General features: G+C 40.3%; 3 protein-coding genes across 4 annotated transcripts; 2 read left to right on the top strand and 1 right to left on the bottom strand.

The window, feature by feature from the left end:
- Window positions 1-38,183: 38,183 nt before the first annotated feature.
- On the top strand, window positions 38,184-43,428 carry CUNH2orf69 (chromosome unknown C2orf69 homolog). Its single transcript, XM_014052443.2, has 2 exons — window positions 38,184-38,560; window positions 41,668-43,428. The coding sequence occupies exons 1-2, from the start codon at window positions 38,222-38,224 to the stop codon at window positions 42,490-42,492; spliced, it is 1,164 nt and encodes a 387-aa protein (XP_013907918.2). The 5' UTR covers window positions 38,184-38,221; the 3' UTR covers window positions 42,493-43,428.
- Window positions 43,429-45,577: 2,149 nt separating this feature from the next.
- On the bottom strand, window positions 45,578-58,849 carry TYW5 (tRNA-yW synthesizing protein 5). Of its 2 annotated transcripts, XM_087707377.1 has the most exons (8): window positions 58,648-58,838; window positions 55,836-55,990; window positions 53,803-53,872; window positions 53,605-53,649; window positions 52,618-52,755; window positions 49,307-49,394; window positions 47,349-47,465; window positions 45,578-45,893 (listed from the first exon to the last, which is right to left on the bottom strand). In XM_087707377.1, the coding sequence occupies exons 1-8, from the start codon at window positions 58,717-58,719 to the stop codon at window positions 45,637-45,639; spliced, it is 942 nt and encodes a 313-aa protein (XP_087563503.1). In that variant the 5' UTR covers window positions 58,720-58,838; the 3' UTR covers window positions 45,578-45,636. The 2 variants fall into 2 exon arrangements, with proteins under 2 accessions (XP_087563503.1, XP_087563512.1); XM_087707386.1 differs by lacking the exon at window positions 52,618-52,755 and having other exon boundaries at window positions 58,648-58,849.
- An 85-nt stretch (window positions 58,850-58,934) lies between these two features.
- On the top strand, window positions 58,935-67,390 carry MAIP1 (matrix AAA peptidase interacting protein 1). Its single transcript, XM_087707395.1, has 5 exons — window positions 58,935-59,349; window positions 61,848-61,919; window positions 62,548-62,674; window positions 64,753-64,903; window positions 66,800-67,390. Exons 1-5 carry the CDS (start codon window positions 59,029-59,031, stop codon window positions 66,876-66,878), a joined length of 750 nt encoding a protein of 249 aa, XP_087563521.1. The 5' UTR covers window positions 58,935-59,028; the 3' UTR covers window positions 66,879-67,390.
- The last annotated feature ends 4,699 nt before the right edge of the window (window positions 67,391-72,089 follow it).

The raw sequence follows: 72,089 nt of genomic DNA, 5'->3' as shown, positions 1-72,089 counted from the left end.
CCTTTTGTCGGTGAACCGAATATTTCAACCCTTTTGACCTCCAGCCCCCTGGTTTTCAATCATGTATCCCATTGTCTTCCCTGTAATAGCCTCTGCTGAAGAACCCAACAGCAGTCATATCGTTGATATTCGTTTATCTGATCCATCTGCACTTTTAAGCACAGTAGCTCTATATGCAGAACATTCTGTGTATGCATCTACCTTGGCAAATACTAATTGAAAAAGATAAAGCTTCGTTTGGATAATCAACCAACAGGAACAGTAAAAGTCATAGACTAATCAGATTTACTAACCAGTGCAAGGTATATTTCCATTGCACAGTTCTGATACTGACAATGTGTCATTATTCGATGCAAATAGCCAGGTATATTTTCTGTTGACCTACGAATTTAACTTTGTACATTAAATTTGCTACAAATGCTACGAATCACCAATAATATCTTCCGTTGACTTCCATGCTTCATTTTATTTTAATTCTAAGAACTGAGAAGTATACTCAGTACTTCACACTCTCTTAACAACATAAATATATTTGACGACATAGGGCTTCATTCAGCATTCCAGCCTAAGGGTACATCTAACTTGCCTTGCCACTGATTTCAATTATACCCTCACACACTGTTTTATCAAGTGTGAGGGCAGTGGTTAGGTGCCCAGACAATTGGTTCTTTTGGATCCAGAGACAGTAAACACTTCAGCAAATGAAGAGATTTTAAGCTTTATTATTAAAGCAAGTAGACACCTAAAAGCATAGCATGAAAACATATATAGCAAGCCAGACAATACCCAAATCACTTACAGGCTGTCAGGAACTCCTTAATAACAATAGTATATGCCAAGGGCGGCCAGTTTCTACAGTACCCATAAGAACTGAAAGAGATTTTCACAGATTTGCAGCTATGTGAAGATTCTCTCCCCTTTTCTTGAGAGTCTAATCTCTTGGGAAACAAGAGCAGGAGATTAGACTGTTGATACCAATGAAGAATCATTGTTCCAGGCTGCCTCTTAAATCAGGCTTTCATCAAGAATTTACTCTCTCCCTTGGCATGGCAAGAAGCCTCATAGAATATCTTTGCTCTGCTTTCTGCTCTAATCGCTGGGTGCAGGAGCTTGAAGGCCTTACATCAGAGGTGGGTTCCTACCAGTTCGCACCTATTCGGTAGAACCGGTTCGTCAAATCTACCAAACCGGTTAGAAGAGGTTCCACCAGTGGACCCGGAAAGCAGGCCACACCTACAGAAGAGGTTCCAAAACTTTTTGAAACCCACCACTGGTCCTTGGATATGATTATTCTACACTATCATGCTCATATTTATAAACCTCAGTGCCTCTGGGAAAGGTAAGGATGACTACTGCGTTTGTGGTGCAATTAGAACATTGCGTGTGTTAAAGTTGTTTTAACGCAAACCAAAGATGCCTTTTAAAAAACAAGTTGACATCATATTCTTATCCATGCCAGTGCTGTGTGTGAGGTAATTTAAGGTGGTTCTGACAAGTGTCGTCAGCATCTTAGCAATAGCAATAGCAATAGAAATAGCAGTTAGACTTATATACCGCTTCATAGGGCTTTCAGCCCTCTCTAAGCGGTTTACAGAGTCAGCATATCGTCCCCACAGTCTGGGTCCTCATTTCACCCACCTCGGAAGGATGGAAGGCTGAGTCAACCTTGAGCCGGTGAGATTAGAGCCGCTGAACTGCAGATAACAGTCAGCTGAAGTGGCCTGCAGTACTGCACCCTAACCACTGAGCCACCTCGGCTCTTCATATCCATTCACATGGGCGGCAAGCCACTCCCATACGGTCACATGGTCAGCAAGCCACTTCCACAAAGGAGGCCACACCCACAGAGTAGGTTCGAACAATTTTTGAAACCCACCACTGCCTTACATCATCATGTGCAGAGTATATGTGTAGGGTCCATCAAGAGTGATAGAGGTGGTCACATGATCACCTTCATGCTGTCATCAACTTCATACTGTCATTGATGGCAGCCATCTTACGTGCTTTATACCAAGATGAACCTTGATTAACTCCTTCCCCTCCTCTCCAATACATACTGTTGATTTCTATTCTATTTCCAGCATGACTTGGAAAGGTACCTAGAGTTTGGCTATTGGAAAGATCATAATTCTGTGCATGAAACATCTTTGGCAGGAGCATCTCATGACCATGATTTTGAACACAATACTGCATAATTAATATTGCGTTGTTTTGAACCAAAGATTCTGGTGAATTAGTCTATGTTATATTGCTTTCTCATTAGATAGATAATTGGTGCCAGATTTCTAGATCAGCATGTACAACTGAGTATATTTTAAGCAGCATTAATCACTAATCTCTTTGCACATGTTTCACATTTTGTGAAAAGATCAAACGAAAACATTTACAACTGATTCTCTTCCAGAAAAAAAGATTCTTCTATGCTATCAGCTCCAGAATCCCATCCTGGCTAATCCGCTCCCAGAAAAAGCCTGGGAAAACATGTTGGACCTACCAAGACACATGTTACAGATAAGTTTGTTCATAACGTAAGCCCTTGAAATGGCTTGAAAAGCTAGTTTCAAGTTCTTTGCAAAAGCATTGCTATGGTATTCCTAGTTGCTTCTCAGATCAGATACCAGACACGCTTACATCATTAGGCATTGCAAATCTTTGCTTGTATTTATTATTATCAACGTATAAAGTATACTAGTTTGTGGATTAAGGTCACTTCCACTTCAGATGAAAGGCACAAATAGATATTTTCACATCAAGCTGAAGTGGAAGTAAATTTCGCACTGGTTTTGAAGTACATCTGTTACTCTATACTAGGGGATTGTTGATTATTATTATATACTTTATTCATTAAACATGAAACTCAGCCAACCGAACATTCAAAAATGCATTACAAATACTAATGACTGGTGCTAATGGCTTGCTGCCAGCGTCCTAGGTATCAACCAAGTACCTTCTTAAAATATAAGATGTTCCGAATAGTGCAGTTTTTTGCAGTTCCACTGGTATTACTACTACTACTACTACTACTACTACTACTACTACTACTACTACTACTACTACTACTATTATTATTATTATACAATTGTATCACAGTGGCCAGTTGTTTCACCGGATTTGGCATTGGTTACTAGTCGGGCCCCACCCAGGGGCCTAGGATGTCGTAACGTATTTTCGTAATATGCGTGCAGATCCAAGCAGTGCGGCTTTTTGCATTTGACTGATGGTGATTTTGTCAATTTTTAACTGTTTTAAATGTAATTCCAGTGCTTTTGGAATAGCACCCAGTGTGCCAATTACCACTGGAACTACCACTGCTGGTTTGTGCCATAGTCGTTGAATTTCGATTTTTAAGTCCTGGTATTTTGTGATTTTTTCATGTTCCTTCTCGGCGACCCTGCTATCAGCTGGTATTGCGATGTCTATGATTGTGACCTTATTTTTCTCAACCAGTGTGATGTCTGGTGTATTATGCGCCAGTATTTTGTCCGTTTGTATACGGAAATCCTACAAGATCTTGACCATCTGATTTTCGGTGACTTTTTCAGGCTGATGTTCCCACCAGTTTGTTGCTGTTTTAATATTATAATTTTTGCACAAATTCCAATGGATCATTTCTGCTACTGAATTGTGCCGCAATTTATAATCAGTCTGCGTGATTTTTTTACAGCAGCTGATTATTTATTATTACAGCAGCTGATTATACAATTGTATCACAGCGGCCAGTTGTTTCGCCGGATTTGGCATTGGTTACTAGTCGGGCCCCACCCAGGGGCCTAGGACGTTGTAACGTATTTTCATAATATACGTGCAGATCCAAGCAGTGCGGCTTTTTGCATTTGACTGATGGTGATTTTGTCAATTTTTAACTGTTTTAAATGTAATTCCAGTGCTTTTGGAATAGCACCCAGTGTGCCAATTTCCACTGGAATTACCACTGCTGGTTTGTGCCATAGTCGTTGAATTTCGATTTTTTAAGTCCTGGTATCTTGCGATTTTTTCATGTTCCTTCTCAGCGACCCTGCTATCACCTGGTATTGCGATGTCTATGATTGTGACCTTATTTTTCTCAACCAGTGTGATGTCTGGTGTATTATGTGCCAGTATTTTGTCGGTTTGTATACGGAAATCCCACAAGATCTTGACCATCTGATTTTCGGTGACTTTTTCAGGCTGATGTTCCCACCAGTTTTTTGCTGTTTTGATATTATAATTTTTGCACAAATTCCAATGGATCATTTGTACTACTGAATTGTGCCGCAATTTATAATCAGTCTGCGCGATTTTTTTACAGCAGCTGAGTATGTGATCAACAGTTTCATCAGCTTCTTTGCAAAGTCTGCATTTGGCATCATCAGAGGATTTTTCTATTTTGGCCTTAATGGCATTTGTGCGGATAGCTTGTTCTTGCGCAGCCAGGATTAGTGACTCTGTTTCTTTCTTTAATGTACCTGTTGTTAACCATAACCAAGTTTGTTCACTGTCCACTTTATCTTTTATTTTTTCCAGAAATTGGCCATGCAGTGCTTTGTTCTGCCAACTCTCCATTCTTGATTTTATCACATCTTTTCTGTATTCTTGTTTCGTCTGTTGGGCCTTCAGTAGATTTTTGTTCTTTACTTCGATTAATAGATGTTCTTGATTTTCTTTTAAATAATCAGCCAGTCCATGTTTTTCTTCTTCAACTGTTTGCTTCACTTGTAATAATCCTCTGCCACCTGATTTTCGGGGCAGGTACAGTCTATCAGTATCACCACGTGGATGTAAACTGTAGTGCATTGTCATTAGTTTCCTGGTTTTTCGGTCCAAAAGGTCCAAATCAGCTTGTGTCCAGTTAACTATACCAGCTGTGTATCTTATAACTGGTATTGCCCAGGTATTTATGGCCTTGATTGTATTTCCACCATTCAATTTAGATTTTAAAATTTTCCTAACTCTGTTGGTGTACTCTCGCCTGACAATAGTTTTTACTTCTCCATGCTTGATGTTATCCAACTGCAGAATGCCTAAGTATTTGTAGGCTTCATTTTCTTTGCATTTAATTAATTAGCCATTGGGCATTTCAATTCCCTCACATGCAGTGATTTTGCCCCTTTTTATTATTTTTTATTTAGCTTATTATTATTATTATTATTATTATTATTATTATTATTATTATTATTATTATTATTATTATTATTACACAATTGTATCACAGCGGCCAGTTGTTTCGCCGGATTTGGCATTGGTTACTAGTCGGGCCCCACCCAGGGGCCTAGGACGTCATAACGTATTTTCGTAATATCCGTGCAGATCCAAGTAGTGCGGCTTTTTGCATTTGACTGATGGTAATTTTGTCAATTTTTAACTGTTTTAAATATAATTCCAGTGCTTTTGGAATAGCACCCAGTGTGCCGATTACCACTGGAATCACCACTGCTGGTGCCATAATCTTTTCTAATCTTTTTTATAACTTTCTAATCTTTTTAAAAATTTGGCTAAATAATTCAAGAAATCCTGATATCTAAGAGAAGGAAAACCACTCCTGTTGATAGGACAACCCAATCATAAAGTCTGAGGAAACAGAAGAAAATGAGGGCTGTGTATACTTGCCAAATGATTTGGAGTAAGTGCTTCAAACCAGTCTGGAGAAAAGAAAATTAAGGAAAGACATGACAAGCACATTCAAGTATTTTAAAGAAAAGGTAGTTAAAACCCTTTTTCATGGCCACAGAAACAAGGAGTTGGAAATAAGGAGCATAAACTGCAACAACACTAGATATTGATTAAGGGGAAAAAATCCTCATGGTAATCTAAAGAGGGTTTTCTACTTCTGGAGTATTTTAAGAAGAGTTTGGGCTGCCATCTGTCCTGGACCTAACTGGTTTCCTTGCACTTTGCAGAGTTGCAGGTTATTATTGTTGTTATCAAGTTTATTTGCCACCTATCTCACTAATAGGTTCCACCACAAAACCGTGGTAGACTAAAGCGCGCTCGACGAAAGCGCGTACCTGACGTCATCACAGCGCGACGAAAACATCACACTGTGAGCGGTAAAGTTAAAATTAACGCGAAAACCTTACCCTAACCCCCCAAACCTAACCCTAAACCTAACCCTTAACCTAACCCTAAACCTAACCCTAAACCTAACCCTTAACCTAACGCTAAACCTAACGCTAACCCTTAACCTAACCCTAAACCTAACCCTAACACTTAACGTAACCCTAAACCTAACCCTAACCCTTAACCTAACCCTAACCCTAACCCTAAACCTAACCCTTACCTTTACGTGAATCGGCTTGCTTTAAAAGCACTTTTTAAAGCGCCCTTTTTTCTCCGCGGTCGTATTTGTCACGCTGCTGATGACGTCAGGTACGCACTTTAATCGGGCGCGCTTTAGTGGACCGCGGTTTTGTCGTGCCACGCACAATTCAAAGCCACTCTAGATGTTCCCTTGGTTCCTTCCAGAGCCACAATTCTGTAATTCTAACTTGCACAAACACGGAATCTCTCTGCTCTTCATTAAAGCAGCCCTACCATTTTTCTGGACTCAGGAAGAGATTCAGAGAGAGAGAGAGAGAGAGAGAGAGAGAGAGAGAGAGAGAGAGAGAGAGAAAGGGAGGGAGGGAGGGAGAGGGAGAGGGAGAGGGAGAGGGAGAGAGAGAGAGAGAAAGGGAGGGAGGGAGAGGGAGAGGGAGAGGGAGAGGGAGAGGGAGAGGGAGAGGGAGAGGGAGAGGGAGAGGGAGAGGGAGAGAGAGAGAGAGAGAGAGAGAGAGAGAGAGAGAGAGAGAGAGAGAGAGAAGAGAGCTGCTTCATGACCAAAACTACAAATGCAAGGGCCTTTTACTGAACTATTCTGAAAGCAGGTACAGAAGAGGAGTGCAAGATGCAGGTCCAAAGTGACAAACGTGCATTGGATTCAAATCTTGTACACTCTAGTATACAGTTCAATTGGAAATCTTTTCAGTGATAAAAAGCATCAAAGCAAATCTCACTGCCTACCTAACTTTCTTCCACTCACATGGTGAGAAGAATGATAGGAAATGGTAGAAAATTATACTCAAGGCATTGAGAGAGCTTGTAGCTGATACGTTAATGTTGTGGCCCAGCATTAGCCGTTGGAGCTGCCACCAGACAGCGAGGGGCCCTATGACTCGGCTCTGGAGGATGTGGAGGACAGGGTTCCGACTCCAAGCAGGGCTCAGAGAGGCTGGTTGGCCACCAGGAGGTGCCTGAGCCTTGGGCCAATGGGGAGGAGACAAGGGAGTGTGATCCTGACGTCATGCATTAGAGCAGTGGGGAGGAGACAAGGGAGTTGGTCCTGGATGCCCGGCAATGGAGGGCTAATAGGCGTAAAGAACAGTTACGCATTTACAGGAGATAAGTGAACTCAGCTGGTGGTAATTAGGCTCCTCTCAAGACTATAAAACGAATGGCTTTTCACAAGCTCGTCGCAGGAGTCAACGTATTTACTAGAGCTGGAGAAGCTTTCGTAGCTATCTTGGCAGGCTGGATTGCTACCAAGGTTAGTCTGTGCTGGATTGCTGCCAAGGGCTAGTCTGTATGTTAATAAATCCTTAAAGTATCTTTGTCTCGGCGTGCTTTGGTGTGTGAAGAAGGGGGATCAGAACACGTTAATATCAACGAATTGTTTCCTGTTATTAGAAAGAAATGTTACTCTCAAAAAAAATCTGGTTTTTTCCAGGTATTCTATTTCATGAATGTCTTCTCTTAAAATGATTTTTATTCCCCTAAAATGGGCCTCTGAGTCCGTTTGTTCCTGACTTTAGCAGTGGAAACCTTGTTGTGGTTCTGTTGAAGTCAAGCAGATTACCACCAAGGCCAAGATTGTGGGTTTTTCTTCCTAGGAAGACACATCTTTAATTCCACTCCTTTTAAACAAGTAGGCAATCATTCTACGCACCCTCACGTTCAACTTAGTACATGCTGATATCTGAGTAGACCAATATGCAATTATGCTGATACAGTCAAAAGCATTCTGCTATTATATAATTTATTAATGACTGATTGATTGTGTGCCATTAAGTCACGGTTGACTCTTAGCGACCACATTGATAAATTTTCCCCATCTAATCAAATTTAGAGGCCACCAGACTTCAGATGGCTCTGAGGAGCTTATGCTTCAAAAAGCAAAGAGCAATGAAGGGAAAGGTTCAAGAGCTTGGACTCTGAAAGTTGTTTTAGTAAGTAAATAGGGCCCCTCCCCTTCCTCTGTATAAGTCTAAGTGCTATTGCTCTTGCTCTAAGCAAGGAATTGTTATGATCCTCAGCACCTACAAAAAGTGCTCTCATCTTGAAATATTTCAGAGTGCAAGTAACCATAGCTTTTCACATGTGAGCTTCCTGGCTGTTTATTTGTTGATTAAATTTGTATCCTGCCCCTGGGGTGGGGGGGGGGAGATCAAGAAGACATACATAAGGCTCCCTGCTGTTTCCCCCCATAAAAGCAGCCCTTGCATTAGGTTAGGGAGAGAGAGAATCCAAAGACACACACACACACACACACACACACACACACACACACAAACGCCTCCATGGCTGAGGATAGACTATAACTGGGTCAGAGGTGGGTTCCTACCAGTTCGCACCAGTTTGGTAGAACTGGTTCGTCAAATCTACCAAACCGGTTAGAAGAGGTTCCACCAGTGGACCCGGAAAGCAGGCCACACCTACAGAAGAGGTTCCAAAAAATTTTGAAACCCACCACTGACAGACACACACACACACACACACACACACACACACAGATTCACACAGAGAAAGAGAAAGAAAGGAAGAAAGAAAAAAAGAAAAAAAGAAAAAAAGAAAAAAAGAAAGAAAAAGTGAGAGTGAGATGAAAGAAAAAAAGGAAAAAGGGACAGAGAGACAAAATGAAGGAAAGAGAGAGAGAGAGAGAGAGAGAGAGAGAGAGAGAGAGAGAGAGAGAGAGAGAGAGAGAGAAAGAAAGAAAGAAAGAAAGAAAGAAAGAAAGAAAGAAAGAAAGAAAGAAAGAAAGAAAGAAAGAAAGAAAACACATGGCCGGCAAGCCACTCCCACCAGATCACATGGCCGGCAAGCCACTCCCACAAAGGAGGCCACACCCACAGAGTAGGTTCGAAAATTTTTTGAAACCCACCACTGAACTGGCTTCTCCCCACTCCTACACCTTAACCAGTACTCTACACGGGCTCTACAAACTAAGCTCTCCAAGCTGTCGACAATGTGCAAGTGTATTGTCTAAGTGTATATTGTTGTAGAATGAAAAGTATTGTGACTAGCCTGTTTCCTTTGTGCTACTGTAAGCAAATCTTATCTCCTGTATAAGAATTTATACTAAAAATGTCCTAGGGCACAGCCCTATTCTCTTACTCTCATAAAATGCTCTATGTACTGATAAAATAATAGTAATAACAATAAAATAATATTGCCTATGAGTTGATAGCTCTGGTTGTATTTCTACCATTTGGCTTATAACTCAGAATACTACAAATGATTAAGGAATATGATAAAATGCAGCCTACAGTCATAACCATCAATTCATAGGCAATAGTAATAATTTGGTGTACTGCAAGAATAACATCTGGAGTTAGATATACTTTGATAACTTTGACCAGCAAACCAGAAAACTGGTGACTATGAAGAACATCATATAACCTCCTAGTGTTGTTAATAAATCATATCTTCCAAGAAAAACTGTTGGAAGAGGACTTTTAAAGTTAAAATAAGATGTAGAGGAAAAATTGTTTACAATAAGACAAATAAAGACTTTTTATTGAAAGTAATTTCAGAAAGAAGAGCCATTTGCAAAAATGGAATCTAAAACATGACTATAAAAAGTATCCGGTTGAAAGAAAATTGGAAAATTGGAAAATTAAAGCACTCCATGGGCATTTTTGAAAGACACTGAAAGGGGATGAAACAACTTCACAATTGTTCTGTCAGTGGCTTAAGAAGGATACATTAAAAATATAAAGATAGGATGGAGATCACCTAAATGTGTTCTGGACAGCTACTCCTCATGAGGAGATTGAAGAACAACAATTTTTCACAAGTCTGAAAGCCAGGAAGATGACAAGATTAGCTGTCTTGTTCACAACCATGGCAGAGACTTTTAAAGGACCCTTAAGTTACAAACCTCACTTTTTAATCAGTTTTGGAAATTGCCTATTAACTATCTTAAAGCTGTTAGAGCAGTGTTTCTCAACCTTGGCGACTTTAAGTCCTGTGGACTTCAACTCCCAGAATTCCCCAGCCAGCGAGCTGGCTGGGGGATTCTGGGAGTTGAAGTCCACAGGACTTAAAGTCGCCAAGGTTGAGAAACACTGTGTTAGAGGCCTTTGGAATAGCAAGTTTGAAAAGCCCTCATCGGGTGAATTTATCTGCAACTCTGAACAAAAAAAAATATTTGAAGTTTAAGAACTTAAAGGTTTAGGTTTAGGTTTATTAGATTTATATGCCGCCCTTTTCCCAAGGACTCAGGGCGGCGTACAACATTAAAAGAAACACATAATATAAAAGTTTTTTAAAAATTAAATAGAATATCCCAAACCCAATTAAAATTGACAATGACACTTTTTAAAAAAATTAGAATTAAAATTAGCAGTGATCAATAATTTATTTTGTTTTGTTCAGGCCAGGCCGGCTTCCTGGAAAAGCCAACTTTTTAGGGCACGTCGGAAGGACCGGAGGTCGGGGATTATGCAAAGCTCCGGGGGCAGCTCATTCCAGAGAGAAGGCGCTCCCATAGAGAAGACTCTCCCCCCGGGGGTCGCTAGCCGACACTGTCTGGCCGATGGCACCCTGAGGAGGCCAACTCTGTGGGATCGCACTGGACGATGGGAGGCCACCGGTGGCAGTAGGTGGTCTCGCAGGTACCCTGGGCCTAAGCCATGGAGCGCTTTAAAGGTCATAATTAGTACCTTGAATCACACCTGGAAGACAACCGGCAACCAGTGCAGGCCGCCTAAAAGGGGTGTAACATGGGAGCACCTAGGTGCCCCCATGATAACCCGTGCAGCCGCATTCTGGACCAGTTGAAGCCTCCAGGTGCTCTTCAAGGGCAGCCCCATGTAGAGAGCGTTACAGTAGTCCAGGCGAGAAAGGACGAGGGCATTGAGTGACTGTGCACAGAACATCCCAATCCAGGAAGGGGCGCAACTGACGTACCAGGCGAACCTGGTAAAAGGCCCCCCTGGTCAAGAATTTTAAATAAACAACAAAAGGCTACAAAATGACACAAAACGTTACGACACTGGAAATATCAAAGACGATTTCTGAAGAATGGAGACATAAATAATACCTAGAGTGTCAACACAGTCAGTAATGATGTGTGCTTCCATGCATTGTTGTTGTTAGTTGAGAAGTCGTGTCTGACTTACCGTGACCCCATGGACAACATTCCTCCAGGCTTTCCGGTCCTCTACCATCCCACGGAGTCCATTTAAACTCACGCCAACGGCTTCGGTGGCTCCATCCAACTACCTCATTCTCTGTCGTCTCCTTCTTTCACCCTCAATCTTTCCCAGCATTAGGCTCTTCTCTAGTGAGTCCTACCTTAGCAATAGCAATAGCAATAGCAGTTAGACTTATATACCGCTTCATAGGGCTTTCAGCCCTCTCTAAGCGGTTTACAGAGTCAGCGTATCGCCCCCACAATCTGGGTCCTCATTTTACCCGCCTCGGAAAGATGGAAGGCTGAGTCAACCCTGAGCCGGTGAGATTTGAACCGCTGAACTGCTGAACTAGCAGTCAGCTGAAGTGGTCTGCAGTACTGCACTCTATCCACTGCGCCACCTCTGCGCTTATGACTCTTAAGTCATAAAGACCTTCTCCTTAGGTGGCCAAAAATATTTGAGTTTCATCTTCAGGACTTGGCTTCTATGCATCAACTGTGTCTAAAATTCAATGAGGTAATAACAAAAGTGGAGCAAATTTTGTTAGACAAGATAGATAAACTACTGAAAGTAGAATTACAAGTGACAAGCCAAGAAAACTACTTGGAAACTGATTTTGTGTTTGTTGGTTAGTTTGTTTACATTTCTGTACTACCCACCTTCCTCAAAGCTTTACTGGATATATGAAAGAAATTGGCTGAATTTTAAAAATTAAAAGGGGAATACAAATGATAAACCAAGAGAATGACCTGGAAAATACTTTATTATTGGGTCTACAAAAGAGACTTCTTAAAGAAATCTGTGCGATGGGATAAAGGTGAATTGAAGAAATGTTTCATTGGTCAAGCTTAAAATAAGATTTTCTTTTTCAATTTTCTGCAATCTTTATGGACTTTTTGTTGACGCCAAGATTTCAACATTCATATTTTATGGATTTGCTTCCAGATAAAGGGTGGGATATGGATGAAGAGTTATCTGTTTAAACCTATAGAGAGTGAAGAATTATTATACTTCTGATGAAGGTTGGAAGTCACTATAAATATTTCTTTTATTTTTCTGTATATTCTTTCTTTTTCTTTTTCCTGCATTTGTTATTCTTTCTTTCTAGTCTATTGTCTTTTATACATTTAGATATTTTTAGATTTTAGTAATGTAATTAAAATTCTTAATTAAAAATGTTAATACAGAAAGATTTTCAAAATACTGAGATTTTCAAATACAGATTACAGACATTTGTAAGAAATCAGGAGCTATGGGAACAATTGCCAATAGGATATATCTGCAATTGTATCAGGGCTTAAAAATATTTTAGATTTTGCCTAAAATTGGAACAACTTATAATAGCTCAACTACAAACAACAGTGCTATTGAGTATCTCATACGTAACAAGAGCTTCATGATTCCCAAACTCTTGAGCAGGGCTTAAGTCATCAAGACAAAAATGACCTCGCATCAGCTGTGACATACAATTAGTGGAATTAAAATACAACAGTGTGGCCGCACTAATCTTAGATATCAAAAATGGTTTCCTTTCATTTATACACATACTGACCTTATCTCTGACTTTCCTCATTTATACAGTGGATGACTTACAGCACAAGTCTTTGACAAAAAAAATAAAAATGACCTCCAGTTCTGGCTTTCAACTAACATACTAACACACACATCATTTTCAGCCAATGACCCAGTCAATCAATTGATAATTTTCAGTCACACTCTTAACGTAATTAATTGGCACACGTCCCACATATCCCAGTGCCAAAACCCGATCAATTGGGAATCCATCAGCCATAAGAGTTCAAACATATTTGTATTCCTTATTTATGTACCCCCTTGCTTTGTTTGTTCTACTGATACAAATATATTTCCATAAGAATGATTCAAAAGGTTACAGTACCTCACAACTGAAAAATACGTCACAAATGCAGCAGCCAGAGAATATTTCATTTCATTCATTCATTTTCATTTTATTATATTTATATGCTGCCTTTTTCCCCTGAAGGGGACTCAGGGCAGCTCACAATTCAAATCAGGGAAGGGGGGGTACAGACAAAAAATAAAAAACGAAACACAACAATACACAATTTAAAAGCACACAACAGCCATACCATTTGAGAAGGGGGGCAAAAGCTCTTTAGCCCCAGGCCTGTCGGAACAGCCAGGTTTTAACGGCTTTGCAGAAGGCCTGGAGGGTGGTGAGGGTTCGAATCTCCACGGGGAGTTTGTTCCAAAGGGTCGGAGCAGCCACAAAGAAGGCTCTCCTCCGGGTAGTCGCCAGTCGACACTGGCCGGTGGATGGAATTCGGAGGAGGCCTAATCTGTGGGATCTAATCGGTCTTGTGGAGGTGATTGGCAGCAGGCGGTCTCTCAAGTACCCAGGTCCAATACCATGAAGGGCTTTATAAGTGATATTAATTAAGTAATATTAGCTGTAACTGCCTAAACCAGGGGTAGTCAACCTTTTTATACCTACCGCCCACTTTTGTATCTCTGTTAGTAGTAAAATTTTCTAACCGCCCACCAGTTCAACAGTAATAGTGATTTATAAAGTAGGGAAGTAACTTTACTTTATAAAATTTATAAAGCAGCGTTACAGCAAACCCCTACCGCCCACCATGAAAGCTGGAACGCCCACTAGTAGGCGGTAGGGACCAGGTTGACTACCACTGGCCTAAACTGTGAGATGCAACAGTAGATATTTAATATCTAAAGGAAAGTATCTCGCCGATATTTATAAAAATGCTTTTCTAAATTGGATGCGAAATGTTTAATTTAATGCATCAAAAGCTCCATTTGGTTTTGCAGTTAAGCTAGGATTACCACGTGGCAAGCTATTCCTCGACAGAATCTGTTTGCATCATAGTGACTTTCAATCAGGATTTGGGGAACAGCCATAATGGTATGGTATACAATGTTGTTGCAAGGAAGAGAACAGTGATCCCCCGTTGTAGTATCTGGAAAAGGTACCCCTCTGATGCTTTTTTGAAGAAGAAGTCTATGGTCTGGATGGATCTAGGTGGTTTTATGCTATAGAAATAGATGTGTGTTTGATGTCATAGCAACATTTTAAAGTGGCAGATGCTTGTTATTTCAAAACAAAACACTGGTTTAAATGGCAGAGAATTTTGATTTTGAAATACTGCTGCATATCTAGTTAACATATTAATTGGATGGGGTTTTTTGGGGGGGATTAGGCTTAGATTATTCCTACACTGGTAAATATTGTTTTGGGGGCCTTTTCATTTTGGTTTGGTTTGGTTTGGTTTGGCTTATTGGATTTATATGCCGCCAGAGGTGGGTTTCTACCAGTTCGCACCTATTCGGTAGAACCGGTTCATCAAATTTACCGAACCGGTTAGAAGAGGTTCCACCAGTGGACCCGGAAAGCAGGCCACACCTACAGAAGAGGTTCCAAAAGTTTTTGAAACCCACCACTGGTCCTTGGATAGGATTATTCTACACTATCATGCTTATATTTATAAAACTCAGTGCCTCTGTGGAAGGTAAGGATGACTCCTGCATTTGTGGTGCAATCAGAACATTGCGTGTGTTGAAGTTGTTTTAATGCAAACCAAAGATGCCTTTTAAAAAACAAGTTTACATCATATTCTTATGCATGTCAGTGCTGGGTGTGAGGTAATTTAAGGGGGTTCTGACAAGTGTCGTCGGCATCTTCATATCCGGTCACATGGGTGGCAAGCCACTCCCATCCGGTCACATGGGTGGCAAGCCACTCCCATCCGGTCACATGGGCAGCAAGCCACTCCCACAAAGGAGGCCACACCCACAGAGTAGGTTCGAACAATTTTTGAAACCCACCACTGTATGCCGCCCTTCTCCCAAGGACTCAGGGCGGCGTACAACATTAAAAAAAACACATATTACAAAAGTTAAAAAAAAATTAGATAGAGTATCCAAAAAACAAACCCAATTAAGATTAACAATAACATTTTTTAAAAATCGATTAAAATTAACAATAATCAATCATTTATTTTATTCTGTTCAGGCCAGGATGGCTTGCTGGAAAAGCCAACTTTTTAGGGCGCGTCGGAAGGACCGGAGGTCGGGGATTATACGAAGCTCCGGGGGCAGCTCATTCCAGAGGGAAGGCGTTCTCACAGAGAAGGCTCTCCCCCTGGGGGGGTCACCAGCCGACACTGTCTGGCCGACGGCACCCTGAGGAGGCCAACTCTGTGAGATCGCACTGGGCGGTGGGAGGCTACCGGTGGCAGTAGGTGGTCTCGCAGGTACCCTGGGCCTAAGCCATGGAGCGCTTTAAAGATCATAATTAGTACCTTGAATCGCACCTGGAAGACAAGATGGGTACAGCCATGATTTTTTCCAAAAGGCAACTGGACTTTGTTTTTTCCATGAAAACATTTCACTTTTCATCCAAGAAACTTCTTCAGTTCTTAAGTGGTACAGCTTTGCTGGCTGAGGAACTCTGGGAGTTGAAGTCCACAAGTCTTAAAGTGGCCAAGGTTGGAGACCACCGGTTTAGCAAACTCAGGTAATTTGGTTCATTTATGGTTCCATTTGCTCTGTAAATCCAGAAATTAGAGGTGGATGAACAAATAATCAATGAATGAAGGGCACTATGTGATTTTAGTCAATGGCACATGTAATTCATGGTTAGTTCTTTCCCTCACCCCCTTGTCTGATTTACTCTTTCATTCCTTCCTAAACTGGAAGGAGGAAATGAAGCAAAGGTCTACTCAGCAGTAGGGACCACATTCAAAGACATTGCATGCGATTTCTCCGCGGGTCGCCCATGAGGCCAATGATGAAGGAAGACATGGACATGAGTCTTCTCTCGGGATGAGACGACCCAGAGCATAGTCTGGATGACTCTTTTATTGAGCATACACAAAGGAAGGGTGGAGTCACATGGTCTATGTGGACCAATCATGATTGTACAAGTCTATGGTATATGGTAACTCATTTACTTCCATGTAGACCTCTGAACCGAGAGAATGCCCATAGTCAGCAAATAAATCCTTTACTAGCATGCAAACTTCTGAGAGTTAACCAGTTGTGACCTCTGACCTACTTAGTGCTGAGAGTTAACAGGTTGTGACCTCTGGTGTTATGGTAAATGATTACTGCTGTTGTATACATGTTCCAGCATAGCTATGCATGCCTACACTTATGCTACAACAATTACAAGGAAAACATTACTTAGAGCAGGGGTATCAAACTCATGTCGTCACAGCAGCATCATGTGACATATCGGGACTTTGCCCCCTTTACTAAACCGGTGTGGGCATGGCCAGCATGTGACACATCCGGCCCACGGGCCAGGAGTTTAACAGCCCTGGCTTAGGGGGCTAATAATAGAATGCTTCTCATGTTGTCCTAAAGAATTGCAAGATTCTTTTCCTAGAATCAAGAAAAGGAAAGACACTGCCTCTTCTATGCTCAGCAGCACATTACTAGTTGCAATCAATCAACCGACTTCTCTGGAACATTTAATTTGCAGCTGGATACAGTACATGGTGGCTCAGTGGTTAAGATGCTGAGCTTGTCAATCAGAATGGTCGGTGGTTCGAATCCCTAGTGGCGCATAACGGAGTGAGGCCCCATTACTTGTCCCAGCTTCTGCCAATCTAGCAGCTTGGAAGCATGTAAAAATGCAAGTAGAAAAATAGGGACTACCTTTGGTGGGAAGGTAACAGCGTTCCGTGCACCTTCGGCGTTTATTCATGCCAGCCACATGACCACAGAGACGTCTTCGGACAGCGCTGGTTGTTGTAGTTGTTGTAGTTGTAGTAGTTTATTTATATGCCGCCCTTTTCCCTGGGGGGACTCAGGGCGGCTTACAGCTCGAAAGGGGAGGGGGGAAACAAACATTTAACACATAAGACAGTACATCATTAAAAGCACAACATTCATACTATTCGGGTGGGTTACAGTCTTTAGCCCCAGGCCTGACGGGATAGCCAGATTTTAAGGGCTGTGCGGAAGGTCTGGAGGGTGGTGAGGGTACGAATCTCCACGGGGAGATCGTTCCATAGGGTCGGAGCTGCCACCGAGAAGGCTCTCCTCCGCGTGGTTGCCAGTCGACATTGACCGGCAGATGGGACTCGGAGGAGGCCTAATCTATGGGATCTAATTGGTCGAGTGGAGGTGATTGGCAGTAGGCGGTCTCTCAAGTGGTTCTTTGGCTTTGAAACAGAGATCAGCACTACCTCCTAGAGTTGGGAATGACCAACACATGTGTGCGAGGGGAACCTTTACCTTTACCTTAGAGTACACAGCTGCTAAATATGCACCAATTTAAACAGGGGATCTTAAACAGAGTGAGGAGGTGGTCTGCATTTGGCACATCAGCTGTCCATTTGTTCTGTTAGATACAACTCTTGATTTTTTTCCCCCTTTCTTTCATGGGGGTGTTTTTAAACCATGAAAGTGTTCTAAAACAACCTTGAAGATCCTAAAAACTCAAATCCGTTTCCAGAGGTGGGGAGCTGTTTGGAAGCTACTTCAATTAATATTAGTTGCAAAATTATCAATCACAATTACTGCAGCCCTCAGTTATAGCAGAAAGTATACAGGTCCCTCCAGGATGCCAAAGATTACAAACTCCACATTAAGAAACCTTTTACCTATATTCTGCTATGCACCTTTAATTTTGATGTATCTCCAGCAAACAGTATCATAATGTGCACATGATACCAAGCCTTTTACATATGTGTTCTATAAAAGTCATGTTTAGAAGAAGCAAACTCCTTGCTCTGTAGTCCTATGACTAGGCAGAAAATTATGACATGCCAGATGGATATACACATGGATGGACATAAATCAGTGTCATTTGTTTGTCACATAAAAGCATGTCGTATTAAAGATGCAAAATTCACAGTGGTCTTCAGTAAAATTTCCAATCAGGTTAGCACTATGTGTGTTTGTATCTATATATGTAAATGTATAAACAAAGAAATATTATGTACAACCAATCAGTGAGATCTCTCCAAAGCCAAAAAAAAAGGTTTGCTTAGATGATCAATGGCGTCCTATGAATTATTTAATCTCCTGATTCAGATCCTTTTGTTTTTTTCTGCCATTATCTTTCAACCACTCATCGAGGAATAACTGGGCAAGAGAACCTTCATAATTCTTAAAGCTACTACCGCATAAATAGTAATTTAAAATACAAAGGTGAAGGAGTTCAATTCTCAGTAGAGGGCTTGAACCACAAAGAACAGCATTTGGTTACCCACATCTGAGGAATCCCAAAGAGGACAAAACTGGTTATGTTGTACCTCCAGTGGTCCGTGTATCAGAGATTAGAGGAATGACGTTCAGCACATGTAGAAAATATCAGGAAAACTGTGTTGCATGGTGGGAGATTCTTGAGTGATCAACTCTTTCAACTTGTTTACACATGACTTCACTTCTTCATGGCAAGTACTAGAATATGCCCTTTAGGTGTAAAGGGGATGACAGTGAGGCAAGAAGAAACTCAACTGTCAGGTGACTGGGTGAGCCAAACTATTAAAGAGGAAAGTTCCTGTCAGGGCTGCTTCACTTAATAACCAAGAAAGAAACCACTCAACTCCATTTTGCAGAATTAAGAGTACTTTTACTGGTTATAAATAAATAGAAGCTAAGCAAAGCTGGATCTGAGCAAAAGCGCGCGAAGCATTTGATATCAATACATGACCCATTCCCCTCCCCTTGGTAACCCCAGTCCATAGTCCAATCCAATATCTCCACAGCTGTCAGGTGGGAGACATCTTCAAAAATCATCATCAGGTTGGTATGCCGGACAGTTGGCCTTGGCGGGAAACTCCCCTCCTTTCCACATGCGCAATAGATGGTGAGAACAACTCCCAATTAACAGTCCTCCTGTACAGATTATTTCCTACTCCCAAATACCATGCCCTCCCTCCCCATTTCAATGGCAGCCGAAAAGCAAGCAGCAAAACAGAAGCTGACAGTTCCCTTCTGTTCTTTATCATTCACATTATTGTTCCAATATTATCTGATGGCTTATAATAATGCTGCTGTTTTGATAAGTTAGTTTAAATTGCAGTCCTGATACTTGATGATGAGAAATCACAGGAAATCCAAGGCTATATAGAGAAATTAAAAACTATCTTACAAGGCAAGTGGCATACATCTGCAGAAATAATACAGATGTGTCTATGGGTTCAATACGACTTGAACTCATCTTCCAGACAACTTTATGTTCATATTTATTTTGTAATTTCCAAAGTCATGGAGGTAAGTTGGGTTACCTCCAGCTGGGTTCCTATTAATGTAGAAAACTGAATACAGCCAGCCTCACTCAAAGTTAAGTCGAAAACATTTAATACTATTCTATGGCTACAAGGTTTTATTCCCTCATCCTTGAAATTCTGACTCATTATCTTTATAGTTTATGACCCAGACCTTGGAGAGAAACAAAGAGAGTGAAGAGAAAATAATTGGAGCTCTTAAGGCCAGGTTACTAAGGTAGAAGCAAAGTAAAACAAATGTATTAATTAACATCTGGCATTTATTCCCTTTTTTGCAAATGCAAATGCAGAATGTGTGTGACATTGTTTCGATAAATTACTATGAACTGTATTGTTCAGCTGCGGTTAAAGGATTTTTGTGGCAGGTTTGTGTCTAAAGCAAGAGGAATTTAGAAATGAATTTAAACAAGTATTTTTATTAAACAGAAATATGCAGACAGTTTTGTTCTATGCAGAATGCTTCCAATTTTGAAAAACTGTTTTCAGCAAAGGACAAAGGATCAGACCTGCTGCAGTTTTTACACACACACACACACACACACAGAGAGAGAGAGAGAGAGAGAGGGAGGGAGGGAGGGAGGGAGGGAGGGAGAGATCAACCCACTAAACAATTTACAAATTAAGCCAAACAGAAAGACTATAATCCATAGATAATTAAATACAATTTCAGTGCAGAGAATTAAAAATCATATGTAGAACAGCAACAATCCAATAAGTATGATCAATGGCTGCATTTCATTGCTAAGTCATACCTGAAGATTCTGCCAATCCCAAGTCAGATACAGTACAATATTTGCTGCTTTGAAAACTGTATAGGTTAAACATTCCAGTTCTGTTGCTTCTTTGAACAAGACTTTTCTTCCCTGGTAGGTCAGCTTGACCTCAAAGAAATTGTCTAAATCCAGAGGCAGAAAGAAACAAGCTCTCTGCTGTAACTGAAGGAAGAATCATAGCATATTACAGTTGGAAGGAACCTTAGAGATCACCAAATGCAATCCCTTGTCCAGAGCTGGATTCCACTCCTACACTCCTGACACATGGCCTAAAATTTAAACACCTACAGAAAAGGAGAGTCTACCATCTCCCAAGGGTGTCTGGTCTATTGTCGATTAATAATTCCTGTTTTTAAAAATGTTTTTTCTCTGCAATGCAAGCTAAACCTGCTTCTTTTAATTTAAACCAATTTCTTTCTCTTTTTTCCAAAACATGTCCTGAATAATTTTGCCCCACTTTCTATAGACCAGAATTCAAAGTCCTTAAAGATAGTTATTGTACCACACTGGTCTGTTTGTCATCGGGTTAAAGATACCCAATCATTCTTCAAAGGCTTTTTCTTCCAAAACTCTTTTATCATATCGATTGCTCTCTGCTGCACATGTTCATATTAATCTATCTTCTTTCTATAGGCAGTGCTAAGACCTGAAGACAATATTCTAGTATAGTTTCAGCAATGCAGATTGGAACACAATTACTACTCCAGACTATTACTCTATCGTTATTCTGTTAATGCAACTGGCATTTGTTTTTATTATTAGATTATTTTGTAGTTGCACATTATAATAATATGCCTGAAAGATTTTCAGAACATGCACTACCGAAATCGCACTAACATAGAAAATAAGTAATACAATTGGATGAAATGCAAGACAGACATACGTGTTGTACATGATGAAAGGGCATTGGGCAAAGCATTGACACTTAGGATGGAAACTGAATTGCCATTAGCAGTTTATGTAGATAGATGTTGCATTAACATCTAAGTAGGTCTATAAAATTAATTAAAGTTTGAATCAGAAATCTTTAAATAAAAACTCTGGTAAGTACCCTGGATTTTTTTTTGTAGGGCAAAACAGGGTAGAGGATAATTCCTGAATTTGACACCCAACTAGTCAGAGACCTATTTTCCTGGAATTTGGCTTCAGCCGGTTGGCTCTCATCCAGACTATCAGCTCAGATCCAGCATTTCAGCTGTGACCAGGGGGGCATTTGCCCAGGTTCGCCTGGTGCACCAGTTGCGTCCCTACCTGGACCGGGAGGCACTCGCAACAGTCACTCACACCCTCGTGACCTCAAGACTGGACTACTGCAATGCACTCTACATGGGGCAGCCCTTGAAGCGTATTTGGAGACTTCAACTCGTCCAGAACGCAGCCGCGCGAGCGATTGTGGGTGCACCTCAGTACACCCACGTTACACCTATCCTCCGCGAGCTGCACTGGTTACCGATCAGTCTCCGGATACGCTTCAAGGTGCTAGTCGTAACTTATAAAGCCCTTCATGGTATTGGATCTGGGTACTTGAGAGACCGCCTGCTGCCAATTACCTCCCACAGACCCATTAGATCTCACAGGGTTGGCTTCCTCCGGGTGCCATCTACCAGCCAATGCCACCTGGCTATTACCCGGGGGAGGGCCTTCTCTGTGGCAGCTCCGGCCCTCTGGAATGAACTCCCTGCAGGGATTCGGACCCTCACCTCTCTCCAGGCCTTCTGAAAAGCCGTCAAAACCTGGCTTTGCCAGCAGGCCTGGGGATGATGAGTTCCCTCCCCTCTCGACATGTATGGTTGTGCGACTGTTGTCTACTTTTATTATTTGTATTTTGTCTTTTATGTTCCCCCTTTTTTTCCCCTTGAATTGTTCGCCACCCTGAGTCCTCCCGGAGAAGGGCGGCATACAAATAATAAAATACAAATACAAATTTCCACTGTCTATCTCTCATAGAGGCGAGTGACATCTGCATATAGGTGCCATTCACCGCAGCTTCATACTTTATATTAAACAGCACACGAAGGCATTGAATCCCATGGTAAACAAGGAAGCTTCTGTGCCAAAACTCAAAACCAGATTGGGACTAATACTCAAAACTAGGTAAATCCAGAAATTCAACAGCTACCATAGTTACCCAGTCCCCACCCACTCAAAACCTTTTGTCTCTAAAGGATGTGAAGGTGTCAGAGCAGCTGTTTAATAGTGTCTCTGGTGCAGAGAGGTCTTCTTTAAGAAGGGTTGAGTCACTGACAGTTTCACACCTGTCAACTTTATGCCCCCTCCCTTAATGGATTCTTTCAACTCTTTTCAACTCATCCCAACATCATTGACTACGACCTGTTTTTTTAGAGCAAAGAAAGACGATGAATAAGAACATTCATCTCTTGACTTCAGTAGTTGATATTGATCCTACTGTGCTCAAAAACATTACCCAATTTATTTCAGTTTTGACATCCATATCATTTGGCCCATGAAATGCAGAACAATCTCAGTGCCTTGCTTCTCTGACCAGGGACCCAACCAACTGAAGGAATAACATCAGCCAGATCTTTCCAACAAAGCTCTCCTCGGTAATTCACTGGGTATAGTACAGGAGACAAAAGAATATACGTTTTGCTTCCTTTCTTGCACATGGTAGGCCTATATTGTGTTTTTACCTATGCTCAAATGTCCACATCATCTCTATCATCTGTTTCATTGTTCTATGCTCATCAGAAAACCAAAGAATCCTCTCAGCTTTGTATAAGTAGAACAGATTCTCTGATGTTATCAAGGCAACTGTCCTGGCAATAAATATTTCATTTTGGCTTCATTTTGTTATTATTCTCTCATTCAAAAATTATACAGGGATTGTCTTCAGTTTGTTACCCTTCCACAATTAAGAGGGAAATCTGAAGTAGCTGCATAGGATCTAAGAGACATCTGTGAAAATGTCCAGAAATCTACTGAATTGGAAAGTCTACATTTGTTGCTGTAGATAGATATATGCTGAGAAAGGTGGAAGGAAGGAGAAAAAGAGAATGACAGCAGTATAGTGGATGGATTCAATTACAATAGTAATGGTTGCTCTTGTCAGAAGATCTGAAAGACCAGATTGGAGACTATTATCTTGGAGATAATCTATCTATATGATCACTAAGAATAAACATCAGCTTGATGACACCTACTCATGATCAGAGCAAGTATAGTAGCAGTTGGAAGATTGTAACTGGTAAGTGGCAGATAGGCAACTGGTTACCAAGGATAGGATGCAAATCCATCACATAACGAATAATGATTAAAACCTGCATTATATTATTGAAAAGAAAGATCAATAATCTTATCAGATTCAATCTTGATCTAGAGTGACAATGCAAAATCTGCATACTCAGCTTTGTGACAAATAGTAGAGGTCTATCCATTAGAGCCGAGGTGGCGCAGTGGTTAGAGTGCAGTACTGCAGGCTACTTCAGCTGACTGCTAGTTTGGAAGTTCGGCTGTTCAAATCTCACCGGTTCAGGGTTGACTCAGCCTTCCATCCTTCCGAGGTGGGTGAAATGAGGACCCAGACTATGGGGCAATATGCTGACTCTGTAAACCGCTTAGAGAGGGCTGAAAGCCCTATGAAGCGGTATATAAGTCTAACTGCTGTTGCTATTGCTACTATTTAGAAACAAGTTCCATCAAATGTAACAGGATTTACCCTTGTTGTGTTTTTTAAGAATAATGCTGTGTTTTGTCAAAAAATATATATATTCAGGAGTTTAAGGCTCTATAATTCAGCTTGTGTTAATTGTGTTTATGCTACTTTTATATAGATAAATAATTTCCTTTGTTAAACCTTTGCTTTGTGATGGTCTGCTGACTATCAATCAGGATTGTATTCACAAATAAAAAAATCTGGTAACACAGGTATATATATATAAAAAAAGTATATCAGCTGGTTACAACATGTTTTGATGCATCTCTTCCATTAATTCATATTATAATTAATTCATATCATAATTCATATTAATTCAAATATCTTAACTCATATGTTTACCATATTGACATCATTATACCTCCACTTTTAGTTGACTACAGTTATTTATACTTTTTTTTTTATATATACCTGTGTTACCTCTTTTTTTTCCCCTTTTGTTTTTTGTTTTGTTCTTTTTGTCTTTTTTGTTTTTTGGTTCAATACATGCCACTGGTGTGGGCATGTATTGTTTAAGAAACAAAAATTATTATTGCCATTATCTTTTTTCTTTTTTTAAAAAAAATAATAATTATAGTCAAATGAAAATGGATATATGATGATGGTGACATGTATGAATATTTGAGTTAAAATGCTCGAGCTAACATGAACTATGTTTCTTGACTGTGGAAGAGATGCGCAAAAGTCTATTTGTAACCAACTGATACACTTTCTATAGCATGTAAAGAAGGATGTTGTTTTTGTTTTAAATTAAAAATTAAAAAACTTTTTTTAAAAAAAACCTGAGTCTACTCTCAAGTAAATAGGTATTGCAACCCAAGAGTCCTGAACATGTGATGCCAGCATGCAGTGAAATGAAAATAACATAAAAGCTAAAAAGGTCAGGATTCACACATCCCTAGAGCGGCTTTTACAGCATGGGATAGGCAAATCCGGATTAAGCAAAAGAAAAAAAAGGGGGGAGGGAGAGTGAACACAGAGTCTTCGTTGACCCCTCTTGATATCTTATGCTTTGGGGTGAAAAGATACTGCTGCCTCCACTCCTTGGTCCCCCAACCCCTGCCATCTTCCCCTCATCAGGCACATCACAGTAGGAACTACAGGGCGGGGCATAACCTTTTCCTAGGGGGTCACAGCAAGATCGACAGCAGTTTACAACTTCCGCGACACCTCATTTTAAAGCCCATAAAAAACTGAATTGAATGAGCTATTAAATGTTAAATTTGCTTTAAGAATGGCTGGAAAATTCGATTCGGAAGAACAAAGGATCATTGACAGAATAAAATGCATTGCCTTTCGAGAGGCTCGCGATGCTGGGGCAATGACGTCTGGCCGGGAAATTCGCCAGATCTCAATCCGGCAGAGAACATTGGGGCCATAATTAAGGATGAAGTGGAAGCTCTGATGATTCAGGAGCAAGGTCAAAATCGATATTCGGTTGAAACTTTGAGAATGAATTTGGAAACTGTGTTGAAAAATCTGGAAAATCGAACGGAACTGTTTGAAGATTTGTTGTGTTCTTATCCACCTCGTTTGAATGCTGTTCGAAGGGCTAATGGTGGTCATACTGACTATTAAATCGTGTCAATAAACTCAGTTTTTGATGGGCTTTCGAATGGTGTATGAATTATTTGTGTTGTTATTACAAGTGTTGCTGTGACCCCCTAGGAAAAGGTTATGCCCCGCCCTGTACATTAATAGTTTATTTTATGGTTAATAATACTCTACAACAGTGGTCCCCAACCTTGGCAACTTTAAGACTTGTGGACTTCAACTCCCAGAGTTCCTCAGCCAGCTTTGCTGGCTGAGGAACTCTGGGAGTTGAAGTCCACAGGTCTTAAAGTTGCCAAGGTTGGGGACCACTGCTCTACAAGAGTAGAGAATGTTCTCTTCTCCACAGGCCACGTTTCCTGGAGCTGCCGCAAGCTGCAAATCAGCAAGCATGAAAGAGGGCTGGCTGACTTTGGGCCAGTAGGTTTGAGGTTTATTCGATTTATATGCCGCCCTTCTCCCAAGGGCTCAAAGCGGCGTACAACATTGAAAGAAACACATACTACAAAAGTTAAAAAGAAGTTAAATAGGATATCCCCAAACCCAATTAAAATTAACAATGACACGTTTTTTTAAAAAGAATTCAAATTAAAATTAACAATAATCCATACTTTGATTTGTTTTGTTCAGGCCAGGCTGGCTTGCTGGAAAAGCCAACTTTTTAGGGCGCGTCGGAAGGACCAACGGTCGGGGATTATCTTTCCAAGCAGCCTCCACGTCTCCAGTGTCTTTTTCCCCACTTGGAGCTGAGCCCAGAAGGACATTTCTTTCAACAACATGATAGAAGCAGTTGCAGGGACTTTGAGGGAGAGGGACCATGCCATATTGAAATTCAACGTAAGGCAGACATAAGCAATAGAACAAAATCAAACTAGTGTCTTAGACTTTAAGAGAGCTGACTTCAATAAACCTAGAGAGAGGTTGGGGAGTATTTTATGGGTGAAAATCTTAAATGGGAAAACAACTCAAGAAGTTTGGGAGACTCTGAAAAATGAGATTATAAAAGCCCAATCCAGCACAGTATCACTGAAAAGGCAAAATAAGAGAGCCAAGAAATCAGCATGGTTGTATAAAGGACTGCCTAAAATTAAAAACCAAAAAGGACATGTATAAAAAAAATGGAAAGAGGGACACATAGCTAAGGCAGAATACCAGCATATAGCCCGAATCTGCAAAGATGAAGTCAGGAAAGCTAAGGCTCATAATGAAATAAGACCGGCAACAAATGTCAAAAATAATTTTAAAATGTGTTTTTCAACATGTAAAAAACAAGGAAAGAGTCAAGGAAATGATTGATCCACTAATGAGAGAGGATAGCAAGGAAGTGATGGGCAGCAGGGAGAAAGTGGAATTGCTGGATTCATTCTTTGCATCTGTCTTCACATAAAAGGAAAAAATAGCCCAATCTACCAAAAGCAGTAAAACACAGACTAGGAATACAATTCCAAATAGTCAAGAACCCAAACCAGGGATCCCAAGGAGGCATTCTACAGGCCCCATCGGCCAGGGTATCCTGGCAGGTGGGGTCCAGAAAAAGAGCCCTCTCTGCTGTTGTGTCTGCCCTTGGGAACATCTTACATACCCCCCCCCCCCCGTGAGATTGGCTCTATTCCACCTAACCTTCCATAAGAGCTTAAAGACCTGGTTCTGCAGAGGGCTCCAAGAGAGGATTTTCACATTGGGATTGGTTAATAGATTAATAATGGATCCCACCTCTCTCCTTCTCATCATACTGCCTAACTCTCCGTCATTTTTAGTTAGGTTGATTTTTATAGTATTGTATTTATACAGGGCGGGGCATAACCTTTTCCTAGGGGGTCACAGCAAGATCGACAGCAGTTTACAACTTCCGCGACACCTCATTTTAAAGCCCATAAAAAACTGAATTGAATGAGCTATTAAATGTTAAATTTGCTTTAAGAATGGCTGGAAAATTCGATTCGGAAATGCAAATGCGACTCAGCAATTGTTAAAGGAAAACAATGTCGAATTTTGGGGCAATGACGTCTGGCCGGGAAATTCGCCAGATCTCAATCCGGCAGAGAACATTGGGGCCATAATTAAGGATTAAGGATGAAGTGGAAGCTCTGATGATTCAGGAGCAAGGTCAAAATCGATATTCGGTTGAAACTTTGAGAATGAATTTGGAAACTGTGTTGAAAAATCTGGAAAATCGAACGGAACTGTTTGAAGATTTGTTGTGTTCTTATCCACCTCGTTTGAATGCTGTTCGAAGGGCTAATGGTGGTCATACTGACTATTAAATCGTGTCAATAAACTCAGTTTTTGATGGGCTTTCGAATGGTGTATGAATTATTTGTGTTGTTATTACAAGTGTTGCTGTGACCCCCTAGGAAAAGGTTATGCCCCGCCCTGTATCATTAGATTTGATACAGTTTTATCTTTTAATATTGTGTTACTGTGCGGTAAGATGGGAGGCTAATAAATTTTACAAAAAAACAAGCAAATAAATAAATAAAATAAAATAATACCTGTCTACCCAAATTGAGTTCGAATCACCCTAACCAGATGGATTACATCCAGGAATTCTGAAGGAGCTAGCAGATGTGATCTCAGAACCACCGAACAATATCTTTTAAAGATCTTGGAGCATAGGGAAACCACCAGAGGACTGGAAAACAGCTGACATGGTTCCCATCTTCAAAAAAGGGGCAAAAATGGATCCAGGAAATTACAGACCAATTAGCCGGACATCAATATCTGGGGCGATCCTGAAAGAGATAATCAAGCAACAAATTTGTAAACACCTAGAAGCAAGTAAATCTATTACTAGAAGCCAACTTGGTTTTGTCTGACTAAATTAGCTGACTAGTGAAATGCTGTGGACATAGTATACTACTTGGACTTCAGTAAGGCATTTAACAAAGTAGACTACAATCTACTTCTTGGCAAGATAGAAAGTTGTGGGATAGACAGCACCACCACCAGATGGATTTGTAACTGGCTGACAAACCATACTCAACAAGTAGTACTTAATGGTACTCCATCTACATGGAGGGAAGTAAGCAGTGGGGTACCCTAAGATTCTGCCTTAGTCCCAGTATCCTTCAAACATCTTCATAAACGATTTAGATGAGGGAACAGGAGGAGAACACATTAAAATTGCAAACCACACAAAGATAGGGAGAATAGGCAACACTTTAGAAAGATTTTGAGAGATTTGAACACTGGCCTCTATCCACAAAAATGCAACTGAGTGGCAAGAAAAATAAGGTTTTACACTTAGACAAGAAAAACTAAATGCACAAATAAAGAATTGGGGGTGCCTGTCTCAACAGCAGTAATTGTGAAAGGGATCTTGGTGTCCTAGCGCAGTGGTCTCCAACCTTGGCAACTTTAAGACCTGTGGACTTCAACTTCCAGAGTTCCTCAGCTAGCTGAGGAACTCTGGGAGTTGAAGTCCACAAGTCTTAAAGTTGCCAAGGTTGGAGACCACTGTCCTAGTGAATAACCACTTTAGCATGAGTCAGCAGTACGCTACAGCTGCCAAAAAATGCAGAAATATACTGTTTCCCCGAAAAGAAGAACACTCTGGATAATAAGCCCAATTGGGCTTTTGAACGCATGTGCTAAAAAAAGTCCTCCCCCAAAAATAAGCCCTCCCTGAAAATATTGCAACACAGCATCAGCCATGAGGTGACCACACTTGCTTCCTCCTGCACCTCAAAAATAATAAGACTTCCCCAAAAATAAGGCACTTATTTCAGGGGTCAAAAGAAAATAAGACCCTGTCTTATTTTCAGGTAAACACAGTAGTTCACAAAGAAAGATGTTAGGCAAATCTCTTGGTGAGTTTTCTACAACTTTGGAAAATATAATTTTCACAATTCATTATAGAAAACCAAAAGGATAAGTTGAACAACATAAAGCAAGTATATTTTAGGATATATAGTTAAAGGTTTTGTAAATATCTTTCTGCTTGAGCAGGGAGTTGGATTAGAAGACCTCCAAGGTCCCATCCAAATCGGTTACTTTGTTATTTCTGTTAAATATATGAAATAAACTTTACAGGAGTGCAGATGGTCCTGAGATTTTCTAGCTAATTCAGGTTTCTGCGCTACTTGAGTTCGAATAAATTCTTTGTTTGTGGATGTTACACATTTGTGGATGAGCTTTGACAAGCCTTTGATTAGATGTTTGAAGGGCATGATCTGAGGCCATCTGGTTGAAAGTTAGCAGGTTTGAATCTAATCAGGAATAGAAACTGAGTGAGAAACCCCACATGTATACCACCGTGAGCTCCATGGTGGAAGGATAGCCAGATATAAATGCACTCAATAAAATAATTAATATAATACATAACTTAAAACAAAAGCTATTGTCAAGTTTTACAAAAAAGGATTTTTAATGCAGCTAATTCTAATAAAAACCACAAAATAAAGTCACTTGGTTTTGAGGCATAGCTATATACTGTATATAAACACATTTATGGCTCAACCAAGAGGACCTTTGTCACGGTAGTCTTTTAAAAGATATTTTCTTAAATAAAAGATGGTCAGAAATTCAGTATTGGGGTGGAGAATCATGGAGATGGAAATGTTTTACGTACTCTCCTTCTTTTAAGAAGTCATGTAATGGAGGACTTTCAAACAGTACATAGCTGTCTTCCCTTACTCAACAGGCATATTGTCCATACATCTTTGTGCAGAGATGGGTTCCTACCAGTTCGCACCTATTCGGTAGAACCGGTTTGTCAAATCTACCGAACCGGTTAGAAGAAGTTCCACCAGTGGACCCGGAAAGCAGGCCACACCTACAGAAGAGGTTCCAAAAAAATTTGAAACCCACCTCTGGTCCTTGGAGATGATTATTCTACACTATCATGCTCCTATTTATAAAACTCAGTGCCTCTGTGAAAGGCAAGGATGACTCCTGCGTTTGTGGTGCAATCAGAACATTGCGTGTGTTGAAGTTGTTTTAACGCAAACCAAAGATGCCTTTCAAAAAACAAGTTTACATCCTATTCTTATGCATGCCAGTGCTGTGTGTGAGGTAATTTAAGGTGGTTCTGACAAGTGTCGTCGGCATCGTCATATCTGGTCACATGGGCGGCAAGCCACTCCCATCCGGTCACATGGGCGGCAAGCCACTCCCACAAAGGAGGCCACACCCACAGAGTAGGTTCGAACAATTTTGGAAACCCACCACTGTCTTTGTGACTCTTAGCCTGGCAGGCAAGATATTGGTGCCCTTCTTATTTGGACATATAGATAGTTCTCCATGAGTACAAGGATAAAATAGGTTTTCTTTATTGAAAATCCAGCAAAAAGAACTATTATACTAAGAACTGGGATTTTTCAGCATCAGCCTTTAAGAGAATGCCATTATTTTATGATGTATGACTTCTATCTAAGAAACTAATAAAAATATTGCTGGTCTTTCATTTAAGTTCACACCAACATAAAGGGGCCCAAAGGGCAACTTGTGAAACTCAAAGGCTTGAGGACTTCCCTTTTACAAAAAAAAAAAAGCCCTCACATTTTCTTATATACTGAACTCCAGATCCAACCTCACAGAAATACTAGAAAAAAATATATAGACACCACCACTGCCTTGAAGTATTAAAACATGCTAGTTAGTGACTCACAGATTAATGGCTTTCACTTGTGTAACAGATCATTCAAACCACATTCCAAAATCCTCCCCAAACTGAAAGGCTGCAATTTGGTGCAACTTCACAAGCACACAGCGCAAAACTGCTGACAAAAATATAGCTAACATAAAATCAGAAAGCTGGATAGGGAAAGCAGGGTATCATTTATCTTAAGGGTGGGGAATCTGAGGCCCTCCAGATGCTGCTGAAATGCAACTCCCAGATACCCTCGCTATTGGTCATGTTAGCTGGAGCTGCCAAGAGTTCTAATTCTGGTAAGCCAGATCCTACACTTCTTATACAGAGAAATCATTCAGTGTACAAGATGTGGGGATTACAATTATTTGGAATAGGTCGCATCAACACTTGTCAACAAAATCATAGCAAAATACAGACAGAAAGGAAGAGAGACTAACTATTGTCCTTCTCATAAGGAAGATGACTCTATGGTGTACAACCTATCTGGAGGTCCTAAGTGATTGCTCTCATCTCTTTATGGTCCTCCTCAGAGATCAAATGCTCGTAATTGGGGATGTACAATGTTTTGGAGGGAAAAGGTGATGAAAGAAATGTCCTTCTGGGTTCGGCTCCAAGTGGGGAAAAAGACACTGGAGACATGGAGGCTGCGTGGAAAGATGGTTTATCGGTGGACAGGGCCACATGGCTTGAGCCCTGAACAGAAAAGGTGATCACATGCTTCAATGTTGGTGGAGAAGAAGAGAAGGGCTGAAGGAGGGGCTTGCTAGGCGTTTTATAATCCGTTTAGTCCCACCTCTCTGTTTCCTGTTCCTGTGAAAGAAATGTATTCTGATTGGTTGTCAGACTCCCATAGGGCCATGCAGGGGCAACTCTCTGGGCTGTGTTTTGAATCCAGGTTTAGTTGAGTTCTCAGATGCCATGTGGTCAGTTGAGTAAAGGGCCAATATTATCATGCCTTTACTCCCATCCCCCCTGGGGCTGCAGTGGAGAAGTCTTTATTATGTAAAAGGGACTAGCTTGGCCTTCTTAATGGCCCATTGACAAAGTGGGGATGGGCAGGAAGCTACAGGCAGCTATTCTGTCTTTTAAAACATGTTTCTTTCTTTTCATATCCAGAGAAATATTCTGCCTTTTCAATATTTCCTAGGATATTTCATTTTTCTGGGAGAGGGCTGGATGATAACTTCCCACAAAGGTACCATGGAAAAGAGCTGTAGTGGCACAGTGGTTAGAATGCAAGTACTGCAAGCTAATTCTGCTGACTGCCAGCAGTTCGATTCTCACCAGCTCAAGGTTGACTCAGCCTTCCATCCTTCCAAGGTCAGTAAAATGAGGACTAAAAACTGTTGGGGTCAATATGCTGACTCATTTAGAGAGGGTTGAAATCGTTTAGAGAGGGCTGAAAAGCACTATGAAGCGATATATAAGTAAGTGCTATTGCTATTTTGAATGTAGCATCTCTCTGCATCTACTTAAAGCATTTCCATCTTTGTCTGGGATCACATGGCTATAACATAAAACATGGAACAAAATGCATTCGGTTTAAGGAATGGCAGATAGCCACAAAAAGTAGAAAACAGTAGAATCTCGGGTCACGAATGCTTCTGATCACGACCAAATAAGGTGCCGACCAAAAATTTTGCAATTTTTTTTTGCATCTGGTCACGAACAAATACTCGGGTGGCGATCAAACACAGCTGTGGCTATTTTCCTTGCTGCGGCTATTTTTTTTGTACACGCATGCGCAGTCAGTCTTGCTTCCAGTCACAACCAAATCGGGTTGCAACCAAACTCCTGGAATGGATTACGGTCGTGACCGGAGGTCCTACTGTACAGGTAAACCTCACGTTATGATAGTAATCAGTAATTTCGTGATGGCTCTCCAGAATTGATTTCCAGCGTGATGGTGGAATACAAATCATACAAATACTACCAAGAATGTTTAGGGTGCAGTTTCTGATCAAATTAACTACAGCCTATACTTGAAAATTTCGTGACCCGAAAAATGCGCGCACGACAAAACCGCGCTGAGAAAACCCCGACGTCAAAATCGCGCCCACAACAGCGCGCCGACAAAACCGCGCCCACAAAAGCGCGATTAGGGTTAAGGTAAGGGTTAGGTTCAGGGTTAGGTTCAGGGTTAGGTTTAGGGTTACGTTTAGGGTTACGTTTCGGGTTAGGTTTCGGGTTAGGTTTAGGGTTAGGTTTAGGGTTACGTTTAGGGTTAGGTTTAGGGTTAGGTTTAGGGTTAGGTTTAGGATTAGGTTTAGGGTAAGGGTTATTACCTTGTTTTCACGTTGTTTGTTGATGGCGCACTTTTGTCGGCACACTGTTGTCAGCGTGCTGTTGTGGGCGCGATTTCGACGTCACGGTTTTCTCGCCGCAGTTTTGTCAGCGCGCTTTTGTCGTGCACGCATTTGTCGGTGAACCGAAAATTTAACTTAATAAAGTTGTGTTTCAAGGGCAAGATGATGATTTTTCACACCGTTTGTAACTTGATAGCGACTCTCAAGGATACAAAAATTACATCCCTTCCTTAACCTCTTAAGACAAAGCTAGCCTTCCATTTTGTCAGTAATATTATCATTGTACATGTGCTATTACTTACCACGATTAAAGCTGCTCATGTTTGCTTTAAGGTAACATGAAGCATAAAGGGATATATAAATTGTACGTCTTTGCTGACTGATCTACAGAAATTCTGACGCATGATCTGATCAATGACAGACATAAATTCATTAAGGTTCCAATTAGTATTTTTTCTAACAGAATATACTCCTTAAAGCATGTGAATAAGAATAAAAAAAATAACAAAGAAGTCTTCAAGAATAGTGAAGGGAATCTGCCTGTCAGCCTCTCTGTGATCCTAGAGGGCCCTCTAGCTTTCAGAGGAATTCTGCAAGATGAAATGACATTCGAAGATGCCCACAGCAGCTCAGGGGGAAGATAAAATGTGATTAAGGAAAGGTAAAAATTTTTATTTTGGCTTGCCATCTGTCAATAAAAATGGCAAAACAGGCTATTTCTTCATTCTTATCATTCTCATAGCTGGCATCCGGCAAGTCTGTTTTTGGCAGCTATGTCTCTTCTTGGTACAGAGCAGAGGTGGGTTCCCACCAGTTCGCACCTATTCAGTAGAACCGGTTCGTCAAATCTACCGAACCGGTTAGAAGAGGTTCCACCAGTGGACCCGGAAAGCAGGCCACACCTACAGAAGAGCTTCCAAAAATTTTTTGAAACCCACCACTGGTCCTTGGATCTGATTATTCTACACTATCATGCTCCTATTTATAAAACTCAGTGCCTCTGTGAAAGGTAAGGATGACTCCTGCGTTTGTGGTGCAATCAGAACATTGCGTGTGTTGAAGTTGTTTTAACGCAAACCAAAGATGCCTTTTAAAAAACAAGTTGACATCATATTCTTATGCATGCCAGTGCTGTGTGTGAGGTAATTTAAGGTGGTTCTCACGTCGGCATCTTCATATCCGGTCACATGGGCGGCAAGCCACTCCCATCTGGTCACATGGGTGGCAAGCCACTCCCATCTGGTCACATGGGTAGCAAGCCACTCCCACAAAGGAGGCCACACCCACAGAGTAGGTTCGAACAATTTTTGAAACCCACCACTGGCACACAGAGAGAGAGAGACTGGAGAAACCCTTGTGGGAACACTTAAGTGGGCTACTGTAAGCATCTATTGATAAAGTTGATCAGATCCAGACTGGCTGATCAGTGAGAATTGGTCTGGCTGTGCGGATCTTAGTAAGGCATGGTTTTGTTCGGTAATTGGCAAGAAGTGGGCAGCATTCTTGGGACTGTGATTTCTGCCACCTGTGCTTTAGATCTCTCCTAGCTGGTGAAGGCCTCTTGGGAAGTGATGCATTCTTGGATACAAGATATAGTAAACTCCTCTTTGCAGGAGAAGATATTTTCATTTAAAGAGCAGGCTGTCTGTTCCCTTCCTAAGAAGTCGTCCTTGAACCCAAGAGTTCAGAATGATTTCTTTCCAATCTTATCCTTCTTTTTTTAGAATGGTTGTTTCCTAACTTCAAATGGCCCTGAAGAAAGCAGATTTTCTGGACTCTTTCTAGTCAAACTTGAGACAGTTCATTCTATGTATTCCAAGACTGATAAAATATAGATATTATAAACACAAACAAAAGCTATTCTTCTTCCTCAGATAAATATGAGCATAGTCTTAAACCTGGAGCTGAAAATGGATTCTGGGGCTATTAGCTTTCTCTTGGATAGATATCTGCAATATGTCTGCATTCCTACATTGGGAAATATATTTGTGCTATTTTATATATTAAACAGATCTCGGTGCATTTTGACCTGGGAGAATCAACTCTCCTTTCCCTCTTCTGCAGCTCATGTGTATATTTATTGTAAAACTTTTTAAAGAAACTAAACTTGAAATCTTAAAACAGAGCCAGGACAGAAATAACTGTTGCCAAAAAAAATATTTAATTTTTTCCAGTTTCATTTTGTAAATCAATCTTATAGTCAGTATCAAAGAAGAGTTTGCTGATTTACACTACCCCTATAATTATGAAGCTTAAATATAAAATAAACAAATGCTAAATAGCAAATTTGTCATCAAACTAGAACTACAGCACCATCTTGTGGTGATCAGTTTATTATAGAATTAGAAATTCCAGTAAAATATACTGTATTACCTTCTCATAATAAGAATTAATACTTTTTGTCAGTTAAGTAAGGATTCTATTTAAGCTTCATTGCACCAGCAAAGGAAATAGCATGCTGATTTCAACAAAACATTGCTATTGTTGTGGGGAAAATAGGAGGAGGAAGGAGTATTAGATGTTCATCTCTTTGAGTTGTTTATAAAAATAATAAAGGCAATGGATGGATGGATGGATGGATGGATGGATGGATGGATGGATGGATGGATGGATGGATGGATGGATGGATGGATGGATGGATGAATGAACAAGTAAATATCACAAAGGGAAAAATGGTGGGATTGAAGTTGTTTTGGAAGAAAAAAATGTTACACTCTATTTTCACATCAGCTAAAGTCCTCCCATTCTGTACAAACAGTCCTCAACTAATGACCATTCAAGTGACTATTGGAAGTTACAGCAACAATGAAAAGAACAAGGACTTACAGCTGTTCTTCAAACCTATGACCCCACAGTTACATAATCAAAATCCAGATGCTTGGCAGCTGGCATATATTTATGATGGCTGCCGTGTCCCAAGGTCATGTGATTTAGGACCTCCACAGCTAGCTTTCAACAAGCAAAGCCAATGGGGAAAGCCGGATTTACTTAATGACCACTTAACGACTGCAGTGATTCTGTTAACAACTGCGGCAAAAAGGTCATACAATTGTATACAACTCGATCAACAGCTGCTTTACAGGCAACAGAAATTCCTGTCACAATTGTGGCCATAAGTAAAGAATTATCTGTATTTCAGATAGCTATTCCCTCTAGAATATATCCTTTCCTTCCATCCCCAATTTATAAAATGAACATTCAACTTTTTGTGGGCCTACTGTTATTTCCCAATGCATTATTTTGATGCAATAGTTTATGCCTTTCATTTTTTTATGATACCTTATGTGCATGGGTTGGAGAAGGCAGCTTTTTCTTTCTCAATACTGTTTTAAGAACTTAACTGTTGACAAGTATCTCTTCTGTTAAATATCAGAGGAAGGAATCTGTTCTTATTAAAGATCATTCTTGCTCAGAAGATAAGTGGGATGGGTTCCATAACGGGAGTTTCGGTTTTACTTTTATCATGAATTGATAAAATGTATAAGCCAGGTTAGCACTTGAAGGATAGTTATAGGTATAGTTTTATTGATTTGTATGCCGCCCACTCCCGAAGGACTCCGGGTGGCTTATAATAAAACAAGGGAGGGGGGAATAATACACAAACAACATTAAAATATACAACAATCACAATCTCCGGGGGGCTGGATATATCGAGAGCCCCCTGGCCTGCTGGAGCAGCCAGAACTTAACAGCTTTGCGGAAGGCCGGGAGGGTAGTAAGGGGCCGGATCTCCACGCGGAGATCGTTCCAGAGGGCTGGAGCTGCAACAGAGAAGGCTCTCCCCCAGGGAGACGCCAGCCGACATTGGCTGGCAGATGGAATCCGGAGGAGACCTAACCTGTGTGATCGAATCGGTCTATGGGAGGTGATCAGCAGGAGGCGGTCTCTCAGGTACCCAGGTCCGATGCCATGAAGGGCTTTATAGGTAACGACCAGCGCCTTGAAGCGGATCCTGAGACTAATGGGTAACCAGTGCAGCTCACGGAGGATAGGTGTAACGTGGGTGTACCTGGGTGCACCCACAATCGCTCGCGCGGCTGCGTTCTGGACCATCTGGAGTCTGAATGGACAAAGTGATCTGAATGGCAAAGTGAAAAATAATCATTTATAAAGCAAGTGACAATTAGAAACTGAGTAACAAATATGGTTCTTACACGTTTATGGTGGGGATTCCTAAACTCTTTAGCTCATAAATTTATTCGTGAAATGTAAGATTCTTACCCAATCCAAAAATATTATATGAAAAAAAAACCCTACTTTAATAGTACTAAAAATGGTGATAACATCCACCTTTGGAGGTTAATGCTGATCATTTTGAAAAACCTTGCTTTTTTTTGTATTTTTTATAAAATACAAATACAATTTTTTTATAAGGAAGGCATTAATCAACCACATTGGAGACTATACAGTTGACCTACTGAAACATTTTTTTTATCCACGCTCTTCTGTGACTAGGACCGGTCCCGCCTCTTCTTTTTCAATTTCCCCGCTCTCCTTTCCGCAACCAACCAGCGGAAGCCAACCGGGGCGACCAATCCAAGGCTCTCCTTCGCCCCCTTCGACAGGGGAACGCGCCTCCCCGCGCCTCCCCAAGGCGCCTGCGCAGTCGCCCCTACGACGCCTCGGAGGTGTGAGCAGGCCCGGCCCGCCGATTGGTTGGCGCGTTTGTTTGGGGAGGCCTGGCCGGTCGCGCGCGCGGGGGGCCGGAACGGTAGAGCCTCCATGAGCAGGTGTTGTCTACCTGTGGCCTCGGTCGTGAGGGGACTCCTCGGCTCCGTTTTTCTCTGCCTGACGCGGACTATGAGCCTCCGTGGGAACCCGGCTGCCTACCTGTCGGGGGCCGCGGGCAGCAGGGCGGGCTCTGACGGAGGCGGCGGCGGAGGGAGCGCCTTCTTTCTGCCCTCGACTTCCTCCTCGCCGCGGCCGAGGCTGCTGCGGTTGCCTGAGGTGCCGGGCGGCGAGCCCTTCAAAGCCAACGACGCGCTGCTGCACTTGCCCCTTCCCGGCCTCGCAGCCGGGCAGGCTCAGCATCACGTCGTCTACTTCCCGGGGGACGTGCAGGTAAGGAAAACGGGGCGCCGGAGACCCGCTGGTTTTCTTCGGAGCCGCGAAGCCCTCGGAGGATGGAGACGGGATCCGCGTCGAGTTGGGGGGGGGGCTGAGGGGGGGGGCGCCGCGTGTTGACCGTTGGGACTCGTTTTGTGGCACGTGCGAACGCCGGCGGGGGGGGGGGGCTCGAGGGACAGCCGGTAGACGCCCCGATAGGCTCGGCCGCGGCGGCTGCCTCTGAGCAACGATGCGGAGGAGGAGGAGGAAGAGTAAGGCAAGCCAAGAAAACGCCCAATGGCCGGGAGCTGCTTTTGGGGGTGCAGGGGGTTTCTCCACCACCAACCCCCAAGGACTTCTATCTAGGGTGACTTCTGCTTTCCTGGCAAAATTCAGGCATAAAAACGGAAAAGGAGGGGAAATTATAGCAATAATAATAACAGTTAGACTTATATACCGCTTCATAGGGCTTTCAGCCCTCTCTAAGCGGTTTACAGAGTCAGCATATCGCCCCCAAACTGCATTGGCTTAATCTCTAGGACTGGGCTTTTCTGGACATGAAAAGTGCATTTCAGAAAATTCCTACCTTCCATGTTTTTCTCAAAACATGTGTATCTTCAGGGGAAAGGCTGTGTTAAGGCCCATTTCATGATCAGGACTAAGGATAGTCCTTCTTGCTCTTGACAACACAACTATAGCACTCTTTCCTTAGGAAAGTGGATTTGATGTTAAATCTCATATAGCAATAGCAATAGCAGTTAGACTTATATACCGCTTCATAGGGCTTTCAGCCCTCTCTAAGCGGTTTACAGAGTCAGCATATTGCCCCCAACAACAATCCGGGTCCTCATTTTACCCGCCTCGGAAGGATGGAAGGCTGAGTCAACCTTTGAGCCGGTGAGATTTGAACCGCCAAACTGCCGAACTAGCAGTCAGCTAAAGTAGCCTGCAGTACTGCACTCTAACCACTGCGCCACCTTGGCTCTAATATATTGGCCGGGGGGGAGGGGGGAGTCGTCATCAAAAGAAACCTCGAGCTCATTTAATAGGCCACGATTGGCTTTGAAAAATCTGCCGTTTCACAGCTGCATTGGGTGTTTCCCCCCATTGGAGAAGCTCCTGAAAGTGAAAATGGAGTCGAAACTCTTTTAAGAAATATTGCTGGATAGATCAGAGGTTTGTTAAGTTTTCTAATGGGAGTTTGTTCTAATGGGTGGGGTTTATACAACCCCAGACAAGACCCCATGGAAATCCTCCTTAGAGCAGTGTTTCTCAACCTTGACAACTTGGAAGTCCTGTGGACTTCAACTCCCATGCTATGCTGGCTGGGGAATTCTGGGAGTTGAAGTCCACAGGACTTCCAACTTGCCAAGGTTGAGAAACACTGTCCTAGAATCCTAGGCTTATGCTGGCTGGGGAATTCTGGGAGTTGAAGTCCACAGGACGTCCAAGTTGTCAAGGTTGAGAAACACTGTCCTAGAATCCTAGGCTTCCGGCTCAAAGGTCTTGCACAAATCTTGACTGACCTTTGAGTTGTTCGAGTTTGTTTGTATCATTTCTCAAACCAAGAAAGGTTTTTTCCTCCCTGGTGGCCATTATTTATTCTTATTTCACAGTAAAAGAAATGAAGCTGTTTTCTCTGGTGGTTGTGGGATTTTTTTCCCCCCTGTGGATAAATTGGTGGCAAGGAGAAAAACCATACAGTTATTATACTTACAGCCCAGGTGAATGAATCAGGTTTAAGCCAACTGAAATTTTAAAAAATATATACAATACCTAATTCAGAAAAGGTTTAAGACATAATGGAAGCTCAAAGGATCTTGATATCTATCACTGTAGAGAAATCAATGAGAGTTTCAGGTTTCTAAGGTGCAAATGGAAATAGAAGACATTTGTCTCCATTTTTGAAGTTGGTGTTGAGACAGGATGCTGCGCATCAACCCAAATTCCAGAGTATTTTGTAACAAATGGAAGTGTTGGAAGATATTGTCATTTTAGCTTTAAAGGGTTTAATGGCATTTAACATCAATGGGCAGTAACTCAATCCCAGCAAGATGAAGTGTATTTCCAGAGATCAAGGCTCTTCCATCTTTAGTTCTGGATGGGGTTACGCAACCCCAGATCGACCCATTGTGCGATCTGGAAACCCTCCTAGAGTCCTAGACTCAAAGAGCAGGTGGCACTCATGGCTAAGAGCCTTTGCACACCTTCAGCTGGTACACCAGGTGCACACATTCTTGGACCAGAAGGCCCTGCTCACAGTAACTCTCACTTCTGTAATCTCTCATTTAGACTAGTGCAACACGCTGTATGTGTGGCTATCGAAACTTCAATTGGTCTAGAATGCGGGCAGCAAATGGCACAAGATATATAGCGTCTATAACCCCACTTTTGTATGAGCTGCAATGATTACCTGTTTGTGTCTGGGGGGCACAAATTCAGAGTCCTGGTTGTAACTTCTAAAGACCTAAATGGCCTGGGACCAGATTACCGGAGGGATCATCTTTTTCCAAGAGTCTCCACCCATCCACTTCAATCTAGCAGAATGGGCATGCTGCAGATCCCATCAGCCAAAGAGTGGTCCGTTGGTGAGGACTAGATGATAGGTTTCTTCTGCAGTTGTCCCTGCTCTGTGGAACTTCCTCCCTTCGGATATTAGACTGACTCCCAACCCTTTTAGCCTTTTGTAAGGCCCTAAAAACCTGTTGCAAATCCTGGGATACATTTTCTGCCTTTACTGATAACACTACACTGGCCAAGTATCTCAGCTGCTATGTATTTTCATTTTGGATTTTATTATTTTTAATCATTTGATTGTTTTAAAATACTTTAGTGTTTTAATTGTGTTTTTTTTACTTGTAAGCCACCCAGAGTCATTGACTGTGATGGGTGACTATAGAAATTAAATGAATACATGCATGCATGCATACATACATATTCAGAAAAACCAGATAAATTACAGTAGGCTGGAATAGCTTAAAAGGGACAGCTGCATTCATTTCAATGCATGCATTCCTCAAATTTTATTAGAGTTAAGTATGTTATTTCTACTCTGCATGTAACCTGAATTTTTTTCCAATAATTTCCTCTAAAATAGTGCCTCTTTATCTATTTCATTTCAGAACTATCATGAAATTATGGCTTGCCATCCAGATAACTTCCAGTGGAAACAATGGTGCTTAGAAAATGTTGCAATTATTCTTGGTCATCGTTTTCCAGGCAGTTACATTTGGATTATAAAATGTTCCCGTATGCATTTGCACAAGTTCAGCTGCTATGATAATTTTGTGGCAAGCAATTTATTTGGAGCACCTGAACACAGTACTGACTTTGGAGCCTTCAGACACCTTCATGCCCTGCTAGTTAACGCATTTAAACTTGCTCAAAATTTTGTGTCTCAGAAAAGCATGTGCGACTTCAGCAACAATACAAAGGCAGTTCCTTGTGAATTGCCTACTTTTGCAACTAGTAATGGTTGCCCAGCAGCGGAGAAACACTGTGAACATGTTAGCAATTCTGCTATGAGCTTTAATGAGCCTTCGGCTATTGGTAGAGCTTCATTCACATTAATAGGATTCAGTAAAGGCTGTGTTGTCTTGAACCAATTACTTCACGAACTGAAAGAAGCAAAAAAGGACAAGGATATAGATGCTTTTATACAAAATATAAAAGCTATGTACTGGTTGGATGGCGGTCATTCTGGAGGAAGTAATACTTGGGTAACATACCCTCACGTGCTGAGAGTCTTTTCACAGACTGGAATCTCGGTTAATGCTCATGTCACACCATATCAGGTATTTGATACAATGAGAACATGGATTGGAAAAGAGCACAAGAGATTTGTACAACTTCTTGAGGAGTTTGGTGCAAATATACATAGCCAACTTCATTTTGCTGATGAAGCACCTTCTTTGGACAATCACTTCAAAGTGCATGAAGTATTTTGATGTGTTAATAACGGCAGTATACTGTATCTGCAAAATAGATCTTAAGCTTCAAGTTTTCTTAACACTTGGAAGAGGAAATGTTGCATATGCTTTCTACTGCTTATAACCGAAGTCACCAGAAAGTTACAGCTTTTGGATCTGAACAAGGCAATAGTATCCATGAGGAAAACCAATTTAAGAGTAAAAAGGAAAAAAAAAACCTTAATTCAGATTAATGTTATTGTCTAGAATTATAATGAGCAAAACTTTCAAGCCTAGGTATAAAAAGATCATCTTCAAATTCTTCTAATTTGATGAAATTGAAGTTTTGTTTTTGAATAAAATCCTGTTATTGATATGGGATAATTATTAGAATATCAAAGCTATTCTAAACATTATTTAGTACTTTAGCACAAGCAATGCAGTGAATTGGTCATTTTGACAGTATTTGTCTTCATTGCAATAAGTATACAATAACCTTGGGAATAAGGTGAATAACTACTGTAGTGTTGTGCCACAGATGCCCTGCAGTTTCTAACCATTGCAAGCATCTGCACATGTATTTTTTTGTTTTCTTTGCAGGGGGCAGGCATTGGAGGAGAATTGAACAACTTTGTGTGTTGTGTGTGTACAAAAAAAACGTACACACATGGTTCAACATTCCATATTAATGGTGAAGCTTAACTAAGGCTCAATACAATTTTGAGCTTTTGTAACTTGAGACTGTTAGAACTTTTATAACAACTGTTATAACAACTTTGCTGAATATAAAGCCATGTAATTATATTAATACTGTACGTTTTTGAAAAATGATAGTAGCATATAATTATTTATAACGCAGGAATACCAAGCAGCATTCTCTATAAAATGGCAACTATGTGAGAGAAGGATTACCACAGTGTAAAACATTTGGATGTTTCTGTTAGTTATAATTAAAGTATTAATCCATCAGTGCAATTGACCGATATTTCTATACATTGTTTGAAAGCTAATTACTAAAAACTGGAACACTATCTGAAAATGGGGAAAATAGAATTCATCTGAATTTTAAAAGATTTGTGACACAGTAGGGACCCTTAAAACAGAATTCCCCAACCTTTCCAGCTTTGCGGCCCTGGGGAGGGAGAGGGGATGGTTCTGCACAGCTGGGGTGCGCACACGTGCATTCGCCATCACTTCCGCCACCCAGTTCCAAACCACTCAAGGTCCAGTAGTGGGCCAGTAGTTTGGGGACCCCTGCCTTAAAACTTTGATGAAAAAAATATTGTTGAAAGGTGATAAAATTATTGCTATAAAAAACTTACGTTAAAAGACAAAAGCTGTATCTAAATTGTTTTTGCTATAACAGAAACTGTTTGATAATCTAATTTTCACAAAATATCCTCCTAATTACATTTCTCCATATGTGTTTTGCAAGAAGGGAACCTTTTAACAGTAACTTTTTAAAATGGGATAGAAAGTTAAGGTAGAGGAATCAATACAAATAGAGATCATTATTTGCAAGAAAACAAGCACTGCCAGCTTACTATTCAGTGTATAAGCCACACAACTTTTGAGCATGAATAAGCTATAAAATTATTGTTTGGTTATAATGGGGCGGGGTTCATGATATGTTCATTCCATGGAAGCCATTTTTCCTACTCTGGTGCCTCTAAACCCTATGCGGCAGATTTGAGTGTCATGCAAGAGCTATGAGAATAAAAAAGTTGTGTTTTGTTAGCCGTAGACTTTTAGCATAGACTCCGATGCCATCTCATACTATGTAAAAATGATGCAGGTTTATCACATCAATATAAATGTGAAATGACTATTTGTCCTGATCCAATAATTCACTGTAGGCACTTGAGATATTGTACACTTCCCCTCCCCTTTTATTTATTCCCCCCACTTCAGCATTTCCAAAGGGATGTGCGCATGGAAGAGGGAAAGCCAGGATGTTAAGTAGGTCAAATCTCATAATGATGTTTGTGCAGCCAAAATGCAGGGATTTTTCCTTTTCATACCTTCCAATGAGATTTTTTGTTACCATTGCACTTTGAAATATATTTTGAAGCAAAGTCTTTACTTCTTAGTGCATGTTTTAAAAATAAAAGGCTGATAATTTAGTCATCTCCAAATTAATAGTCTACAACCAAAATATCCAGCTTTTAATAAGACACTATTCACATATTGCTTCACAATAGAAGTTAGATGATGCCAAAAGATTAGGTAAGTCTTACAGTATTCTGGAGAAAATTAATTCCATCTACAATTAGGCTATTATATCTATTTACTGAAATGAATAGTATCTATTAAAAGCTGGATATTTTGGTTGTAGACTATTGGAGATGACTAAATTACCAGCATTTTTAAAACATGGAACTAAGAAGTAAAAACTAACTTTCTAATAGTCAAGTGAGTTCTTCTGTTTCCCAAATTCGGTCTTGAAGAGTGAAAGATTTGGGACTGAAGTAAGAGGGAAATAGTATATTGCATGCCTTCACTACAACTCATTAACTCTGTCACAGTATAAAGATACACTGAATTTTCTATGCCAATAAATATTTTCAGTGTGACATACTTTCTTTACCTTTGAAAGCTGGTTTTATAAATAAGCTTTGTGTTTTCTTAAAGAAAATACTGACATAAATTGAACTTTATTTTCCTGAATGGAGCTAAGATAGTTACTTTTGTTTCAATAGAGAATTGGAAGACCATTGGATAAGAAAACTGAAAGTAGTATCGTATTAAAGATAGCTTTTTTAAAAAATATATTCAGTTCAATAAAGTGTTTTGATGTTTCACTAAAATGCAGAGTACATTGTTCAAGACTAATCTTTTGAGTAGGTGTAATTAAGAGATTTATTTTTAAACTCTAAATTAGTTTTCTAAGCATGAGAAAATAAATACTGTATCTTCCAGTTACACATTTTGCTTCCAATCCGTAGCTTAGATTGTACTGATACTTCACTGGACATACCAGTCGGAGAGAGGCTGTCCTGGCCAGGAGGAAGGGTCAAGTAGCTGGAATCATTCAGGATCAGTCTGGAATTGTTATGCAGGAAAAAAGGGCAAGACAACTAACAAAAACAAAACGTTCTGCACAAATTACACAGTGACCATCCTATTAATTGGTTCACAAGAGAGAGTTTAATATGTTTCTTAAAACAAGTATTCAAAAAAAAATTATTCATAATTGCTGCTGTAAGTTTTTTCTTGGATGTGTAATGCCATTCTCCTACCATAGAAGTCTCTGTATTCCTCAGGAAGTTCTTCCAGGGTTTTTAGTGCTCTATCCAAAATCTGTATTGCTCTTGAGGCTGCAGTGAGATCTTTGTTTCCATACGTATCTGTTTTATCATAGTATTCAGAAGGAAGCTGCTTCCAGAAAACATTGACTCCAACTCCAAATTCCTCAGAAGTCACATTATGGAACCACAAGGCTGATGGGGAAGGGAATCGCGAAATATATTTTATACATGTACTAAAAAAATATTTAATTTTATTTATCAACCAGTAATTAATTTACAGTGACAGCTTTACAGGAAGATGTTTCAAACTTGCAAACATATTAACTCTAAATACACCCATGTTTCTATAAATTGAAGATTTGAAAATTGTTCTAAAAATATACCAGTATTTGGGACTATAGATTCTTTAGGCTAGATTAGACCACTAAATCTAAGAGGAAATTTATAGTAGTGAGTTGTAGCTGGGAGAAGACTGCTAACCACAAATGCCAGTGAATGAAGTTGAAGCCATTTTTTGCTGATTCTTCAGCTGAACATCGGAAACACTTCGGAAAGTCCCTGTAATCCTTGATTTAGGACTGGTCGTTTAACTTCTATTCACAATCATGACAGCCTCAGAACGGATCTTTGAAGACTCCAAGACATTTCACATTTCACCTAACAAACTAATTTAGATTCAAGTAGCATCCAGAATACAACTTCAAAAATCTACTCCTCGTTGTGTTTTTGTCTTCCCCTTTCTTTCCTGCCTCATTCATGTATGCTTACCAGTTTGAAGTCCAAATAGACTTCTACTTCTAAGGATACATATCTAGTAACTATAAACATCATTAACTACTTTGATTAAAGAAAGTATTTCTTACAGCTTTGCTTCTATATGAAAACCACTCTCGGACTTTTTGTTTGAAACTGAAAAAAATGTTATATTCATTTTATGATTTGACATTATAATTGTTTAAGATAATTCCACTGTGCATTATTGAATTTTAGATCAAAAGGTTAATGTTTTTTATATTGGTAACTGTACCAAAGAAAGTTGAAAGCTACAGTTTTCTTATTTTTCCCCCTTTCCTTATTGTCATGCACTTTCCCCCTCCTGAAGTATATTGAAAAATAATTACTTATTATAGACACCATAACTGAATTTTACACTCTGTATAGATTAAGGCCATGTAATTTAGTGCTGTTCAGAATTTAAAAGTCACATTTATTTTCTCTAGCTTTTTTCATCAGTGATTTATTTAAAAAATACTTCTACCATTTACAAAGTTTTTATTAGTTAGAGTTTGTATTAAGTATTTGGTTTCATAGGTTCTCACAAATAAGTGTTCACTTATTTTTTTGAACTCTGGCTTAACATGATATGCGAATAGGGAGACATTAAGGACAAAAACCATGTCAAAAGTCATGGTTTTTCCACGATATACAGTATAAGTCAGATCACTATAAGTCATGGCTGAGATAGAATTGCCTCTTTTTGTGTGGTTTTAAATACAATTCGCTGCACATAAGCATGCAGTCATAAAAAAAGTCTCCTGTAACTGATTGACTGACTGAATTCTAAGCTGAATCAGGCCAGAGTAGACAGTTTTATACAATCCTTTAAAAAAAAGAGAAAATAGCTGAATTTGTTGTTGGTTTTCTTACCAGGAATGAATAAGACATCTCCTGCTTCCAGCTGACATTCATAACGTCTAGCTTTGATAAAGAGAGGATATTTCTTCATGTTTGGTTTATCCACATCTAGTACCTCAGACTTCGTGCCTAATGAAGATTTCAATGAACAATCAATGACAATGCTTCTATTAAACTGTGTTACTCTTAATGCTACCAGCATAATATTTACACCTCTCATTTGGGAGCAAAACATCCGGGAGAGAAAGATTGTATGTCTAAGTATATATAGACACACATAGAATACTATCTGCCTCAAGTTGAGTGCTGGGCTGCCAAAATGATGATTTTTCCCCCTTTCTCTAGCTCTTTTAAGCTATCAAATGGTACTAAATCAATTATTTTAACTACAGTATGGTACAATTTAAGTCTAAGTCTTAAATTAGACCAAATGGGACATCCTTTCTCTGCAATCTCAGAAACACTACTGTTTTAACTGATCAAAGACATTAATCCCACTATTTCATTCCAGAATGGCTTTCCTTTATTCAGTGAATGCCAGCTTTGGAAATATATGTGATTCAAGCAAATATCAAACGACAAATCTGCTCTTCAGTCTCATCTAGAATGCAGATGGTGCTGCACAATGCAACTGTCAACTGATCTTTAGCAATTTGCATCTCATTAGCAACTGCCTACTCTAGTTAGCTATTTTAGTGGTTGAAAGGGGCTGTGTCCCTTGATTTGCTTTTTTTCTTTTGTGTTTATTTAAAGTTTATAGGCAACACCACAGGATGGCTCAAGTAGCCCTTGAGTTACAACTGTAATGGAGCCTGCCCATTACAGTCGGAAGTCAGGACAGCCATTAAGTGAAGCACCTCATTTTATGACTCTCCATCTCGGCTCTCCCCAATGCAAATGTGCAGGTCATTAAATGAAGCACGGGGGTACCTCAAGGTAGGAGAGACCTTGGTAATAGTAAAAGTTCCAGTAATTTAATGCCTGTTTACAAAGTTATCATGTGTGTATCCTGGTCAAAAATCAAGGTTATCCTGCAGGGTAAACAAAATAATATCCAAGTTTATGAAAAACTTTAAAGTTTACAAATGTAAAAAAAATGACAAACAGATTCAGGGAAAGAGGCCCAATCAAAAATTATTAAAAATGCACAACAAATAAAGGCAACAGAATACTCAACATAATTTTGAATCATGCAATGTTATTAACAATGTTGAAGATTAAAGAAAAACACCACTGTACACAAATGGTACGGAACAGGGGTCTCCCTGGGTGACCTTGAGCCATTTGGAACCAGGCTGTGAAAGTTCAGAACGTGCACAAGCAGCAGGCAAGCTTGTGCACACTCCATTTGTGCAAGCGGCGGAACCATTCGCTCCCCATCCGCCAGTCCACAAAGCTGTATAGGTTGGGAAACTGATATAGAAGGTAATGGTTCACCAACAAAAGCGCGCCCGATGAAACCGCGGCGAGAAAACCGCGAGTTCTAAACCGCGCTGATGAATGAGCGCAGAAGCGCGCCGACAACAGCACGCCAACAGAAGCGCGCTCTAAACCTAACCCTGAACCTAACCCTTACCTTAACTTAAATCATGCTTCTGTCGGCGCGCTGTTGTGGGCGCGTTGATGTTGCGGTTTTCACGCCGCGGTTTTGTTGTGCGCACATTTGTCGGGTCACGGAAGATAACTACTTTAAAAAGTTGTAAAAGAGGATTACACCAAATGTCTGAAAGGTAGTTTACTCACAACTAGTAAATATGATCTAGGTTTCAAAAGCAAAACAAAGTTGAGTTTGTCTGACATTGAATCAAAGAACATGAGACATTTATTCCAAGGGACCCTAGAGATATCTGGGCAACCGATGTGGAAACTAGAACATTACAAATAAGGGAAATATGGTCGGATGCAGCAGGAGTGTTCTTCAACCCTTATGTAGTGTCCACTTTTAAGCTAGGTAACCCATGCAAACACACCTGATAAATATAAATATGGTGCATCACGGGGACTGAACAGTACAACTCGTTTCTTTCCTGTCACCTGAATTAAGAAGTTATCCATTATCTACAAATATAAAAACAGTAAACATTACTGAGCATGTGATCATGTAAGACTTTCAATATTAACTTAGAGTTGTCATATTAGCAGTAATACTCATTTACGGTGACTCTGAAAACAAGGGCGGATCATGAACCTTTGGTCTCTTGCCCTTTTCTTACGTGGAGAAATAGGAGATTCTCCATTCGTAAAAGAAAAAACATGTAGAGAACACTTAGCATTAAGACAATTTTTCACATTATAGGGTAAAATAACCGTATCTCGTCTCTCTTTATATCTTTATCTCTGGGTGCAAACCCACACAGATTATATATACCAACGATTGTAGTATTAGCAGCAAAACATTGCATTATTTCCTCCCTGCTTCACTGGAGAGGTTCAAATAAAAATGTCCTGTTCATTAGTTTAATCCCCAATATACTCCAAGTACAGATCGTGCTGTTGTTTAGGTAGATTGAAAGATACTGGTTTTCAATCAAAATCTTTAGGCATAAGTCCAAATATACAGAAACCCTTTTTCTAACTGTTAACTATATAGCACAGGTAGAGTGGAAATAAGACTTTTGAAGATAGTAAAGTAGAAATAAGACTTTTGAAGGGGATATATTACTAAAAGAAATCTGCCCTGGAGAATTACTGTATTTTTCGGAGTATAAGATTCACCTTTTCCCCCCCCCCAAGAGGCTGAAAATCTGGGTGCATCTTATACATCGAATGCAGAATTTTTTGCCTCCTGAAGCCCCGTCCCCTTCACCAAAATGGCCATGCATAGCCTTATGAAGGTTTTCAGAGAGCTCCTGGGGGCTGGGGAGCCCCCAGCAGCACTCTATAAGCCTCCATAAGCCTATGCATGCAATTTTTTTTTACAAAAAACAGGCCCGTTTTCACAAAAACGGGCCCTTTTTTGCTCGTTTTTGCCCCCCCCCAAGTAGCACTCTGCAAGCCCCCCCCCCCAAGGCTATTCGTGCCTTTTTTTTTTTTTTAAAGGCCCGTTTTCACAAAAAAACAGGCCGTTTTTCGGAGGTTTGCAGAGTGCAAAAACTTTTTTTCCCCTTTTGGAAAGCTCTTTAACTGATGAGAATTACATTGATCAAGTGCTATGTCAGCACATTGTCAGTGATTTCCTTCTCCAGCACATGGATAAATACACCTGGAAACATCTACCTACCTACCTACCTACCTATTCTCTCTCTCCCTACCTACCTACTGTATTTCTCTTTCTATTTCTCTCCCTCTATCCCTCCACCTACCTACCTACACACACACTCTCTCTCCCTACCTATCTATTGTATCTCTCTCTATCCCTCTATCTACCTACCTACCTACTCTCTCGCCCTACCTATCTATTGTATTTCTCTATTTCTCTCTATCTATCCCTCTACCTATCTACCTACCTACACACTCTCCCTACCTACCTACTTTATTTCTCTTTCCCTCTCTATTTCTCTCTATATATATCCTTTTATCTACCTACCTACGTACCTACCTACTCTCTACCTACCTACCTACCTACTGTATTTCTCTTTCTTTCTCTCCCTCTCTATCCCTCTATCTACCTACCTACTTTTTTTTAAATTTGTCTCTTCAAAACTTTGGTGCGTCTTATACTCCGGTGCGTCTTATACTCCGAAAAATACTTTTAATAGATTACCATGCTCCTTTTAGAGGCCTTTGTAACGAGTCAGAGAAACAGGATCCATAGTAGAGAAATGAGGAAAAGATGTTTACATATTTACAAGAAAAAAAAACCCAGGGGCAAATTAATATATTCCATGTGCAACACTGAGATAAGGATAGTCCTTGGTTAACAACTGAAATTGGGATCAGACTTTCCATCATGAAGTGATCTGGTTGTAAAGTGTAATGTCACTGACTGCATGATTTAGGGATGGCAATCCTGGCAATGCTCACTGCCATTGTTAAGTGAGAACCTCAGGTCATTAAGCAAGTGCCAAGCAGCTCACAAGCAGGCCACCAGGGTAGTAAGGTAGGTTGCATGACACATGTGCCGTGAGGCTAGGAGTAGCTGTTGCCAGGTGAGGAGAGGATGGTAAGTAATCTACAAGGCACAGTATGAATGCAGCTGGAGGTGGCTGCTACTAGGTGGAGAAGGATGCAAGAGACTCACTGGAGCAACCTGTGGCCTTTCCTGCTGGCTTCCCCATTGAGTTTGCTTGTGGGAAGCCAGCAGGGAAGGTTGCAAATGGGAATCATGACACCGACTGATGCTGCAACTGTCACTAAGTGTGAGCCAGTTGCCAAACACCTGATTGCAATCACATAATATCAGGGGTGCTGGGACACCTAGAACTTCAAAAACCAATTGTAAGTCTTCTTCAGGGCCATTATAACTTCAAATTATTGCTGAAACGAAGACTACCTGTATCTCATTTGGAGGAACACAATATGTCTGACTAGACTTAATATAATACATTGAGGGATATTCAGAAAAAAGCTGATGGGTCTTTTTAAAAAAGCAGTTAGCATATGTCAGAACATATTCATAATACTACCAACAAAGCTTGGTCGTGCTAAGAAACTAGAAAGCTGCCCTAACTGTGTATAGTTTTGTAAATAGTACTAGTAGAGTTTCAAAAGCAGATATGGTGTCATTTTGTCTATCAATCTAAATGCCTAATTGAGTCAGATATAAGAGAAATTCTTTGTCACAGTTATTTTATTCATCAAAAACTACCCCAAACTTCTTCTGTTATCCAATACTCAAGCTCTGCTCCAAAAACCCTGCCATCAAATTTTCTTCACATATGTCATTGCTCATTTATTATATCCCATTAATAATCATTCCTCCAACTGAAATTATAGGAACAAAGTAGAAATGGCTTAGCCCAGAATTAAGGCTTTTCTAGTTGTATCTAAATGGACACGTTATATCAAGCACAGATCAGAACAAATATTATAGGAGGAATTCCTGAAGAACTTCGTAAAGATCAGAAAGTTTTACAATTGTAAAAATAAAAATATGTGTCACTGTCTTTTTGATATTCAAACTGGATTCATTGTGTTTTAAGAGTTTATTATTGTTTGATGGAGTATAAATCCTTAATTTTGATTTAGAAAAATAAGTCTGAAAGTCCTGGCTTAGTTTTAACACCTACAGCGTTCCTTTTAAATATTTTTTAAGGACACAACACAAAACCTTCTTCACATACAGGTTAAAATGAGTGTAGCATACTTTTCATTAATAAATGTTTAGGAATATATTATTTACATCATAGTGTGTCCAAAGTTGTAGACCTTCTGAACTTATGCGGAAGACACTAGAGAAAAACTGTTCCTTATCAAAGTATTCTGGAATTTGAATGTCATCTGCCAAGAAAGGAAACTGCTTTCTCAGGTCTGCAATATCCTGAAATAAAAATATTTATCTTGACTAGAGTTGCATATTATGCTAAGTTATAAAACAGCATTTAGAAATCATAGCAAGGTTCATACAATATACGAAGCCAAAAGCAAACCATTCTATGGCTTAGTGCAATGTCATTTACATCTGAAACCTCTGGAAGAGGAAAATGACTATTAGGGTGTTGCAGAAAGACAAAAGGACCTTAGTCCATAACTGTAATTCTGCTAGTTTTCTCCCCCGTGAACTGCAAAATCTCTTCAATTTGAAGAGATTTTGATTAGCTTGGGCTACTAATAGGGCATTTAGAACAAGCCAAATCCATCAAATATATCCATGTTTCAACTGAGCAAGTTCAAATAATACACAATAAGCATGGATAATTGGGCTTCATTTGAAGCACTTCAAATCCTACATTCATTTCCAGATTGTGAAGAAATTGGGGCATGCATCTCACAAAGGAATAGAAAAAATATGAATATGTTAGGAGCAGTTTTAATATTGAACTGCTGAAGTTAATATGGGTAAACAAGATAGCAAATGGCTCAGAAATTCACTCAACAGCCCAATGAAATAATGATTTTCAAATGTCTTTCCAAATCATGAGTCAGGGAGTTGCAAGGCAGGATAAAACTCTTTTTGCAAAAACATCTATTTCCTCATCTGTCCCAGGAAACAACAGTGATAACACTAGTCAATCCTTTTCTCTATCAGCTTTATGATTCTCCATTCTCTCTATTTAAACATAGTAAAAAAGCACAAACTAAGGACAGAATTTATGTAAGTTTTATCTGGGATAGCTCAGAGGTGCACTAACATTTTTAGGATGAGTTTTTACTTACACAATGTACTCACCTTTCGGGGATCATCTCCCAATGATCGTAAATAATACTTTTCATCCTTAAAAATACAAACACATAGAAAATAAATTGCAATGAATAGGCACATTAATATTTATTTGTCTTATCAAGTACCATGTAGTTTGATAGCTGAAAAAGAACCTACACTAAAAAACAGCTGAACTAAACTATTAGTAAGCAAATAATATATTACCTCTGAAAGAAAATAATCCAAATGTTTGATTTCAGCTGCTCTTTTTACAAATACATCAAAAGGCAATGTTCTGAAAATCAAAATAAAATTACCAAATTATTTTAAACGGATGGACTGACTGTTTACCAATAATTATCTCAAAACATCATCTTTGATCAAAGAAAAATGATATAATTAAGAACAGCTGTTTAACATTAACACATAATTTAAATGCCACTGACATCAATGAAATGAACTTCCTGAAACAGACTTAGGATCAGCTTGATATTTTCCGCAGATCAATTACTGGTAAATTTATGTTGGTTGCCATATAAATGGATTCAATTCCTCTAGTCAATTAATTAATCTAGTGAAGCATATCCACTAGCAGAATTAGGAATAGAATCCTCAACAATTCCCAGTCCTGTCTACTACTCTGCTCCCAAAATGCTCTCTACAAGATTGGTGGACCTCCCCAAAAATTCAGATAGTGATGCTAATGGCACTGGGAGGGGAGTGGGGGGAGAGATCAGGAACTACTGTAGGAAAGATAATGCTCCCTTTCCAGCTTAATAGTTGGAAATTCCTCCAAGAAACTTCATGAAGAATTCCTAACAGTCTGAAGAGACAGCTGGATCCTCACTTCCACATGACACAATATTTCACGTTGAAACGAATGGCTTTATTTCCAATGATTTTCTCATACAGACATTAGCTCCCACCAAACTACTTGATACAGTATCAGCTTATGATTTCTGTTCACATTTGTGGTAGTATGCAGAATTGCTTCCATTTTTTTAAATAAGAACTCCGACTGTAAGCTAGAGTACACTATGATCTGATTGTAGTTGCAATGGGTGACTGACTGAGGCGCAGAGAAGGCAGCCATGGAAAACAGCGTAAACAAATTACAATAATTGGATTCACTGGATTTGAAGATTACCGTATTTTCACCCATATAACCCGCCCACGCAAATAACCCGCCCACGCATATAACCCGCGGGTTTTCCGGATCGTGTAAAATATCTTCCGTATACCCCGCCCACGCATATAACCCGCGACGAGTAAGAGAGAAGGGAAACAGCTGAGATGGGGGGGGGAAGAAACGGAGAAACAAGCCTGCGCAAGCTGGGGAAGAGGAAAGGAACGGAGGAGAAGGAAACAGCTGAGATCGGGGTGGGGGAAGAAACGGAGAAACAAGCCTGCGCAAGCTGGGGAAGAGGAAAGGAACGGAGGAGAAGGAAACAGCTGAGATCGGGGTGGGGGAAGAAACGGAGAAAGAAGCCTGTGCAAGCCTCCGATCGTGTAAAATATCTTCCGTATACCCCGCCCACGCATATAACCCGCAGGGGGGCGCTGTGCATGTAAAAACCGCATATAACCCGCGGGTTATATGGGTGAAAATACGGTACATCAACCTATTTGCTTCATTAGTTAAAACAGTACAATTATTTACTATGGTGGGAAAACAAGTTTGTATAAGAGACAAGTAAGAGAATGTGAACATTTGGTCTTAGATACATACACACTTAAACACAAAGCCTGACAACTGTAGCCATCATGAAAACGTGTAGCTGGATTGACAATATAAAGTCAGTACAAAAAAACTCTACTATCTAGGTCGGGGAAAAGCTAAGTGAGCCATAAGATTTATTAACGCAAATAGTTCTATAGCTGCTTGTTTTCTTTCCCAAATGGCACATCTCCAAATTGGTTTTGAGCTAAGAGCCGAGGTGGCGCAGTGGTTAGAGTGCAGTACTGCAGGCCACTTCAGCTGACTGTTATCTGCAGTTCGGCTGTTCAAATCTCACCGGCTCAGGGTTGACTCAGCCTTCCATCTTTCCAAGGTGGGTAAAATGAGGACCCAGACTGTGGGGGCGATATGCTGACTCTGTAAACTGCTTAGAGAGGGCTGAAAGCCCTATGAAGTGGTATATAAGTCTAACTGCTATTGCTATTGCTATGTGACAAGTCTAAATCTAACTAGAACAGCAACATCTGAGCTGCTACCAGTTCCCACTTACAGAAACAGAGTAAAGCTTGGAACAGAATACCTATACACAAAGTTCTTACTAAGGAAGTTCATCTGTGGCACAGTGGAAACATGAACTTTTACTTCTTTTTTTCCTGATGCTTGACAAAGGTAATCTACTGTCCATTTGGTTACACAAGGGCCCAGATCTATTCCTTTCAGTACCGCAGGCTTTCTCTGAGAATGAAAAAAAGTTATTTAATTACATGCCACTATTTTGCTATTAGAAACAAACAAACAGTTATGCGTTATCTTCTACTACCAACTATCCAAACCTAAGAAAAGCATAATTGTGTACCAATAAAATGAACATCTATATTTCTAACTCTTATGATTTTTCTAACAGAGCATGCTTTAATGAAATACATCATATTAATCTTTATTCTAATGGCAAGATAAGCAGTAATGAACACCCTACAACACAGTACTGGATTAATCTACATTTTGCAGTTTTGTAGTCTAATTCTTAGCACAACTATTTTGAAGCAAGGCCCCCAAATTGTAATTGATTTCTAAATAATATATTTAGACACAGTTCACTGAACCTTATAGGTTCAAGTCAATACTTAAATTGTTTTTCAATAAATCTATGAAAGAGACAGGAAACAAAGTACTGTACTGGAAGAACATAGGAGCAAATCTAAATATTAAAGGCAAAACTCAAATTGACTATTTAAAATGGATATAGATTAGTATATTAAGAGACAAAGCTGATGGAAAGAAATATATCCTAAGTCCAAAATTAAATTGTAACTTTTATGGTTTGTCTAATTGCAAACAATGCTGAATGCCTAGCCTTCAAATTCAACACATTATCTTCTAAGCATTAGTTAAGGAAATGAATATAACAAGCACTATTAGGGCCAATATGCTTAAGGATATCTTCCCCTCTGCCCCCTTGATTTTTAAAAGATTTTTTAAAAATAAAAATAAAACAATAAATATAAATCTCTTAGGGATATGCAAACTGATTCAAATCTGAAATACCCCACTTTGAGGGTGAATAGCTGTTTAGAATGCAAAATGGGCTTTTCAAGACTTTGGAAAATTGTTTGAAAGTGTTTCACATTCAAAACACATTCACCTTATTTCATGCTTGAACCAGAATATTTTGAATTCAAAACAGGTCACATCAACATGGTTGAAATCTACAATATTCTGCACATCTCTAGAAGTTACGAGGTTGAAAAATAAAGCAACATCAAACATAATCAGAATTTCTTAACAATGGTCCTGAGTGCCACACAAAGCAGGGTTTTTTTTACAAATAAAAGTGTGGTTGGCTGCAATTGAATGTTGGGAGCATGCTTATGTGATCAGGAAAAAAAAAACCTCAGAAAAATAAGATAAGGAGCATTCTAGGAGGCTAAAGACTGCTGGGGAATATTTATTCATTTGTGGTAAATTGGCATATTTACATCTGAACACATCCACTCTGGCAGATATCTTCTGAAAAGTGCAACTTAACATGCTACCAAAATTAGCCTGCCATCAACTTTCCAAACATAACAATTAACAAAGAAAAGGTTAATTAATGATCTCCATCTCCTGTTTTATCTGGAGGAGGAAAACACGCCTTGCTTTACGTGCACCTAGTACTAGTTTAGGATGTAAATACTAACCACGTAGGGCACAGCCAGTACTAGATTAAACGCAGGATTAATTAGAAATGTATTCTTTTCCCATGTTATTGGAGAGACATAGGCTGATAGATGGAAGAATACAATTTAAAATTAGCTAAATCTAATTACTCTTATTTGTAATAGATATAGCTGAATAATAATTGATATTGATAGTAATGTAATAATGTATATAATGTGGAGTTGATATGATAAATAAGAATTGGATATGAGAAGGGAAGGTTGGAAATATTTTTGGACCATATACAAAGGTTATAGAGCCGAGGTGGCGCAGTGGTTAAATGCAGCACTGCTGGCTACTTCAGCTGACTGCAGTTCGGCTGTTCAAATCTCACCGGCTCAAGGTTGACTCAGCCTCCCATCCTTCCGAGGTGGGTAAAATGAGGACCCGGATTGTTGTTGGGGGGCAATATGCTGACTCTGTAAACCGCTTAGAGAGGGCTGAAAGCCCTATGAAGCGGTATATAAGTCTAACTACTATTGCTATTATTAATCACAATAATTATCACTATTAAAAAATAGAATAAAATATATACAATTAAATGTTAACTAATATGGGGAAAACGTTACGATATACGATATAATTATATAAAGAAGGGAGAATGATAATAAACTATACTGCATGGAAGATGGGGGGGGGGGGAAGAAATGTATCCTTTTCCCTGAAGTCCAAGAAACAAAGGACTCGTCTGACTATTATATATGGAACTGTTTTTTTTTATTAATACATTTTACCCCTTTTGATTTTTACTTATACCAATTACTCCTGTCTATTTTCCCACTAACAACCACCTGTGAGGTGGGCAGCGCTGAGATAGATAGATAGATAGATAGATAGATAGATAGATAGATAGATAGATAGATAGATAGATAGATAGATAGATAGATAGATAGATAGATGATAGAGAGAGAGAGAGAGAGAGAGAGAGAGAGAGAGAGAGAGAGAGAGAGAGAGAGAGAGAGAGAGAGAGAGAGAGAGAGAGAGAGAGAGAGAGAGAGAGAGAGAGAGAGAGATAGATAGATAGATAGATAGATAGATAGATAGATAGATAGATAGATAGATGATAGAGAGATAGAGAGACCGGACTCGAACTCACAGCACCGTTTTTTAGGCCACGTGCACCACGCTGCCTTTCTTTGCCACCTTATTTAGAAACGGAAAGGCGGCGTTTGAGGCTCCGGGTTTTAACCCACCAGAGGATAGACGTCCTGCAAAAAACGCTCCCGGGTAACCCCGGTGTAGTGCGGGACGCGCTGCCTCTCCATGATGTCGCCGCTCGGTCACTTCCTCCTTTTGGGTCCGGCGGTGATTTCCCTCCGCTGGAAACGAGGCCTCGCAAAACTAAGTGACCCCCCCCAGCCCCGTGCCCCGAAGGCCCCTACACCGACGGGGGTTTGGGGGGGGGTCCCCGCGAGGAGAGCCTGCTATACAACGAAGGGCGGAGCAGGCCCGAGAGGCGGCGCAAAGGCCGCTCCTTCGCCGCGAGGGGAAAAACCTGGTTCGCCGCCTGTCGCTTCCCGCCGCTTCTCTTCCGTCGCCGCGGCACGACGGGGAGAGGGCCGAGGCGGGGAGTTATGGGGCTGGCCCGCGGAGTCCTCTGCAGGCGCTGGCAGCTGCTGCGGGGGTTCCCCGCCGTCCCGAGTGGCTCAGCCGCCCAGCGCGGAGGAGGGCTCGGGTATCTCTTGCCTCCCTCCGGCCGGTGCCCGCTTCTGCCGGCGCCCCCCGCCCGCTTTTATAGCAGCGGCAACGGCGACTCCAAGTCGGAGGTGCGGGCGGTTTTCTTCGGGTTCCCCAACCCGCTGAGGTGGCTCCGCACCCGCCTCTACTTCTTCCTCATCCGCACCTACTTCGACCGCGACTTCAGCGCCCCGGAGTTCACGCAAGGGGCGAAGCACGTGAGTCGTTGGGTTGAGCCGCCCCGCCGCATTTCGGGGTGTTATATGTTAAAAAGAAGACCCCCCCCCTTTATTTTTAAAAGCCTCCCCTCCGAGGAAGCTTTGGGGTTCGCTTTAGCAATGGCTGCTTAAATGAGATTGGTGTTTATGGCTGTGCGACCTTGTCCTCTTGCTCTGCCTATGGGTGACTGCATCCGTTTTTAGCTCAATCAATACAATCACAAAGGCCCTGCCCCGTCTATATTTTGCATTAAATGAACCTAAACTGTGGACTTTTAAAATGTGCATAAGGACAACGCTGCATTGCAATTCTAGTCTACAGAACCTGCATCTTTGTCTTTGGATTCTGCATCTCAAATTGAGAATACTGTACATCAGCTGAAAGACTGTTTTCGCTATAAGCAAGGTGGAGAAAAATTGATTATATGTGTGTGTGTGTGTGTGTGTGTGTGTTATATTTGTGCTGATAAATAAATAAAGGGAGACTAGTATAGATCTATTTCAAGCTATTTAGCTCTCATCAGCTAGCCATACCCTTGCTGGGAATCGAACTAGCTGATGAGAGCTAAATAGCTTGAAATAGGGTATGGTAGCTGATGAGAGCTAAATAGCTTGAAATAGATCTATACTAGTCTCCCTTTATTTATTTATCAGCACAAATATAACAAATGTAACAAAAGGGCAACAGTAAAAAATATTGGGTTTCTGTCAGGATGCTCTCTTGTGACGAGCCGAAGACAGAGAGTGGAAGTGTGACCTTCCTCCCAGATTTGGGCATACCAGGGGTTGTGACTTTATATATATAATGTCACAACCCCTGGTAAGCCCCAATTATGGGAGGAAGCTAACTGCTTCCATTATCTGTCACTCGGCTCATCACAAGAGTCCATCACGACAGAAACCCAATATTTTTACTGTTGCCTTTGTTATATTTTTTTTTATTTGTGCTTTATCAGCACAAATATATATATATATATATATATATATATATATATATATATATATATATATATATATATATATATATATATATATATATATATATATATATATATATATATATATATATATTGTTTAATTTAAATCAGATTTTTTTTAAATTAATTTGGATTTTTTAAAATTTAATAAAAAAATGCTTTTGGAGTAAAAAATCTAAATATAATTTTCAATTTAAGATACATTAATAATTTAGTTTACTAAGCCTGAAATGGAGCTCAGTTATGTAGCATGAGGCTGAATATTCTGCAATGTTTACATTTTGGTAAACTCATTCAATGAATCCAAGCTCTGCAAGCTAGATAGGTCGCCTTCATTTTGTTTGCAGATAATAATATTAAAAGATTCTAACTACCAGCAAGAATGAGTCCTTTCATTTAAAGAGCACCTGTCACGAAATGCACAGGTACAGTATAGGTGGTACCTTGCTCAATAGTAGTAACTGTGAGAGGGATCTTGGAGTCCTAGTGGACAACCATTTAAATATGAGCCAGCTGTGTGCAGCAGCTGCCAAAAAAGCCAACCCACTTCTAGGCTACATAAACCGAGGGATATAATCAAGATCACGTGAAATGTTAATACCACTTTATAATGCCTTGGTAAGGCCACACTTGGAATACTGTATTCAGTTTTGGTCACCACAATATAAAAAAGATGTGGAGACTCTAGAAAGAGTGCAGAGAGGAGCAACAAAGATGATTAGGGGACTGGAGACTAAAACATGTGAAGAACGATTGCAGGAACTGGGTATGTCTGGTTTAATGAAAAGACTAGGGGAGACATGATAGCAGTGTTCCAATATCTCAGGGGTTGCCACAAAGAAGAGGGAGTCAAACTATTCTCCAAGGCACCTGAGGGTAGAACAAGAAGCAATGGGTGGAAACTAATCAAGGAGAGAAACAACTTAGAAATGAGGAGAAATTTCCTGACAGTTAGAACAATTAATCAGTGGAACAGCTTGCCTCCAGAAGTTGTGAATGCCCCAACACTGGAAGTCTTTAAGAAGATGTTGGATAGCCATTTGTCTGAAACGGTATAGGGTTTCCTTCCTAGGCAGGGAGTTGGACTAGAAGACCTCCAAGGTCCCTTCCAACTCGGATATTGTATTGTATTGTACTTCAGATCCATAATGGCAGCGCCTGTTAGCAGGCATCCACTCACCTGCTGTCCGCCACGCCCCTCACCTTGTTGTGTCATTACCGCATTGCCAGCCATCCCATTAAAGTGAATGGGACTGTCGGTGAATCAACAGCGGAGGAGCCGCTGTGGAACAGAGATGACAGTTACTCTTTAAAAATTATAATTATATAATTATATCTAGTTGATTTAAAGCAAGCCTTTTTACATTCCATTATAGTAATCCTGATTTAAATTGTGATTTAAATTGACTTGATTTAAATGAAATCCAACCTGACTATAAGCATGTTAATGTAGTTGAGCTGCAAACTTGTGCTTAATTGTGGGAATCTTAATTAAGATAGCATTTTTTCTCTGTTTTCTAGGCCTTTACTGTTGTTTCAAGGCTAATTTCTCAGTGTAAATACGATGTACTGGAAGAACTTGTATCAAAAGAGGTAAAATATTTAATATCTCTCATGTATTGAAAACAAGATTCTCCTGACTGTTTCTTGAACTGAACATTTCTTTTTTACAGAGGACAGCATCAGCCAACTTTTCACAACATAGTGGATATATTAGGTGTCAGCAGTATAAATTTGGCCATGCTGGCTAAAAATTGTAAGCATTGAAGTTCTGTGTATTTGGAGAGTGTGAGAGGGGAGACCACTGCCTTAAGTTAATTAAAAGTGGAAGAAACAACTTGGAATTATATTTATATTCTATTTCTAAAGAAGAACAAGCAAATAGCATCTAAGCTGATAGCTTTTTATTCCTAGAAACTCTGACAACTTACGTTTGATTTTCTTAAATGGGCAACAATCAGGTTATGTCTCCTCTTCAGTGTAGTTTAACCACCATAACTGTTTGTTCCCTTTATTCTAACTTAGGTTTTCTCGCAGTTTATCTAATTATTTAAAGCAAAACTGAGATGTTTTAAAAAAATACTTGGCTTTTGAAGTAGCAGGGGAAAATGGCAGCATAGTTTTCAATAACTATCTTATATAACTATTATACGGCTGATTAAGTGAGTTGGTGTAAGGGAATTAGTAAATACTAACATTAACAATTCCATTTCCAATCCAGATGATTCAAGTGTTAAGAGAGAAGCTTTCTTCATTGTCTGAAAACCACAGAAAAGCCCTGGCTGCGGAGATGGATGAAATTATGTTCACAGCAACGGGAGATGTGGGCATTTATTATGATGACAGTGGTATGCCTTCATTCTATTTCACCCTCCTTAAAAGTATCCCTAAGTCTTTTTAAAATTTCTTCTCCATCCATTTAATTACACTATTCATTTTGAGCACCTGTCTGCTGCTTTGACTTGTGTCTGGTTTTGTATCGATTTCATTCTGCCAGCAAACTTTTGGCCCCTAGTAAAATCAAGTGGTTATTTTTTTAAAAAAAAACAGTGGCTCTCAAAATGTAATCTAGGAATCCCTGGAGGTTCCTGAAACCCTTTCAAAGGGCCCGTAAAGTCAAATAACATTTTAAATTTCTCAGTTTTAATTTCTACGACTACTTAGTTAACTACTAGTAACTAATAATGGACATAACCCACACAAACCAAAACTCCCTGGGGTCCTCAATCATTTTTAAACATGTAAAGGGATCCTGAGAAATTGTTCTAAAACAGTGATATATAGAATGGACTTTATATCAACATGCAATTGAGAAGTTCAGTGAGTCTGCTTGGCCCTTTAAGAAGATCCATAGTTTGCTAGTTAAATATATATGTAATGTTTATTTAGAGATTGGTGAGAAAGGTCTTTTATACCTTTGATCGTCAACTATACTCTTAAGAAATCAGTATGAGATTTGATGTAGTACTCAGACTCAGTAGTTTTTTAAATTTTCTCTTCTGTAAATTGGCCAGCAGGACAAACAACTTTCATAATTTTATTTTTAAGTTGAATTAATCACTTGAATGGCAAACATTAGAAATAATAATAACTCTAATTTATACCCAAGCCATGAATATTCCAATTTGATATCTGCAAACCTACATAGAATTATGTTGTGTTGAGCCTAGTAGGAGAAAGCAATTGATCTGTGTCTATACCCCTTCCTAGATTTTTGCTGGAAAGAGAAATGAAAATACAGGAGAACCACCTCTCCTGTGTTGGAAGTGGAAGCAGTTACCGTATTTTTCTTACAAGACGCACCAGAGTATAAAACGCACCAAGGTTTTGAAGAGGAAAATTACAAAAGTTTTTATACTCTGCAAACCTCCCAAAAATGGCCCGTTTTTCATGAAAATGGGCCTGTTTTTTTTCCAAAAAAAGGCATGAATAGCCTTTAGGGGGCTTGCAGAGTGCTCCTGGAGGGCGGGGGCTCCCAAAAATGAGCAAAAAATGGGCCCGTTTTTTGTCAAAAAAAAATGCATACATAGCCTTTAACAGGCTTATCGAGTACTCCAGGGGGTTGGGGGGGGGGCAAAATTGAGCAAAAAAATGGCCCATTTTTCACTCATTTCTGCCTTCCCCAGCCCCCAGGAGCTCTCTGAAAGCTTTCTACAGACTTTTGCAAAGGGGGAGGGGTTTCGGGAGGCAAAAAATGATGTTCAATGTATAAGAAGCACCCAGATTTTCAGCCTCTTTTTGGGGGGAAAAGGGTGCGTCCTATACTCCGAAAAATATGGTTATGGGTTCTCTGGTAGCTGAAAGTAGTTGGCTGCAACTATGAGTGAATCATGGTTGAAGAGTCACACAAAAAAAACCCCAGAATTCTGGCTGGTTTTGTGCATTGTGTTAATATTGTTGGTCTGCATCCTGTTATGTATGTTAATTGTTACGTATTTAGGAAACTCTGGACAACTACATTTTAGATTAACCTAATACAGAGCCGAGGTGGCGCAGTGGTTAGAGTGCTGTACTGAAGGCCACTTCAGCTGACTGCTATCTGCAGTTCAGCGGTTCAAATCTCACCGGCTCAGGGTTGACTCAGCCTTCCATCCTTCCGAGGTGGGTGAAATGAGGACCCGGATTGTTGTTGGGGGCAATATGCTGACTCTGTAAACCGCTTAGAGAGGGCTGAAAGCCCTATGAAGCGGTATATAAGTCTAACTGCTATTGCTATTGCTAATACATGAACCAAGTATGTGGCAATTCATGCTTTGTCTCTGAAAGAGGCCTTGGGGGCCATTGCTGTCCTCAATTTTTCACTCTGTGTGTTTGTGTGTGTGTGCATGCAAATGTATGTGTGTTAGAAAAAGAGAGAGATGTGTTCTTCATATATTATAATAAGATGTCTTTCACTGTTTCTAAATCTATCTTGTGCTGTAAACAGGCAGGAAGTTTGTTAGTATCCTGATGTCGTTCTGGTATCTGAGCAGTGCTGACATCCCTGATAAGACTCCAGAAGGAGCCAAAGTATTCCAGATTGTGCTTAGAGGTGAAAGCACGCCAAAAAGAAGACATCTTTTATTAGCAAACTACGAGTAAGTCAGTTGTTGATTTTTCTACCTGACTGTGGTTTTGTTCTTTGGGTATGATGAAACTTCAGTGTACTTTAAACAAGGTTACAACTGTAGTATATAAGTGATGCTGCAACTTGAGCAATATGCCTGACTAATCAAGAGAAAAAAATGAATTTATTGGAAGGTCAGTGTTGCAGAGAATAAAGATCACAAGCTGTACAGTATGAACAAAATGTCATAGGAAGACGAGAATAGCTTAAGTTGATCTTTCAGAAAGGCAAAATTTTATAATCAGTTTATAAAGGAAAAACTGGATGGGACAATTTCTCTGTCTAATAAGTTTATTTTAGCTTAAAAGCGGTATCTAAAGAGATGGGATTGGTTTATAAAAAGAACAATGAAGAGTTAATACTGTAACAAGATCATATATAATGAAGAATTTTGATTGGAGTGATTGTAGGATACCACTTTTATATTGTTTGTAGTCCACCCAGAATATTCGATTGGCAAGCACCATAACAATACTTTAATAAATAAATACATAGCCACATTTCCATTACTTTTACTGCTTTTAAAATAATGTCCAAAATATTTTTCCCTTTCTTCTATTGTAAAAGTAATAGAAGTTAATCTTGCAAGAATCAGTCTTGTGTGACTGTTTTCATCCACTACCAGAAGAGAGGTTGTGCAGATAGGATTTTTGTTTCCTCCTCAAAGCTATTTGCAAAAGTCTGGAGGAAAGAGTCTTTGGAGCAAATTTGGGGAGCGCGTGAGTGGCTAAAAGCCATTTTGGTGGATCAAATATAGACATTTGTCCTTAAGATGCTTTTCAAGAAAAACTGAATCACTTTGTGTCTGGTTTTACCACATAAGATTTCTAACTGCAAACCAATTTTCTCCACATTTTGTGATTCATATATTAGAGAAAAAAATAATTTGTATATTGCAGGGCTGTTTTGGTGTAGCTCTATATAGCTCTAGTGGCCTTAGTTATACTGTATGGGGTTTTCTCTTACATTCTCTTTCTTGTGTAATTTATGGGAATTAATGTCCAACGCATCTGCAGAACATGTGGTTGGGAGGTCTATTCAAGAGTGATGGAAGCTAGAGCAGTATTCACACACATAAATCCAAATATGAGTATGGCTTTTAATAGGGCAGTTAAGAATACCTTTCTCCTTAGCTGTAAATGAGAAGCAGAAGTTTAGAGAGAATGGTTCTTATGCAGAAGATTGTGTAGATTTCCAGTTCTAAGAACTGGAAAATGAAAATGAATAGGTGTCTATGTCCATTTCCCCCCAACACTTTTCTGTTGGTATAGTTAAAATATGAAAACTTTAGAATCTTGTATCACTTAAATTATTCTCTTGCAATTTTGCGTAGTGATCATAGTTGGTATTTTTCTTTGTGTTAATGACTTACAGATTTATCTTCCTTCTTTTAAGATCAAGGTTTCAAGTTAGCATGTTTTCTTATGGTTTTGGAGAGATTTTTGAAAATATGAAGGATTTTGCGTACAATAATAATCAAAGCCAATGAGATAAGCCCTCAGGTGTTCTAATAATTAATAGACACTCTAGCAGAGAACAGTTCTGTAAGAACAATGTACAGTAAGTGTATTCTAAAGAAATGTCAGAATGACAGGGACGTTATGTTTCATTCTTACAGTTTTTTCTCTGGCTCCAACTGGATTTTTGTGTCTAATCTAGTCATCTCTGCTTTTTCTTAAATTATTATTTTAAGGGATACAGTTCTTATCTGAGAGATTTGGCAGCCAGGTCTTAAATCTATTCCTAGTATTATGTTTGTTCACCACTTTAACATTACATTTGTGTTTATAATATTAAGGCCATTCACAAAGGGTTTGTTGCTTGACATGCAATTATTTTCATTATTTTACTTTATTTTTTCCTAAAGGTTTCGAAGAGAATTCACACAGGGTGTGAAGCCAGACTGGATGATTACATGGATTGAACACCCAAATCTATTGGAATAAGTTCCTAGTACAAAGACTTTCATATGCTAGTAATATTTTGGCATATCAAGAAACATCTCAAGATTTGTATGCCACGATACATAGTGGACTAATTTTATGGGGTTTGCCGGAATACCATCTTGCTCTGAACAATATAAATAATGTCTTTCCCATCAGAGTTGAAAGCACACTTTGGACCAATGTGTAATGGGGAACATGTTAGGTTGCTACGATAAACATCTTGATGTGCTCTGGAAGAAGATAGTTCGTAGTTCATAATTGAACATTGCATCTTTTTTCTTCAACCATCTTCAGAAAGTGAAATGGGTGGTCTCAAAAAAATAAAAAAGAGAAAGAAGTGACCTTCCAAATATCAGATTTTACCTGACTCCATTGGTACTTAACAGCCAAGGTCTTGATTTTTAGGATCAAGTACACTAGAATGCATAATTTACTTTTCAATGGACATATTATCTGGATCCTTCAACAATGAGAGTAAAGATGTTTCAATAGACTTCATATTTATACCAGAATTATGTTTTGTACTGTTTTTTTTTTACTTTGGTACTTTTTCTGTATATTTGGTAATGAAAGTAAAACTATAATAGCCATGTGCAACTTTTAGCTAAGATCGAAATATGGTATAGTGGTATGTGTGGTGTGTGGCATGGTATGGTATGGTATATGGGGTAGGGTAGGGTATGAACTTAATTACAATGTGAGGCAGCTTTCTTTATTTTCTTTGTGACACTGCCAAAGTTTAAATATAGGTCTTCATACATATAAAATATATAGGACTAAATTAGCATCTATTAAGTGGCTAAAATCCCAAGGTAAACGTTCTCGGAAACATTTGCCAATCAGAGTATTGCTCCTTTTATGCATTTAAAATGATTTGCTGAAACTTGACAGCATAAGATGATTTGAATTGATCCTCTGAGATTGCAAGAGATTTTGTGATAGTTTAATGTAATCTTCAAACTCTGCTGTTTATGCATTTGACTGGAAAAGCAGGACACTGAAGAAAATATATCTAGGAATGTTTCAGTTAATGAAAGAATTGCAGAACAGCCAACTGACCATCCAGATAGCCATTTCCACAGGGATCGTTGTACTTGTTATCAGTAGACAGCAGGCACAGTGCTCGGATGCCGGGAACTCCTTTCCATGGGTCAGATTATTGATCCCCTTGATCATTCAGATCGCACTAGATGATCTGCTGAAGGGGATCTCATCATTTACTTTCCTGTTGTGACGGTATAAGAAGCCTACCAGTCTGAATCCATTTATTTTGGAAGGCATTCTGATGCAGGGTAACTGGGCTATATTATTATAGGGCAGGGATGTCAAACTCTCTTTCATTGAGGGCCACTTCAGGGTTGTGTTTGACCTCGTAGGGTTAGGGGGTGTGGCTGTGGGGGACTGGCCATGAGGGGCATGCCTGTGGGAGCGTGACACAGGATTCGTGTCGGGCACCTGTGGTGGCCACGTGCTAAGGCAGAACTATAATCTTCCTTCCTTCTTTTTCCTTCCCTCTATATTCTCTTTTTTTATTCCTTCTCCTCTTTCTTTCCATGCTCTCTTTCCTTCTTTATCTTTGTATTTCCTCTTTCTTCTTTCCTGTCCCTTCTTCCATGCTCAAATGCTCAAAAACAAAATCCTTTTGTTTTTAGTTTGTTTTGATAGCCCTCTGCCAGCTAAAACAGAGCTCCGTGGGGAAGCATGCGCAGCCTCCTGAGCTCCGTTTTCACTGGCAGAAGCACCGTGGCCCGGTCCTTTGCTGTTTCCAGGCTGGCCCCGCAGGCCAGATCTAAGCACCCAGCGGGCCTTGAGTTTGACACCCTTGCTATAGGGTGTCTTGAGTTTACAGCCTTAATGGTGCTACTAAATTTACTCAGGGATAGAATACCTGATTTGAATGCAGACAACCCCAAGTTTATTCTCTGGCTTCTCAACTAAAGGGAAAAAAGGAAATAAGGGGAAAGATCTCTGAAACCTTGAAGAGTTGCTATGAGTCAAATTAGCAAATGGTGAGCAGCCTGGAGAAATAATCTAGTATAACAAATAATTATTGAACCTCACCTATGTCTTGTGGCAGTGACTCAGAAATTATCTTTAAGACACTGACTTTTTAACTATGTTTGCTGCATTATGTTAATGCATCTATTGCTTTTGAAAACTTGTAATGCAGTTTCTGATGGAATAACTTATCTCATGCAAAAGAAATAACAGGCTTGTGTCACGAAAACCTAACACATCTATCACTGCTAACCTTTTCTGGATCATAGCCCACTTTATCAGGTGCCTGGAGTATAATCTTGAAAATACATAAGAAGGCATATGTCTCCTGAAATAAGGCCAGCTATCACAGAGATTTTATCTCTGTGTACAGGTATATGTACAAACACATCAGAAGAGCTGTGGAAAGAGATGCTATGTATTCAGTAGCTATGTTCTTTCAGCATATGAAAGAAATACAAGAGAATGTCAATTTTAAAATGGATTTTAACAAGCTAAAGAGTGGGGTTCAGTCTTAGCCTTTCGGTTTTTTTCTTGACCAGTTGGTTGTTCCCATCAATTGATCCATTTGAATTAATTTAATTGGTAATTTAAAACAGTTCAGCATATTCAGTGATACTTTTGATTCTTTACATTGTATACAATTATTTGTTGTTAGGATCCAGTGCCTAAAGTTGTAGATCGGAAAAGAGCAGGAAGAAAAATATTAGCTGAATTGGATAAGGATCAGTGATAGGATCCGGACGTACCGGATCCTGCCCGGAGCACCGGGCACCGTTCCAGTACGGTGCTCCGGAGGGCCCGCCCACCCGCCCATGCTCCTTACCTGTGCTTTAAGCCTCTGGTGCTTCCGCGCACGTGCATGGCTGAGGTGGCGCAGTGGTTAGAGGGCAGTACTACAGGCCACTTCAGCTGACTGTTATCTGCAGTTCAGCGGTTCTAATCTCACCGGCTCAAGATTGACTCAGCCTTCCATCCTTCCGAGGCGGGTGAAATGAGGACCCAGACTGTGGGGGCGATATGCTGACTCTGTAAACCGCTTAGAGAGGGCTGAAAGCCCTATGAAGCGGTATATAAGTCTAATTGCTATTGCTATATGGCGCCTGCACGACGCTCCGCTGAGCAGCTGGAGCATCACAGAAGCTTGCGGAAGCGTCGCAGGTGCGCACGTCCATGTGGGTGACGCCAGGGCTGTTTCAACTGTATCGGTTGGAACGGAATCCGGAACCCACCATTGATAAGAATGGAATGTAAATGGCAGTGGTCTCATACTGGATCTGAGCAGTAGTTATGTGTCCTGAAATAGGGGGAGTTCTTGGAGTCTCGTCATGGTCAAATCAGCCCCTAATGACCATGGACTTCTCTAGCACCACTATCCATTGCAGAGAGGTTTGACCCATTCGATTCATCCATCCCTCGTGACTAATGAACCTGGATGAGTTTCATAGGGAATTGGGAGCTGTTCCTGTTGGCCTGCTGCATAGTCCGTTTGAAGCCTTGATCGCCGCCTAGAATGGGGTGAAGCTGAGCTTTAGATCGGATCACATCCATACAGCCTCCCACTCACAGAGTTGATGAATTTGAAAAAAGACATCTATAGTATTGCTGATGCTCACAAAAGGGGAACTTGACCAATCATAGCTGGCAGCCATTAACAAGGTCGCCTTTGTGGCAGTAAGGATGGTAAAGCATCTACTCCGCCACCCTTATTGCATCTTTGGATAGCTGGCCTTGTTTCAGGTGACATGTGCCTTCTTATGTATCGGGTGGTCAGAGAACCACCTGTAAGGATGTAGAAAGGATTTTTTTTCAGCATCCGCTGGGGAAAAAATCACTTGAATTTGCTTGGGGTTGGATGCCAGCCTTGTTGCAGGTCTGGGGAGAGGTTTTGCCTGATCATCTGGAAATGGTTTCACCCTCTTGGGTCTGAGGAAATGGACAGCATCCTTGGGATTGTAAACCCAATTACGAGCTCCTTAGATCAGTGCCTCTTCTGGCTTGTTAAAAAAGCGTGGAGGGGGCCATCGAATGAGTGGATTCTTCTGGTGAATTTTTCCTTGAGTGAAAGGGTCCTATTCTAAAAGATGGTTTGGTTTAATCCCCTCTTCAAGAAGCTGGACTCCAGAATACTGGACAGCTTTCACCCAGTATAACCTCCATCTTCTGATGAAAGTGGTTGAGAAGTTGGTTGTACAACAACTTGGCGTACCTTGGTGAAGCGGATTACCAGGATTCCTTGGTTCACCGACAAAAGGGCGACCAACAAAGTGCACCCGACGAAACCACGGTGGCAAAACCGCGAGTTCTAAACCGTGCCGACAAATGAGCGCTGAAACGTGCCAACAACATCGTGCCGACAGAAGCGCGCTCTAAACCTAAACCTAACCCTAAACCTGACCCTAACCCTTACCTTAACTTAAATCGCGCTTCTGTCAGCACGCTGTTGTCGGCGCGTTGATGACGTTGTGGTTTTAGCGCCGCGGTTTTGTCGCCGCACTTTTGTCGTGCGTGCATTTGTCGGGTCACGGATTCCTTTCAGTCAGAATTCATATCTGAGTATGAGTTGAAAATTACATTGGTTGTGCTTTTGGGTGATCACTGGCAAGAGCGGGATTAAACATGGGCAGGCCTGTTATACTGGTTTCTCCAAGGTCAATTCTGGTTGGTGATGATTGGGGAAGAGAGATCCCATCCACAACCCCTATTATTGTTTATTGGGCGCCACATGATTAAGTGCGCTTCTCCATTCCTATTCAATACCTATATGAATCTGCTGGGCAAGCTCATCCATTCCCATGGAATGAGGTATCTTCAGCCTGCTGATCAGATATATTCATCAATTATATATCTCTTTCCCTAATGACATAAGCAGTGCTATGAATGTCTTTCCCTGACGTCTAGAGGCCGTAAGGGTCTGACTCAGTGGTGGGTTTCAAAAATAGTTCGAACCTACTCTGTGGGTGTGGCCTCTTTTGTGGGAGTGGCTTGCTGCCCATGTGACCGGATGGGAGTGGCTTGCTGCCCATGTGACCGGATATGAAGATGCCGACGACACTTGTCAGAACCACCTTAAATTATCTCACGCACAGCACTGGCATGCATAAGAATATGCTGTAAACTTGTTTTTTAAAAGGCATCTTTGGTTTGCGTTAAAACAACTTCAACACACGCAATGTACTGATTGCACCACAAACGCAGTAGTCATCCTTACCT

This window comes from Thamnophis sirtalis, unplaced genomic scaffold (genome assembly GCF_051295495.1).
Source record: "Thamnophis sirtalis isolate CommonGarterSnake01/CBP01778 unplaced genomic scaffold, rThaSir2_p1.2 scaffold_1, whole genome shotgun sequence".
In the NCBI taxonomy this organism is placed as follows: domain Eukaryota; kingdom Metazoa; phylum Chordata; class Lepidosauria; order Squamata; family Natricidae; genus Thamnophis; species Thamnophis sirtalis.
The sequence above is the reverse complement of the archived record's forward strand: the minus strand, read 5'-3'. Positions and strand labels throughout refer to the sequence as shown.

Coding starts and splice junctions, on each gene's coding strand:
- TYW5 (XM_087707377.1), bottom strand. CDS start 58,719: ATGGAGAGGCAGCGCGTCCCGCACTACACCGGGGTTACCCGGGAGCGT. Junction 55,991..58,647: donor TGCAGGACGTCTATCCTCTG/GTGGGTTAAAAC, acceptor TTTCATTCTCAG/AGAAAGCCTGCGGTACTGAA. Junction 53,873..55,835: donor AGTAAGAACTTTGTGTATAG/GTATTCTGTTCC, acceptor TTTGATTTTCAG/AACATTGCCTTTTGATGTAT.
- CUNH2orf69 (XM_014052443.2), top strand. CDS start 38,222: ATGAGCAGGTGTTGTCTACCTGTGGCCTCGGTCGTGAGGGGACTCCTC. Junction 38,561..41,667: donor ACTTCCCGGGGGACGTGCAG/GTAAGGAAAACG, acceptor ATTTCATTTCAG/AACTATCATGAAATTATGGC.
- MAIP1 (XM_087707395.1), top strand. CDS start 59,029: ATGGGGCTGGCCCGCGGAGTCCTCTGCAGGCGCTGGCAGCTGCTGCGG. Junction 61,920..62,547: donor AAGAACTTGTATCAAAAGAG/GTAAAATATTTA, acceptor TTTCCAATCCAG/ATGATTCAAGTGTTAAGAGA. Junction 64,904..66,799: donor CTTTTATTAGCAAACTACGA/GTAAGTCAGTTG, acceptor TTTTTCCTAAAG/GTTTCGAAGAGAATTCACAC.